Source organism: Pinus tabuliformis, chromosome 3_2, assembly GCF_031772625.1.
Source record: "Pinus tabuliformis cultivar Carrire ecotype Pingquan chromosome 3_2, CPIR1, whole genome shotgun sequence".
Lineage (NCBI taxonomy): Eukaryota > Viridiplantae > Streptophyta > Pinopsida > Pinales > Pinaceae > Pinus > Pinus tabuliformis.
Window position 1 is genome coordinate 43899192 of NC_142302.1, and position 72089 is coordinate 43971280.

At 38.1% G+C, this 72089-nt stretch overlaps 1 protein-coding gene across 4 annotated transcripts in view; it reads right to left on the bottom strand.

The window, feature by feature from the left end:
- LOC149179728 (putative alpha-amylase 2) overlaps positions 1–366 on the bottom strand; it is a 368705-nt gene extending 368339 nt beyond the window's left edge. For 2 of the 4 annotated variants that reach the window (XM_089415777.1, XM_089415778.1), the window contains exon 1: positions 115–365. The gene's annotated coding sequence lies outside the window, so the exon portion shown is untranslated. Of the gene's footprint in view, positions 1–114 lie in introns of all 4 variants that reach the window. The other 2 variants (XM_089415779.1, XM_089415776.1) reach the window with 2 other exon arrangements.
- Positions 367–72089: the final 71723 nt, after the last annotated feature.

Here is a 72089-nt window from a genome sequence, read left to right on the forward strand (position 1 = left end):
GGTTCGGTGAGAGAATTAAAAAGAGGGATAGTCAGAATTCAACTTCGTCGAAGGTTGAGAGCACTATCCATATAAAATAAAATTCAAAATTCTGTGGGGGTAGTATTTACTCACTGAGTCGATCAGTCGACTGTTTCAGGGTCTTGGTATTTGCTTACGCGTGTTTACGCCATCGGCCTTTGAGAGGAAAGAGGCCAATGATTAAAATTTGCTGGTGGAGTGAATCTCCCTGTGCATTTTGGAGTGAATCTCTCCTCTTATAGATCAAACTCTCTTTGAGCGTGTTTCTTCTAGGGCCAACTATCACACAGGGAGTTTGGCCTACCAGAAAAGAGAAAGGATCGCTCGACTTGATGTGTCTCCAGGACCCGGATGTACATGCCTTAAAAAGCGACTTTTGATTATAGGCCACACGCGTAAGCAGAGCCATTAGAAAGGGAACAAATTTAATTTGATCTGATTTATATATTAATGTTCCATCGATGTCAAAATAAATCGACCAAGAAGTCTTCTGATCAATTTCAAAATTGACATACGAGACTATGAGAGGTACAGTGTAAATAAAGATAGGACTCCGATCAATTCAAAATTGACATACGAGACTATGAGAGGTACAATGTAAAGAAAGATATTAAGAATGAAGAATTCATTTTGGGGAATATCTATATCTTTAAGGAATACAAAGTATTTGTAATGAAACAATTTAACAAGATGATGAATAATGAAAAAGTTCAGGGAGAAAAAGGTATCTTAATGGAGTATAAAGTTTATGAAATAAAAGTATCTTAACGGTTAACGGAGTATATATAATTTATAATTTATAATTTTAGAGAGGTATTTTTTATTTTAATGTGGAAATTAATATGTTATGATTATAGGATCAAGAGACTTATTAGACATGTGTTGTCTTATAATTCTACCATTTTAATTAGGAAGTTAATCATGGAACTTCTTTTTACTAATGAAAAAGCATGGAAAAAGGAAGTGATGATTTTTATTGGTTACCACATCAAGGGGCTTGCCTAAGGAAAATTGATGATGAAGATTGAACATCTTACAAAGAAATAGAGCTAAGCATCTTTTGTCCATATAAGTCATAAAAGTATGGATTTAGTTAATTGAAACCCTAAAGAGATCATAAAATCATATTTTGATCTCATCAAAGGGATAACATCTAAGTGGTCCTCACTCTTATGTTCTAAGGACAAAAAACCACCAAATATGGTGCTCTTGAGGAATATGATGGTTTATCTCGAGTGAATATAAGGGGAGCAAACTCATAGTTGAGCGAGAGGAACCCTCAAGGCAACACAATCATTAAAGGTTGGTGTATAATGGGGGCCATATGAACCCATCACTAATATGGATATATACATTTGTGTAGTGTCGAAGCTTTGAAGATTTCACCTCTCTAGGCTCATACCATGTGAATTGAAGATACACTTTGTCTATTTCAAAATAAACGTCTTTGTTTATCTCTCCTTTGGAGAGATTATGGGCATCCAAAGCAAGGCTAAGTGAGGGTGGTGTCCCAATATCAAGGTTGAAGCACTAAAGTAATGAGGAGGCCCTCGCATATCAATAAGAAGGAACCTCGTGCCAACACCATAGAAGAACCAAAAGAAAGATTAAGGATATACAATGTGACCACTCTCAAAGTTGCCTATCTGTTTGAGTGTGTGTATCATTGTCAACACACAGAAGATCATTGTAAGAGACTTGACCCCTTTACCAACCTCAAGGAGGTGGGGTTTCCAAGTTTTTATTGTTCAAAACATTCTCAAAATGATTGCTTCTCAAGATATTGGGGTGCCAAAGATATACCACTATCAAATGAAGGTTGGAAAAATTGGACCAATTATTTTTCACTCCAAGAGCCTAGTTTTTGGCAATAGGGGTGGAGTGTATCGGTCACATCTCCCTTCTTCCAATGATATGGAATATACATATTACATCAAAATTGATTTATCGTGCAGCATAGGCACTAGCCTCATGCTTAAATGAGGCTTCTCTGATGGTACAAAAACTGTCACGCCCCTATCCTAACAATAGTCTTTCAACCACTTACAGTAGGTGCGGCACCACCACCCAATTTCTTTTCAACAATACTTTCAAGAGTGGACTACGCCCAACATTCCATACTTAGTTTATTTTTCACTTTCTAAGTATTAACATTCATATACACAACGGAAACATTCAATTAAACATCTTTCATCATCATTATCATTTTACACATGTGCACAGCGGATACAATATCTAACGGGAGGGGCAACTCCCTGAAGATGAGTATGCCCACAATAATAATGATAATTCTTCAAAATATACATTAACAACCTTTGGAGAGGAACCCCAGCTTCCTTCTCGCAATAACAGTCAAAATACATAACTCGGCCTTCAACCGTGCAGCCTACACGAACCGTCATTTAGGAGCACCCACCCTTCACCAGGTCGGGTCACACAACTCATCGAGTAGAGGTACCCACCCCGGGCTGCCCTTCGCACCGCTCGTTGTGTCTGTCGTTCAACCATCGTTGTATCGTTCAGTCGGACTTGTCTATTCGTTCATGCCTGCCCACAGTGTGTCGCCCACCTGGCGCCCACTATAATTCGGCCTTCGTTTAGCGCTCACCCTACTCGCGACTCTACCATGGTCTGCCCGCACAATCGTGTGCCCACCCGGAAGCTCGCCCTGCTCTACCACAAACTTACCCACCTGCAGTGCTAACCGCCGACTCGCCCGCCGGTTCTATCACACCCGCACCGCAGAACTGTCCAACTGTAGACCCGCCATTCAGCTCAACTTGTTGGCGTGCACTGCGCCCTCCGCGAGTCGCCCACCACTCGTCCGACTCATCGGTTCGCCCATCGTGCAACACGCCCATCGCGGGTCGCCTGCCCAACCTGCGCTCACCGAAACCTACGTTCTGTTCACCCGGCTCGGTGCTTCGGTTAGGTTACCCGACTGCACCTCGCCACTTGCCTTATGTGCCCAAGTCTGCTTGCCCTTCACCTTTGAGCTCGCCTCATTGTTATGATCTTCAAACTTGATGATGCCTTCCTCCATCCAACCCTCTGCCAATATATACGCTTCACCATGGATGGTTCATGGGTTGGCCTACATAGGCCGACCTGTCAATTTGGCCAACTCGCCCACATAACATGTCGGCTTGCCCAACCTTCACGTCGGCTCGCCCACACCATCGCCCCGCCAGGTCCACATGCTGAACTCGCACGATATAAGCTTGCCTTTGTGAAGTTTTCCATACTTAGCCAAATTCTCGACTTTTGGTTTTTCGTCACCTTTGTTGGCTCATTGTGTTCATGCTCTGAGTGCCTTTAACCAACCGTCCCAGCTTGTAGCTCTCCTCCAACTTGTCGAATCGTCGCAACTAACGCACCCGCTTGCCGACTCATCACACCCACCAACTCGTCGCTCACCTGGCTTGTCGCATTTAATTGAGAGTGCTCACCCAACTCGTCGCACATTGCATCCGCAACTCGTGGGCTTGACATACTCCCCCACTCTAAATGGTTTTCGTCCTTGACAACACTCCCACATCCCGGCAACCACCATCACCAAGACTGTCAAACCACACAAATGTGTGTATGGGTAATCCAGATGTGTCCACCTATCGACCTGCCTCATGCCATAGATATGCCAAACTCTGCAAGGAATCATGTACCGGTACCCCTCATGTCAGTTACTATTTGGGTAGCTAATCCAACCATGCATCGCCTTCATAAGAACTCATGCCCCTACATCATCATAACTCTCCACTGCATGCTACCTGTCAATATGTGTCATCTCACCCCTAGAAGCCTGCTCAAAATGTTGGAGAATCACTGCTATGAGCAACTAACAATGAGCCTCATCTCCATGATAGTCTAAGAAGATAAGGAGGGAGTAGAGCATGAAGGCTCTCCCTCACTAATCAACTCAATCCACCTATTAGGATCCTCCACTTCTAATCTCTGCAGGTATGCTTCCCAATCCTTCGTCTGAACATTCATTCTAACATCCTCATCGTCATCAGCATCCTCCACTACCTCTAGCCTCCTTGATAGATCCAAGATACTATTAGACAATGTCTGGATAACCTGTGACTGTTCCATAAGCTTTGCCTCTGCAATAGACAACCGCTTATAGACCTCTTCATCTCGCTTTTCATTCTCCATATTCATCGCTATCAGTTTACATTCGGTCTTTGTAACTCCCACGGTCAGAACATCGATAGGTACATCCTCTCGTCCGTCATAAATGTACAGTTTCTTCATATGGGGAACTACCATAGCTTCAAATTGCTTCATAAACTCCATGCCCGATACAATTTCGTAGTCATCTATCTACAACAAAGTGAAATCGACCTTCCCTGTCCATTCACCAAGTGTCACATCCACTTTCTCAGTTACACTGCTCACACAATCTGGAGGAGAATTCACTGCCTTCATTTTTGCCTGCACTAGTACAAACTTCAGTCCAATCCTTCTCGTAGTATCCTCGCTCATAAAGTTGTGAGTTGCCCCACTATCCACCATAGTGAGTACAACACCACTCCCAACTTTCATCTCGACATACTCTAACTTGTTTCTTTCCGGATCTCTTCGTGAGACCGCTTTCGTAGCCACCGCAGCTCCTAGAATCTGCATGACCCCAATAGAAGTTTCCTCTTTCTTTTTCACATTGGATTGTGCTATCGCAGCCACTTTTGGTCTTGAAGGACAATTCTTCACCATATGTGGTTCCTCACATATCCAACACTTCAACGGTTTCTTCGTCTTCGCCTTATCATGCGATCTCGAAGGCTCCTCCTTTGTAGACTTTTCTTTCGGCTTGTCAGTCTTTTTCTTCTTCTCTTCGGTTCCTTCATCATAGTGTTCTACCAAGCGATCCACAACAACAAATGCTTCTTCAAGTGTTTTTATCTTTTTCCTCTTCACTTCATTGTGTGCCCAAGGTTTCAACCCTATGATAAAATTGAACACCTTGTCCCTTTCCGCCATGTCTGGAAGTTCCAAAACTGCACTTGAGAACTCTCGCTGATAAGCTTGTAGACTCCCTGTTTGCTTTATGTATTTTATCTTCATCCTTGCATCCCATGCTTCGTCTTGTGGAAAAAAATGAGCTTGCAAAGCCTTCTTCATATCTTCCCATGAAGTGATCTCTGCAGCATTGCCATTGGCAATCTAGTCCATCCTCCTTCGCCACCACATCTTAGCATCCTTCATCAAGAACTGAGTAGCTACCTTGACTTTGGTTTCCTCATCAGACATCCCCAAACGTTCCAAGTATTGTTCCATGTCCCATAGAAAGTTACCAAGAGTTTTCGCACTCCTCGTCCCGTCATAAGAATCTGGTTCCTTGACTTTCACATGAGCCACTCCTCCACCTGAGTTGTGCCCAACAACCTTCTTCAAAACCGCAATCTCATTCCGAGCATCTTCAAGATCTTTCTGCAATTTCAAGATTTATGCCAAACCTTGATCTCTTGCTTCTCCAATCTCTTTGACTTCTTTCTCTGTTTGTATATACTGTCATTCAATATAATCGTATCGGACCTTGAGGTCTTCAAGCTTCCCTTTCACCTTCGAATAGCCATCTCGAATTTCAACATTCTCAACCTTCATCGAAGCCATGTCAAAAGCTAGCTCCTCCATTCAATCCAACACCCTATCCAAGAAAGCATCTCTGACATCCCTACCAGATTCACCCGTCATCACTTGAGGTTCTTCTACCATTTCAACCATTCGCTTTCTTTGTAGTCTGGTATAGACCATAAACCGATCAAAAGACTTCGTCGTCTATTTTCCCTGAAGTGTAGAGACACACCTCTTTACTTCTGCAACCTGTTCGACCCAATCAGCCCTTGACAACACCTGTAATTTTCAATCACCAAAGCCCACAAAATACAAACCTCTGATACCACCTATCAAGCCCCTATCCTGGTGGTAGTCTTTCAACCGCTTATAGGAGGTGCACCACCACCACTCGATTTCTTTTCAACAATAATTTCAAGTGTGGACTACGCCTAACATTCCATACTTAGTTTATTTTTCACTTTCTAAGTATTAGCATTCATATACACATCGGAAACATTCAATTAAACGTCTTCCATCATCATTATCATTTTACACATATGCACAGCGGATACAATATCTAACGAGAGGGGCAACTCCCAAAAGATGAATCTGCCCACAATAATAATGATAATTCTTCAAAATATACAATCACAACCTTTGGAGAGGAACCACAACTTCCTTCTCACAATAACAGTCAAAATACACAACTTGACCTTCAACCGTGCAACCTACCCGAACCGTTGTTCAGGAGCGCCCACCCTTCACCGAGTCGGATCGCCCAACTCACCAGGCAGAGGTGCCCACCCCCGAGCTGCCCTCCGCACCGCTCGTCATGTTTGTCGTTCAATCGTCGTCGTATCGTTCAGCCGGACTCGCCTATTCGTTCAGGCCTGCCCACAGCGTGTCGCTCGCTCGGCGCCCACCGTAACTCGACCTTCGTTTAGCACTCACCCACCTGGCAGCTCACCCACTCGCCCTACTCTACCGCAGAATTACCCGCCCACATTGATAACTGCCGACTCACCCCGCACCGCACCACAAACCGGTTCTGCCTGCACCGTAGAACTGTCCAATCGCAGACCCACCATTCAGCTCAACTTTCCACCGTGCAACACGCCCTTCGAGGGTCGCCCACCCCTCGTTTGACTCGCCGGTTCGCTCGTCATGCAGCACACCCGTCATGGGTCACTTGCCCAACCTGCGTTATGTTCACTCGACTTGATGCTTCGGTCAGGTTACCTGCCTACACCTCGCCAATTGCCTTATGCGCCCAAGTCTGCTCGCCCTTCACCTTTGAGCTCGCCTCCTTGTTATGATCTTCAAACTTGATGATGACTTCCTCCATCCAACCGTCTGCCAATATATACGCTCCTCCATGGATGGTTCATGGCCTGTCAATTTGGCCAACTCACCCACATAACATGTCGGCTCACCCAACCTTCACGTCGGCTCGCCCACATCATTGCCCCGTCGGGTCCACATGCTAGATTTGCACAATATAAGCTTTCCTTTGCGAAGTTTTCCATACTTAGCCAAATTCTCGACTTTCGGTTTTTCAACACCTTCGTTGGCTCGTCGCGCTCGTGCCTCGAACCCTTTAACCAACCGCCCTAGCTCGTCGCTCTCCTCCAATTCGTCCCATCGTCACAACAAAACATCGCAACCAACATGCTCGCTCACCAACTCGTCGCACCTGTTGACTCGTCGCTCACCCGGCTCGTCCCGTTTAACTGGGAGCGCTCACCCAACTCATTGCACATCGCATATGCAACTCGTGGGCTTGACAAAAACCATATCATGCCAAAGTGAATTCTTTGATGACTCAAGGGTCAATGTCATGCTAATTGTAACTTCTTCAATGACATATCAATTGTTTGGTGACTTCTCGAGTGACACATTGATATTTATTGCTTGATTGGTGACTTCTCTAGTGACACAGGATTTCAGGGGTCTTTCTAAGCTTGAGATTCAAGAGCATCTTGCATTAATATGTAGTTTTTTATTATGCACACTGATATCTTATTTTGTAAAAAAAACATAATGTATATATTTGATTGTTCTTGATTTTTCTTGATAGAATATGGTCGATAGAATTTCAAAGAAAACAATTTATTACAGTGAGTACAATAGTAGCTCATCCCAACAAGAGAACAAGGCAAGTTCTTTAAATTTCATTAAAAGTTTAATATATTTGAATTATATGTAGGTTTAAATTAATGATGTGTATTGGTTAATACATGCCATTTAGAGCAAAAACTTGTACAAACTTGATAAGATTGTTCACAATTTGAGCACAAAAGAGCATAAAAACTCTAGGGAAACATTGCAAACAGAAGAATTAAGTGAATCAAAAGATAATGAACATGAAGTTTTTCTTTGACTTTTCACTTATGAATTTCTTAACATTAATTGCTAACATGTTTTAAACACTTTACTTCACTCTATTTGATTGTTATAAAGGGATTAATAGTGACAAAAAGGAATATTTTCATAAGAAGATAAAAATTATGAAGGGTGTAAATGATGATGACTTGGTCTTAGCTCATCTAGAGTGCTACTAGAAGCTAGCAAGAAGCAGATTTTTTTTCAAAACTTTGAGGGATATAGTGGAAGTATGTATAGACATACTTTCCGTTTACAATACAAAAATTAATCCAATGACTCCAAGAATCAAGTTATACATAAACTACATGAAGCATTTCTGGAGCAATGGCCAATGAGACTTGTGAGAATTGTGATAGAAAACACTTAACAATAACAAACAAACAAAAAACTTTTAAAATATATTATTACTAAATCTGTTTTTCTATAATTTGTCCCAAAAATTAAGAAATTATTTTTTTTTGCTTTTTTACTTTCATGTTGATTTTAAAAAATTATTGTTCTTTTCCTTTTTTCAGGGAGAATATGCAAATTCCCAAGGACACACAAGGGAAAAACCAATACATGCCAGTAGGGATGTCCAAAAAAGTGTACAAGGTAATGGTAAAAGAAATGAACATAATTGCATCGTATGAGGAGCCATCTTAGCAACAATGTGCATCAAAGGTATGTAATCATTAATTTATTCTTTTTTACTACATCAAATTTAATTATCACATTAAATACTATTCTCAATTGTTTTGTTGTAGAAAAGAAAAACAAAATGAGAACCATTCAACACATAAGATAGGAAGACAAGGAAAGGATTAATTGTGAAGTTTATTTGTACTTAAGTTTTTGGCTTTACTTAAGATTTCATATTTGTTGTGATATTTATATATAAATAATTAATTTACAGTCGTCCATGGATGACTTCTAGTAGTTAAAATATAAAAAAAATCCAACCAATGAATTGATCAATATTGAGTTAAGTATGCGTTGTGAATATGAAGTACATAAGGTTAATTAAACATTTTGTAAGTAGCTATATTGTTTAACTTTACTCATTTATAACTAATGGAATAACAAGAAACCTTTATATTAATTGTATTAACTATGCTTTGTCATGGTGTATCAAACACGTAGAAAACAAAGTATGAAGTGGAGCCAACAAAAGATATTTTGTGAGACGACATGCAACATGGCTTCGAAAGAATGTGTATAGTTTATGAAACTCCAACTGCTATTGTATGTTTATTTATTTATTTGCACAGTCATGTATATTCTACTATACAAATGTAGATAGTTATTACACTTTATTTTTTATATTTGTAGATGCAACGTGAAGAGATGGAGCATCAAAAACAAGCTAATCAAGAAAACATTAGGTTAAATCACCCAAGTACAATATCACCTACACGTGATAAATAAATGAGGCATGCATGTAGCTCAAGCAATGATAATATTTCAGGTGATGAATGATAGTCATTATAATTGAATACTATTGCAAGTTATATTTTTGCAACATTTGTTTGTGGAATTCGAGGATACTATTTATGTATTCAACAAATTGTCCCAATTGCATGAGAACATGTTACCAATAAGTGGAACAATTATATATTTACTTTTTTTTAATGTATTGAATAGATTGTCCCAATCATATGTCAATAAGTTACCAACAAGTGTCTACATTTTTATTATTGTAGATCGTAACGTTGTCCCATTTTGGATGATGATGGGCCTCTTATTCATATAAATAAAATGGGTTTCTTATTTTATTACATTGTTTAATGTTGTAAAAAGTTACGGAGTTGATTAATTAATAGATGGATGATTTAAATCGTTACAAACAATAGAGATGCAATGTGTTGAATAACACATTAATGTAAGCATTATATCATAACATAATAATTTTAATATAAAAAATCAATATTGTTATATAAAATATTTGATTTTTTAGATGATTAATTGATTTTTTGTGAAAAACAATTAATTAAAATATAGACATATTGATGCATTGTATTTTTTTCAACTCACTAAATAGTGAGTGCCATAAAAATAAAACATTGTGTTTTTATGAGTCATATGCATTGGTGCTTGTTTATTCAAATTCAACATCAATGTCGAAGTTGTGAAAAGCATCATTAATTTAAACAACATATTGTACACATTTATCGTTTCAAAATATTACAGCATATATGATTAAATGATGCACTAGTGCTTTAAATAGAATATACAATTTGATGCTTAGTAATAATGAATTAAGTCGACATTTCATCGCAAATGTTACACATTTCACTTCCCTCATGTGCACATGGTAATATAAACACTAATGCATAAAAATTATATGAGCACTAGTGTGCCATAAAGCAAAAGAAAAACCTGGTGCGTAATAGTTATACAAGCATTGGTGACTCTTAAACAAAAGAAACAACACTAATACATAATGAATATATGAGAACTTGTGCTTATAGTTTTATGTATGCCTCAGGTGTGTTTATTATGTGGCACTAGTGCATGTTACAACAAGGATCGCTTAAAAAAAAAAAAATTCAAAAACCTACACTTTCCCATATTTTTTTAGTTATAGTGAACATTTGTTAAAACTTCCACTATGAATGGTGGAGGTTGTAGCAGATGTTTTTTTTTTTAATTTGCTTAATCTTGTAACACTAAAAACCTTTGGTACAAGGTGTTTTCCTTGAAGTGATACTTGGTTAGACATTGAATAGTTTGGAAAATGTCTCAACTCATTCTTAATGTGGTGGGTGATGGGCTTTTGGTGTTGCATTAACACTTCACCCATGGCATGTTCAAAGTTGCCCACCTTAATTTGAAAAGATTCTTAGCCCTTGGTATTAGTTCTATCGATTGAAACATCCACTCGATGCATGTCATCGGTTGGGAGGCCATATGTCATAGGCTCAAATCTGGTTTAGTCCTTTGTGGTTGCCAACACCTGTTGCAGCAACCCCACATATGTATATTTTGGAAAATAAGGGGGAGCCCACAAGTTTTTCATTGGGGGAAAAAAAATCTAAAAGGATTGTTGAATGTTAGTTCATGCAAGAATGGGGGTAATGGAAATTTTATGCTTAATCTATTTAAATTATTCATATTGTGTGACATCCAAATTGAAGAAAGATTTGTCATGCTTTGGCATATTAATTAAGTGTGTAGCATTGTAAAACAATGCAAAATGTTCTTAAGATAATTTTCCATTCACATGTCAACTTTTAAGGCCCTAAATATTCGTTAATTATGGTCAATTGATAATGGCTAAAACATTCATTAGATGAATGCTCATCCCATCTTAGCTCACATAGGATCCAAGATCATAATTTATATAAATGTGAATTATTGCATCAATGTGAACATCTTGTCCAAATGATGCACGTGATCCTTCTAAGATTTGTTCAAAGCAAGCATATTGTGTAAATACATTATCACAAATTAGACATGATACATGATAGAACCTATTCATCATCCTCATGAACATCACAAGGGAATTCATGAGAAAAAATGACATCACTAGCCATTCAAACAATCCATGTTGCAGCTTGAAAGTTATCTTCCATCTATCGTCTAGCTTAATGCAAATGTGGTGGTAACTAGATCACTTACTAAAGTATTTAGCTCTATAAGGTTAATCCAAAATGTCATTGATGTGCAACAATGGGTACTAGTCCATGATGTTGATTTTATTCAAGATATGATAGTTCATGCACATTTTCCATAGGATATCTTCAAAACCACAACAATGACAAATTCATAAGGTGAAAAGTTGGCTCATATAATATACCTAAGGGGGTAATATGAGTTACCCAAGGGGGATAATTAATGTAATATGACCATAAATCATAGTGTAGGGTCCACTTGGTAGTTGGCAAGTAATAAATAGGCCTGCTAGGTAGTTAATGCATATAAATATGATAATGAGGGATAATGAATGCTAAATGTTCTATGATTTTGATTTTTTTGGTTTCCTGTCACTAGAATATGGTCATAAAATCTTTATTGAAATTACAATTTTATATTTTTTAAATATGTGTTTTTAATGCCAAAAATAATACCCCCTTGAATATCCCTATTGCAACTTGATTTTGCAATGTTGATGATTGACATCAACAATTCGATTAGTGCAAAATGATTGTCAAATATCAAACAAAAAAAAATTAGTTTCCTTTCACATTATTTTGAGTGGTAAGAAATAGTCAAATTCTTAGAATGATTCGATTACAACATTGGCATGGGACCCTAGGAATACTCACAAGAAAGTAATATGCGTATCATTGTATTGAGATATGCTTGGTGTTGAGGATCATATTGTAGCAAACATGTCTTCTGGAGTAACACCTTCCATAAAGAGTAACTAATGGTGTAATAAATACACCCACTAGGTAGTTAATGGACATGAATATAATAACGAGGAATAGTGAATGCTAAATGTTCTATGATTTTGATTTTTTTTCCCATCATTAGAATATAGTCATAAAATCTTTGTTGAAATTGCAATTTTATATTTTTGAAATATGTGTTTTTAATGCCAAAAAGAATTTAGTCCCCTTGAATATCCGTATTGCGACCTGATTTTCCAATGTTGATTATTGACATCAACAATTCAATTAATGCAAAGTGATTGTCAAATATCAAACAAAAAAAATCAATTTCCTTTCACATAATTTGTAGTGGCTAGAAACAGTCAAATTCATATAATGATTCGATTACAACATTGACATAGAATCCTAGGAATACCCACAAGAAAGTATAAATACATGTGTATCATTGTATTGGGATATGCTTGATGTTGAGGATTATATTGTAGCAAACATGGCTTGTGGAGTGATATCCTCCATAAAGAGTAATTGATGGTGTCACTCCTATCTTAAGGAGTCTCTCTATATTATTGTGTTGTATATTATGTGGATGCATTTTACCATTCTTATGTTAATGGGCTTATCTTTATTTACTAAGGATTACTATAACTTGGATCTGTATCTTATTCATAAACTCCTGAATATGCTTATTAACGTCATTATTTTCCAATAATGAATACTTGTAAAAGCCTCACATATCAAACAACTCCTTTTTGTAGGTTAACAAAGTGATTAATTATGCAGCTTAGAGGCTTTATGTGTCATCCTTGGAAAAACCCAAAGTAACACTAGAATAACTTATTCAACCACTTCTAATGCTTTCATTTTTTTCCCATCACACTAGTTCTATGTAACAACACTCGTGAAAATTCCATGTAATAAAAGTTAATAAACGCAAAATAATAACCATGGTTGATGGGACACTTATTCCAAGTTGAATGTTGGGAAATACATCCTAGTGTGGGTGTTCATTGGTTTGTTATGGCTAACGAAATTGTCAAAGGAAATGACTAAGGCTTTGGAAAGGCAAAATGGAATTTTTGGCACATTTATTTATGAAAATAATGGAAATTAGGAGAAAATAAAGGTGAAAGGTCACATGTTGCATGTGAGGAGGAAAATGAAGGAAATAATGGAAAATGAAGAAAATAGAGGCCTAATTGATAGAAAAAGCTTCTAAGGATCACTTGGTACATTTTTCAGTTCAGTTTTGGAGTTCTCTCATTATTCTCCCTCTCTCACTCACTCTTGGACACTTGGAGTTTTCTTGGAGCACTTTGGCATTGGATCAAGAAAGGCAAAGAAGGCAAGAGGAAGGAAGGAGAAAGCAAGGAAGAGTAGGATCAAGCAGCTACAGCAGGATTCTTTGCAGGTATCGATTTGCATGTGTGTTTTCCTTGCTAGATTTGGCATGCATGGTATTGCATGTGGTTCTTTGTTGTTATGGCACGGGTTTTGCTATGTGTGACAATGCTTTCAGCCTAGCCTTTCCATTTCTGGATAGCCATGGTGTGATGGGATTCTCATGTTTTGGTTGAGCTAGATTGTCGGATGGATTCGAAGATAAGTGAGGTGGATCTCTGAATAATAGAACATATGGCCTAGTAACCCCTGAACTAGACTGTGGGTTGCGATAAAGTCAAATTTTGTGTTGCCTTGGTGGGCCTAGGTATCATCAACCAGTGAATGGTAGTATATATAGTAAATCCTAGAGGTGGGTGATCTTCATCAGGCCTAGTAATCTTGGGATGGGATATGCGGTAAATCCTAGAGAGTGGGTCTCGGTTTAGGGCCTCGTGATCTAGTGTGGATTGCGATAAATCTTGAGAGACTAAGAGACAAGAAAATTCCTCACAGTGTAGGTGGAGAAATCCGGTGGCATCCATGCTTGTTTGGCCTAGTGATTTGGTGGAGATCATGGTAAATCATGTTATTACATGTTTATTGTTTGGCCTAGTGATCTGGGATGGATTACGGTAAAGCCTGGTTTCTATTGATGAGGTTAAGGTGGTTTAGCCTCGGGATGCCTTGATTGGTTCTCTTGGTTTTAGTCCCACATTCATGCTTGGAATATGGCACGAGGGTGAATGGATGAAGAGAGAATTGGCTCAGCCATTCTATGGTTAGGTGGAATGTGGTAGTCCCATCTCGGGTTGGCTTTTGCATTCATTAATAAGAGGTTCTTTTCTTGGTATCTTATGTGTAAATGTATTGGTTTATATGTGGATTCTATGGTTAATGTATCCTTGATATTTATGTTGTTATTATGTTGGTTATAAGCATGTATTATGACAGTGATGATGTATGGCTCTCCTCATGTTTTGATTTGTAAATGAATGGATAATGTATCTATGACCTAATAGATGATAATGCAACTAATGATATAAGGGAACAATGCTTCTTAGCGATTCTCAGATAAGTATGAGACCCTTATGCTTAGATCTGTTGTTTAAACTTGTAGATTACATATTTGTGACATGTTTGACGAAATGCCTGTCATGGCTAGTAGGGGTCCAGTCTAGACCTTGTCATTGTTTTTGCAAATGCATCATTGTTATGTTGTGTAAATTCATTTATGAAAATGTCATTGAGTTCTAGGCAGTGACCTGGGCTCTGGGCCTGAAAAAGTGGCACAAATCCCGGAGTCACAGGCATAGGTCTGAGGAGAAAGGTCCCCAAATGCATGCATACCCATGCTATAGGAGCACTTGGAGCCTCCTGGACACATGCTTGTCCATATCAAGGGAGCATCTCGGGGTTTAATGGTCTAAAACTTCAGTTGGTCTTAGGGGTTGGTTACCTTAGTGGTTGGGTTGGCTCCTGGGAGTTTTGTTGTTGATGTGGAAGGTCTGTGTGATGTGTTTCTATCGATTCTACTTCCTTAAGGTCACCTAGGAGGTTGAATCCCATTATAGTGGGCTCTTGTTGCTTATTTACCTCAGTTGGTCGATTACTTGGGTAGATGTGGGATGAGGGTGTTACATAGTGGTATTCAAGCATGGTTCACCACTTGGACTAGATGGGCAATGTGTGTTGGTCAAGCATTCATGTCGGTTGCACGTGTGTTAACCATCCTGCGGTCTATATGCTTGTTGCATATGCACGGTTTCGGTCATGGTTGTAGTGATGTTACCATGTGAAAGAGGATGTCGTTGTTGTGAAGTGTGTCATCATGATTGTATGATTGGTTATGCATTTCTACGTGTGTCAGTGCTTACATGTTGTCAAATGTGCATTGGTATGGTTGTTGTTGTCATGCATGAGGTCATGTTATGTGTAGTTGATATGGTCATGCATTGATGACTGGACTCTAGCTAGAATGGTGTTTATGTGTTGATACACTTATTGGCTATATGGTTGTATGTTGTTATGATTATGTTTGTACATGTATTACGCTAATTTGGTTGACCTTGCATATGAGATATCCTCCCTGACTTTTGCTAAGGTACAATAGTTTATTATGATTTGGTTTAGCTGACATAGTATGCTTTGCAAGAAAGAGATCATAAATGACTAGCAAGATGGTAGACTATAGATACTCTCCCTATGAATCAGATGAGCATCGTGGTGCTGGGAACTCCTTTGATTTATCAGACACATTGAGAAGCTTGAAGGAATAAATAATGATTTGTAAGGCAGACAATGACGAAATCATGTAGGCACAAGAGAACACAAGAAGAGGTTAATGCAATATTCCTTCAGAGTTTGTCAAAATTGCAACGACAAGGGCCACTTTAGATCAACCATGGACAGGAGGACAAAACTAATGGGGCATATGGCAGTAGGTCGCATGGTGGTCACAGGTCGGATAGAGATGAAAAATTGTTGGATACTCCAGATAGGAGAGGTGATGGACACATGTACTACTCTAGTTTTGGTTCTGATAGGCATTATGATCATCATCATTATCATCCTTACAGGAGGAGTGATAGGTTATACTAGCTAGATGACTTTAAGAAAGCAAAGCCACCTACTTTTGATGGAGATTTGAGGAATCCGGGAGATGCAAAGGCTTGGATACTTGGGATGAAGAAGTTATTTGAGTTGCATAATTACACAAATAATATGAAGGCCAGAGTAGCTATCTTCAGCTTAAGAGGTAAAGCAGATATCTAGTGGGAAGATGTGAAGCAGGTTAGAGACATCAAGATAGAGGACTTGAGTTGGCATGAGTTCAAGAGGCTTTTCAGGAATAAGTATTTGTCAGAAAGGTACTACGATAGTAAGGCCAAATAATTCTATGAGCTAAAGATGGGATCAATGACATATGAGGAGTATACAACCAGGTTCTTGGAGTTATTGAGGTATGTATCGTATCTTAAAGATGAGAAGGCTAAAGTTCAGTGATTTGTTAGTGGTTTTCCATTAGAATTTAGAGATCGGATTGAGTATGATGAGCCTCGGTCACTTGAGGAAGTTATTGGGAAATTGAAGCATTGCTATGGGCAGTCAAAGTGTAAGAATGAATCTCAGAAAAGATGGAAAGGGAAAGATAAAGGTAAAGGTATATGGCAGCGAAAAAGAACAAGGCCTTAGAATGCAGAATAGAAAGAAAATGTGGGACCACAAAAGAAGTTCAATGCAACTAGATAGGGACATGGATCACAACAACAACACGAAGGTGATGGTACTAGACGGTTGGAGTGTTGAACATGCAGTAAGGAACACCTTAAGAGAGATTGTCCACAAAATCAGGGTGGTAGGCTTCAGATATATAGTGCACACGAGGAGCAGACTGTTGGGGATGTTGGTCAGAGTGTTCCTCGTATCTATGCAGCATTGGATAATAGACAAGCAGATCATCGAACATCTGTCATTGAGATGGACGGTAAGGTTTGTGATAAAGTTGTTTCTATTTTGACTGACCCTGGATATAATTATAGTTATGTTAGTCATAACTTGGTGGATAAGTGTGGTTTGAATAAAGAAGTGCATGTAGAATCTTAGTTAGTGCAGTTGGCTATAGGTACCAAGAAGCGAGTTCATCATTGGGCGAGAGCTTGTGCATTTGATTTGAAAGGTATACCTACCACAGCTCATTTGAATGTATTACTATTGGGATCAAACATTATGTTGTTGGGCATGGATTGGTTGTACCTTCATAGGAACAAGGTGGATTGTTATGACAAATCCATTAAGTGCTTGGATTAAAATGGGGAACCAAGAGTCTTATAGGGAAAGAGGAAAGCCACATCAGTTAGGATGGTGACCGTTATGTAGGCAAAGCACAGTCACAGAAAAGTGTGTGTGTTATTTGCAATGCATATTTCTAGCGAAAAAGGTAAGGAAGTTGAGGATGCAATTTTTTTGAGCGAGTACCCAGTTCTACTGTAGTTTCAAGATGTGTTTCCCAGAGATATTTCAGAGTTTCCACCTCGCAGGGAAGTAGACTTTTCTATTGAGTTGGTACCAGGGGCACCACCAGCATCAAAAGTACCATATAGGATGAGCACTCCAGAGTTGGTAGATTTGAAGTTGTTGTTAAAGGAGATGCTTGACAAAGGATACATTAGGCCAAGTGTATCACCTTGGGGTGCACCGATATTGCTTGTGAAGGAGAAGGATGGTACTCGTAGATTATGCATTGACTACAAGCAGTTGAACAAAGTGACCATCAAGAACAGGTATCCGTTTTCGAGGATTGATGACTTGTTTGATCAGTTGAAGGGAGCAACAGTGTTCTTGAAGATTGATTTGAGATCAAGATACCATCAGGTATGCATCAAAGAGGAGGAAATTTACAAGAAAACTTTCTGGATCATGTATGGGCATTATGAGTTTGTTGTAGTTCCATTTGGTTTGACTATTGCCCTAGCTACATTTATGTGTTTGATGAATAATGTGTTGAGTCCTTATTTGGACAAGTTTGTTATTATGTTCATTGATGACATATTGGTATATTCTAAAATGATGAAGAGCATGTCTGCCATTTGGCAACAGTGTTGAGGTTATTGAGAGAGCATCAATTGTAAGTGTAGTTTCTTTCAGACAAAGGTGCATTACTTAGGACATGTTGTTTCCAAGGATGGCGTATCAGTAGATCCAGAAAAGATAAGGGCCATCATGGAGTGGGCAGCTCCTAGGAATGTGGAATCCTTATGCAGGATGGATAGGTGGTAGGCTATGAGTCACAGAAGTTGAATGAGCATGAGCAGAACTATCCGACGCGATATCTTGAGCTAGCAACAATCATACATGCATTGAAGATGTGGAGGCACTATCTTCTCGACATGAGGTTTGTATTGATGAGTGATCGTAGTGGGATGAGATACTTGTTTGACCAGCCGAATCTGAATGCCAGGCAAGCTAGATGGTTGTACACAATCAACAAGTTTGACTTCAAGATCAGGTACATCAAGGGAAAGGAGAACATGGTTATAGATGCTATTAGTAGGCGGATACAGGTAAATCATATAACAACTATGAGTTCCTACAAGACAAATCTATTGGATAGGATCTTGCAGGCAAGTCATCAAGATGTCAGGTATATGGAGATTGTGTGCAGGTTGCAATAGAGTGCAAGTACATGTAGTGGCACAAGTACAAGTACAGGTGCATGTGCATAGGATGTGGACTATTGTCTTATAACAAATGGATTGGTCAAATTTAGAGACAGGATATATGTGCCAAACAACAGTGAGTCGAAGAAGGTGATCTTGAGGGACTTTCATGCGAAACCATATTCAGGTCACCCAGGTTATTAGAATACATTGACCGTAATGAAGAATTTTTATTATTGGTTGAATATGAAGAAGGATGTAGCAAAGTTTATGGCTAGATGTTTGGATTATCAATGGGTAAAGGCAGAGTGTAGGCATCTAGGTGGACTGCTACAGCTGATTATGATTCTAGAATGGAAATGGGCGGTTATTTCCATGGACTTTATCACAGGTTTTCCAAGGATAGTGAGACAACATGATTCCATCATGGTTTTTGAGCCTAGAATTTGGCCATTTTTGACAACACTTCTAAGGCTTTGATTTCCCCTTCAGAACTCTTTTTCACCTCCAATTACCCTCTTTTTGCCATTTAATACCTTGTTTTGACTAGAAGGGTGTTGTGGACTCTAAGGTATGCAAATGACTCCAAATGTATCATTTCGTTTTATTCTTAAGTATTTTGAGGTTAAATGCTACCTAATTAACTTATCTACAACTTTGAGGGTACTAATTGAATTTCATGTAGACCAATCGTCTTTTGGGGTAGTTCCACGATTTCCTGCAGAAGATCAACGATTTCTTGTAGAAGCACTGATTTCCTGTAGAAGCGTCGATTTCCTCTAGCAGCGTTGATTTCCTGCAGAGACCACAATGGTTTGGTATGTTATGGTCAGCCATAAAAGGAACAAGAACATGGGTTTTTCTAGAAAATCCATCTACATGAATGTTATCCTATTTCCTGCTCCAGAATAGCCTTCGAAACTGCCCAGATCGTTATTCCTTTCATCTCTTGCCGAATTAGGAAAATAGCTCCAACGATCAAACAAAGTTAGTTTGGTCGATGCTTTTAGTCATGGATCAAACCCAGGATGTCGATTTACTATATTTTCCAGTTTATTTTAGAAAACAATTGTAATATTTTAGTTTTTTCTTAATTTGGGCAAAGTCTCTGCCCACTCACTTGTATAAAGACAATTACATTTGATTTGTATGGGGATGCCAGATGTGTCAAGCTTTTGTAATGTTGTAATTATTTTCCAAATTAATATAAGGTTTGATGTTCCGCTGATATTGTTTTGTAATCTCCTTTAGTAGTTAAGGGTTGTGAGTAAGGGAGGGCCCCCTTTGCTCACAACTCCAAGTAGTTGTAGAATTGTATACATTTAATTTGTCTTTTATGTATTAACATAAATTATTTACAAAATTTCCATTTCTCTTTACTGGTTATACAATCACATGTTTAATGATCAATGGTAGAATTTTTTCATGAATGTGTTTGAGTTATGCATTTCATGTTTCAATGTACATTGTGAATGATTAGGAATGAGTTGGTTTACTTATTGTTGATTGATCTTATATATTTTCTTGATTCGAGTCAACAATCTTAAGCGCTATTAAGGGAGATATTTTAAACTTTGTGTAAATTTTTATGTACTGAAGTATTAGCATGAATATATTTTTCATTGCACCTCACAAGGTTACGATTACACTTGGTTGATATATCAAATTATAAGTCTATAATTTGCCCCAACATTTTGGCACCGTTTCTAGGGAGGTGCTAAGGGATGATACTGAAAGTGCTTTAGTATGATTTATTTTTGTTTAAGTTTTTTGGGATAGGGGGAGTCGAAGTGGTAAGACGTGGGGTAAGGCCTACGCACCTGCAGAGATCAGAATTCGCTAAAGCCACATCCTGATTGTTTGGTAAGTAGAAGTTTTGATTTTTTTTGCATGAATAAGAATAAGGGCCAATAAACTAGGACTAGATTTCCAAGTATTTCTAGTGGTGATGTGAGCACCACCCCATCCACTAATAAGCTGGCAGGGAAATTGGATAAAGGGAAGTTCGCAAGGAACAAGCCAGATAAGAAAGGGGAATCTGAACCAAAGACTGATAGTTCTGAACAAGGATCGATAGTTGATCCTAAGAATATCAATACCCCCACAACAGAGAAGGATACTTTTGTCAAATAATCTTATGTTGTTGCTCATCAAGAATCTCCTCTTACTGGAGGGACAACATCTTTTCTTAGTGGTCATCCTGAAGAGGAATTCCTCTTCAATCTGATTTAAGAACCAGAGTTCTAGACAGATGACTTTGAAGGATCTACAGCTCACGAAGGTCCCGCTCTCTTCTGGTTCGATATGGCTCATCTAGAGGTTATTGGTACTACTACAGATGGGGACTTTCATGAGAAGGAAAATGAACCAGTTACATTCAAATTTCCTATCAAATATTCTATTGGAGCCAGTCAGATGTGTTATCACTTAAGAATACTAATGCCAAAATTTCTCAATTTAGTTTGATGCATTACACAGGGATTCATACAATTGCAGACAGCAACACAGTGGAAATGGTTATTATCAATCCAAGCAACCCATGCGGCACTACTTTTACCCATGATCATTTGGTTAAGATTGCAGAGACAGCTAAAAGTAATTACTCTTGGGAGCATATCAAAGAAATGGATGGTTCTTGATTGGCACAACAGATATTCCTGATTGGTGTTATGTGGAGGCATATGGAAAGAATGGGAAAAATGTTCACACTGAAGCACCTTCAATAGAAAATGTTCTGCCTTGTGTAGATGTGGCAACAGCTGAACAATCTTTAAATCAGAGCAAAATAGTGAACATTTAGTAGACCTTATGAGGAGGATGTTGTCTCCATTGCCAATGATTGGCATACATCTCTTCTTCCTTGTTACTTGAAGATTCTTTCACAAATGCCAAGGTTACATATTGCCATACATACCTTGAAGAATGGGGTCTATATATATATATATATATATATATATATATATATATATATATATATATATATATATATATATATATATTCAGTTTGAAAAGCTTCAAGGCACATGAAAAGAGACATTTGAAGGTAGAAAAAGGCTCAAAATGAAAAAAATTTGGTTCAAAGCTGTGTTTTTGTAATTACACAGCAGTTTCATAGCGCGCTATGAAACTGCTGTAAGTGAATTAGTGGACCAATTTTGAGAGACAAAGGGAAATATTTTCAAAGGGGAATCCCTGCAAAAGATCAATTACAAAGTGTCAACATTCAGCAAGGGCAAAACAAGTAGAAGGAGGACATTTTTGTTGAATTCTAAGCTACATGTTATGAAAGTGGAAATTGTTTCATAGCTAGATGATGCTTCAGGCAGCATTAAAGGAGCTATTTGTCTTAATTCAAGTGTGGGATCAGATTTCATGGTTGATTTAATGCATTTCATATGATTAAAGAGACAGCATGGTCAGCAGAAGGATTCGAAGATGAGCATAAGAATGAAACTCTAAAAAGGAGGAGTTTTGTTTCCCTGTTTTTACTAGTCAACTTCTAGAAGCGTTTCTGAGCATTTGAAAGCTTATCTCTAAAACGTGAAAGAGGTTTTCGTTCATAAGATACTGAAATACAAAAACCTCTTCCACTTTCTTCAAATCCATTATGATTTGAGAGAAATAAATAATCAAACTTGCGCTACGAAACTGCTGTAGGTGCAAGTTTTCCACAGGCATATTTCTCTGTTTGACACCTGTTTTTCAAAGAAATATTCTGGACGGTAGGAAAGGTGTTTCAAAAAACCAAGAGAGGTTTTTGTTAAGCATGGATTGGTTCACAAAAGCCTCCTTCAGTTTTTCCAAATACATTGTTTATGAGAAGTTATGAGCTCTGTCCCAAGACCTATTTTTCAGCCAGAACAGAGCAAGGGACAGTTTCCTAGTTTCTAGGAACAACAAAAGGATGAGTCATCAAGGGCCAGCTGGAAGGTTATGGGCTTCATCAAATTCGACTTCATGGAGTTTTATGTGTCAAAAGGAGTGTTTAATGCTTAGATAAGGTTGTTGTAATCATGATAAGGAGTTGCACTCCTAGTTGTATTAGGTCTCTAGGACTGCTAGTTAGGTGTCATTTGAATTTAATAGTTAGTTTTGAGTGTCATTAGGTGTCAGGTCAGGTAGAATTCGAATTTTCCTCTTCCTAGAAGAGGAATCTAAGCATGTAAAGAGCTCTATATATAGCAGAACATCTGATGTACAAAGGATTGGAAATTTTATGGAAAAGCTTGTATTTGGCCTATGTAAGACTCATTTTCAGTAATACATGCTTGACTTTACTTCTTAGGATTCATGAAGGATTTTTTATGTTCAGAATATGTGATGTTGTCCTTTTCTTAATTCTTATAGTGGTATGGATGTATAATCACTCAGAATTCACTGAATGTGCTCTGACTTCCTGTATACATTTATAAACTGTGTGGTCCCATATGAGTTTATGTTCTGAATGTTTAAATGCTGAATGCCCTGACTTCCATGTAGGGTTGAGTTCATTGTTATATTGAGGTGTTGTTGACTCCATAAGCCCAATGGATAGTTTTGTTTAATGTGTTTCCACCATTCATATTTTTCACAGTTGTTCTATAAGAGTTAGCCATCTTATCTTTAATCAAAATCATTAATCCATCAAGAGAGAGCCCTCTCAGGTTGAGGAGGCTAAGCCTCAGCCTAAAGTAGGTTGAAATAGTTACTTAGAGTCAACCTGACCAGCAGCCTATCAGGATCTGATTTTGAGATAACATTTTGGTGCGTCTGCCGGGAGCCTGAAGTCTATTCATTCCCGAAATTAAGAGGTTGAACTTCTGAAGGTAGCAGGAGCTCAGACATCTATTTGAGGCTGCAAAACTACCTTGGTGACTCCACACATCGAATAAGAAATTGGAAGGTGACTCAACTGCTAGAAGATCAGTAGCTTGATGAAGTTTCAAGATGAATTCCACTGCAAGAATGAATGCCAGGTATGCTCCTATGAATCGGTCTCATATCCCTGGTTTTCCAAATCCTATGCCAAAGGTTGATTGGTTAGAGGATCTTCCGATATTCAAAGATGAAAAGAAAGACAATGCTGCTCTTCATTTGGTTAGGTTTCATATGCATGTACGCAGTCTTAAGGTTCATTTCCCTGAAGATTGTCTCATGAGGATGTTTATGACCACTTTAGAAGGAAAAGCATGGTCTTGGTATAAAAGTTTGGAAAATGGTTCATTATATTCTCTTGCTGATTTCCATGATGTGTTCTATGACATGTATAAAGAGTGTCATCCCTCCTTATTGCTGGTCAAAGATTGTTGTAAACATTCTACGAGTTTTATTCAATATTTGGAGGATTGTTATGATGATGATGAATTTATGGATGAAGAAATTTTAGAGGCTCTTGATAACAATGCATTTCAACACCAAGAAGAAAGTATAACATCTCATGAAACGCAGCATGAAGATCAGCAGGGGTTTATTTGTGAAAACCATGTTTCATCCTTTGATATGAATGAAAAGATGCAGCAGATTTGTCAGTCTTTTGATCATAAAGAATATGAAATTGATTGCAAACACCAAGAAGAAATACTGGAAGAAATTTTTTATAATCCTCAGGCAGAAGAAAAGGTTGTTCATTTTTGTGATTCCTTGCAGCAGCTTACATCAAAGAATGATCACAATAATGAGGAAAATTACATTGTTTATGGGAATCATGCAGAAAGGCAGTTGGATAACACATCAAAGGAATTTTGTGTGGCTAAGGATCAGTTGTCTAAAGAGATAGAATGTTATGATGATTATCAAAATAACCATGTTTTCTTTGACCCTATAAATGAATACATGGCAAAGTTTTGCACATCAGTATTTCAATTTCATTTGCATTATGAAGGTCATATACATTATAGGTTGATTTGGTCATCTCACTACCATGGTTATTTTGAGGTTGAATGCAGTCAAGAGCCTCCAATATCAGAGAGGACAATTGATTGGCTTTATTGGAAATATCATGTTGCTTGAGCTACAAGTGGAGCTTGCAGCTGATAGGGTAGGTAGGTAGGTAAATGCAAATAAGCTCAAGGTTGACTGAGCATTTTTTTTTCAGTAGTGCTAGATTTCTTTATCTCACAATGATCATCAAGTTTAAGCTCGAGGTGAAGGCCCAAGAAGTTTGAAAGGAATGCTCGTCAAGCAAATCTATGTTTTTCATAAAATGGACAAAGCACTGGACCTGCGAGTTCTTAGTGTACTACAGGAGCACACTATCCCAAGTGGAGCCACTGTTATCACTTAAGAATACTAATGCCAAAATTTCTCAATTTAGTTTGATGCATTACACAGGGATTCATACAATTGCAGACAACAACACAGTGGAAATGGTTATTATCAATCCAAGCAACCCATGCGGCACTACTTTTACCCATGATCATTTGGTTAAGATTGCAGAGACAGCTAAAAGTAATTACTCTTGGGAGCATATCAAAGAAATGGATGGTTCTTGATTGGCACAACAGATATTCCTGATTGGTGTTATGTGGAGGCATATGGAAAGAATGGGAAAAATGTTCACACTGAAGCACCTTCAATAGAAAATGTTCTGCCTTGTGTAGATGTGGCAACAGCTGAACAATCTTTAAATTAGAGCAAAATAGTGAACATTTAGTAGACCTTATGAGGAGGATGTTGTCTTCATTGCCAATGATTGCCATACATCTCTTCTTCCTTGTTACTTGAAGATTCTTTCACAAATGCCAAGGTTACATATTGCCATACATACCTTGAAGAATGGGGTCTATATATATATATATATATATATATATATATATTCAGTTTGAAAAGCTTCAAGGCACATGAAAAGAGACATTTGAAGGTAGCAAAAGGCTCAAAATGAAAAATTTTTGGTTCAAAGCTGTGTTTTTGTAATTACACAGCAGTTTCATAGCGCGCTACGAAACTGCTGTAAGTGAATTAGTGGACCAATTTTGAGAGACAAAGGGAAATATTTTCAAAGGGGAATCTCTGCAAAAGATCAATTACAAAGTGTCAACATTCAGCAAGGGCAAAACAAGTAGAAGGAGGACATTTTTGTTGAATTCTAAGCTACATGTTATGAAAGTGGAAATTGTTTCATAGCTAGATGATGCTTCAGGCAGCATTAAAGGAGCTATTTGTCTTAATTCAAGTGTGGGATCAGATTTCATGGTTGATTTAATGCATTTCATATGATTAAAGAGACAGCATGGTCAGCAGAAGGATTCGAAGATGAGCATAAGAATGAAACTCTAAAAAGGAGGAGTTTTGTTTCCCTGTTTTTACTAGTCAACTTCTAGAAGCGTTTCTGAGCATTTGAAAGCTTATCTCTAAAAAGTGAAAGAGGTTTTCGTTCATAAGATACTGAAATACAAAAACCTCTTCCACTTTCTTCAAATCCATTATGATTTGAGAGAAATGAATAAACAAACTTGCGCTACGAAACTGCTGTAGGTGCAAGTTTTCCACAGGCATATTTCTCTGTTTGACACCTGTTTTTCAAAGAAATATTCTGGACGGTAGGAAAGGTGTTTCAAAAAAACAAGAGAGGTTTTTGTTAAGCATGGATTGGTTCACAAAAGCCTCCTTCAGTTTTTCCAAATACATTGTTTATGAGAAGTTATGAGCTCTGTCCCAAGACCTATTTTTCAGCCAGAACAGAGCAAGGGACAGTTTCCTAGTTCCTAGGAACAACAAAAGGATGAGTCATCAAGGGCCAGCTGGAAGGTTATGGGCTTCATCAAATTCGACTTCATGGAGTTTTATGTGTCAAAAGGAGTGTTTAATGCTTAGATAAGGTTGTTGTAATCATGATAAGGAGTTACACTCCTAGTTGTATTAGGTCTCTAGGACTGCTAGTTAGGTGTCATTTGAATTTAATAGTTAGTTTTGAGTGTCATTAGGTGTCAGGTCAGGTAGAATTCGAATTTTCCTCTTCCTAGAAGAGGAATCTAAGCATGTAAAGAGCTCTATATATAGCAGAACATCTGATGTACAAAGGGTTGGAAATTTTATGGAAAAGCTTGTATTTGGCCTATGTAAGACTCATTTTCAGTAATACATGCTTGACTTTACTTCTTAGGATTCATGAAGGATTTTTTATGTTCAGAATATCTGATGTTGTCCTTTTCTTAATTCTTACAGTGGTATGGATGTATAATCACTCAGAATTCACTGAATGTGCTCTGACTTCCTGTATACATTTATAAACTGGGTGGTCCCATATGAGTTTATGTTCTGAATGTTTAAATGCTGAATGCCCTGACTTCCATGTAGGGTTGAGTTCATTGTTATATTGAGGTGTTGTTGACTCCATAAGCCCAATGGATAGTTTTGTTTAATGTGTTTCCACCATTCATATTTTTCATAGTTGTTCTATAAGAGTTAGCCATCTTATCTTTAATCAAAATCATTAATCCATCAAGAGAGAGCCCTCTCAGGTTGAGGAGGCTAAGCCTCAGCCTAAAGTAGGTTGAAATAGTTACTTAGAGTCAACCTGACCAGCAGCTTATCAGGATCTGATTTTGAGATAACAAGATGAAAAACATTCCTCCCTCTGCGTTACCTAATTTTTGTGGTACCTCTAGTGAAGATCCTAATGCATTCTTATTTGAGTTTGATGTATTGTGCAGGAGCTATGTTTATTCTTCGAATGCTCAAAAGTTGAAGTTGTTTCATGCCACTTTAAAACATTCAACCCTCACGTCGTTTATGGGATTGAGTGCAAACTCCATTTCAACAAGGATGACATGAAGAAGGTATTCTTGAGAAAGTATCAGGATTACTGTAAAACCAGGGACATCAGAGAAGAAATATTTGGCATGACCCAGAAGGAGGAGGAAAGCCTAGAGGACTTCCCACAAAGATTCCAGTACAATTTGCAAAGATCCAAGATGAAACAGATGCACAAAGAAACCTTGAGAACAATTTTTCTAAGGGCCATAAGACTGTAATCTCTAGAGGTTTTGAACTTGATGGGAGCAGGTGATGTATCAAAATTGAGTTATGATGATGTGTGCGAGTGTTGTCGATGATATTCGAGGGGAAATTCTAAGGTTGGGAGAGGATCAAGAGATACTTCTTCCAGTTCATCAAACCAGTTGCAAGGGCTGCGGTAACTAGAGCTGAAATTGGTAATTTATTTTAAAATTTTAAGATTGACATTCTTAGCAATTTGTCTTCACAATTGCATGTTTTGTAGGCTAAGAAGAAACAAGAGGAAGTGGAAAAGGCCCTGGCTGTGTTCTGCTCCAAATGTAGGAAGAAACATCCCTTGAGGGAGTGTCCTGCATCCAGTATAGAGGTATGTCAAATCTGTGAAGCTGATCATTCTACTGATAAATGTCCTTCTCTTCCAGAGATTAAAGTAGCATACTTAGCATATCAAGAAGTTGTCAATGCACTTTATGCAATGGAACCTCAAAGGCCATGGCAACCATGTCCTGTAGGTATGTCACAACAACATTTTCAATTTCCTTATACCTAGAATCAGATGTGGAATATTCCAATGCCTTGGCAGCCTTGGCCCCCACAGTAAACCTTGGCAGGGGAATTTTCCTTACCGCGCTGCACCAAACTACTCCCCTCAAAACTTTTATTCACCACAACCCATGTCACAACAAATGGTTCAACCGCAACAACAACTTCAGTTGCCAAACCCACCAAATCAACCACATCCCACACAACTTCCTGCCCAGCCAATATCCAACCCCAACAATAAAGTCGTCCATCCTACTCACAATATTGGAGTGGCCACTTATCCTACCTATTACATCACACCCCAGCTTCCGCAGGGAATTTTTGTACCTTTGCTGCAGGAATTTCCTGCGTCTCGGCAAGAAATCAAACTAAGGTCAGGAAAAGTGGTGACCCAACTAGGAAAGATTGAAGAGATTATAGAGAAAGATACCCCTGATACACCTGAAATAGAAAACATACCAGAAATAGCATAACAAAACATTTTAGAAGCACAAGAACCTTCCTCATCTCAAACTGTCTAGCCTCCTTTCCCAGAGAGGTTGGAGATGAAAGATATAACGAAATAGCCCGAGTTTGATCTAGTGTCAAAACTAAGAAATTTATGCATCAAGATTCCTTTACTGCAAGAAATTAGGGATATCCCAAATTATGTTAAAGTAGTTAGGGAACTATGCACCAAAAATCCAGGGAGACAAAAGAAAGAACCCTCTACAATCTAAGTAGGAGGAAAACTTGTAAGCCTTATGTCTACCGGGTTTGCCACTAAAAAATATGCAGACCCTGGAATCCCTGTGGTTACCACCTTCATCAATGGATACCCAATAAGAAATACTTTAATTGATTTAGGTGCAACCATTAATGTAATGACGATGGAAACATGGTCCCATATAGGATCCTTTGACTTTCCTCCTACCCCTATTGTGTTAGAATTAACAGACATATCTAAGGTCAAGCCAAAAGGTGTATTGGAAGACATTGTCATTTCAATAGATTCTTGGGAATATCCTACAGATTTTTATTTTCTTAAGCCTAAGACCAGTTTGGGAGGGCACCCTTTGATCTTGGAGAGACCTTGGTTGGCCACAACAGATGCCTTCAGAAGGTGTAGATTAGGAAACATGACCATCATCCATGGGGCTGATACTAAACACATCAATCTATATCCCCCTGCTAAACCGCTCTTAAAATTAGAAGATACTCATTGGATTGGTGAATAACATAATTCAGAAATTATCCACCCAGTTTTGACAATAGCCCAAGCCATGAGCCTTAAAGAGAATACTAAGGAAAATCTAATCAATATTTATATTTCAAATGCTAATTTTTCTCAGCATTCAGAGGGACAGTCAAGTCATGAGACAGATGTTATTGTTGATTTGCTAGAACAAAACTTCCAAGAACATGGTACAACAGTTGAATTAAATTCAACCCTCCTATCTACATTTCCTGCATATTCAATGACTGAATGTGGAGGCAAGGTAATTGAGATCTTTCCCGAAAAGACTTTAAATATCAATTCTGCCTTAACTCATGAACAAGAAAATCAATTAAGACAGACATTGAAAGACTTTTCTGACACATTTACTTGGGAATATACGGATATGAGGGGCATTCACCCAGACACTTGCATTCATCATATTTATATAGAAGGAAATGCCAAGCCTGTGAGGCAACCACAAAGAAGAATGAATCTTGCTTTAAGAGAAATTGTGAAAGATGAACTTCATAAACTATTAAACGTAGGGTTCATTTATCCTATTTCAGACAGCCAGTGGGTATCTCCATTGGTTATCGTCCCTAAGAAGAATGGGAAATGGCAAGTATGTGTAGATTACAGGGAACTAAATAAAGCCACATTAAAATACCATTTTCATTTACCTTTTATAGATCAAGTACTAGACACCTTAGCAGGAAAGAAGTACTTTTCTTTCTTAGATGGGTTCAGTGGATACAACCAAATTAGGATAGCTCCAGAAGACCAGGATAAAAAAAATTCACATGTCCCCAGGGTAATTATGCATATAAGGTATTACCATTTGGTCTGTGCAACGCAAAAACCACATTTCAAAGGGCGATACTTGGTATTTTCTCTGATATTTCACATGATTGCGTAGAGGTTTACATGGATGATTTCACATTGACGGGTGATACATTTGAAGAGGCTTTACATAATCTTAGAAAGATTTGCAAAGATGTAGAGAGACTAATCTTTCATTAAGCAATGAAAAATGTTTTATGATCATGACTAAAGGTATTGTTTTGGGTCATCATGTTTCTACTGCAGGAATTAAAGTTGATCCGGCAAAGATTGAAATGATTGTGAAGATGCCTCCACCAACTAGCCAAAAGGGAGTCTGAAGTTTCCTTGGACATGCAGGTTACTATAGAAGGTTTATTGAAAATTTTACCAAGGTAGCCTCATCACTATTTAAATTATTAACAAAAGAATCTAAATTTCGTTGGGTTGATGAATGTCAAACTGCATTTGACACATTCAAGGATAAGCTTTCCTAAACACCTAAAAAGAGAGGACCAGATTGGAAATTACCATTTCATATTTCCACTGATACCTTCGATTCAGCTATAGGGGCAGTATTGGGCCAAAAGGAAAACCTTTTAACCCATGCTATTTATTTTGTTAGTAAAAATTTGACTCCCGGTGAATTGAATTATATTGTAACTGAAAAAGAATTCCTTGTTATGGTTTACGCTTTTAATAAGTTTAGACATTACATCACTGGTGATGAAGTCTTCGTACATATCGATCATTCTATTATTTGATATCTCATGAATAAAACAATTACTAATGTCAGAATTACTAGATGGCTTTTGCTGCTACAGAAATTTGACATTATAGTATTGGATAGGTCGGGGAGAGAAAATCAGGTAGCTAATTTCCTTTCTAGGCTCAACCATGAAGGCAAGGATGTTCCTTTTAATGATAGCTTTCCCGATGAGAACTTGTTGCCATTCTTGTCAAATCACCTTGGTTTGCAGATATGGCTAATTATCTTGCTATAGGGAGGTTACCACCTTACTTCTCATCTAATCAGAAAAAAGAAAATTATTAGAAAAAGTGTTGCTTACTCTTGGGTAAAAGGAGACCTCTTTTTCCCTGGTCTGGATCTGATTATTTGCAGGTGTGTCAGAGAGGACGAGATATATGACATCTTGAGAGATTTCCACGATGAACCCTGTGGAGGGCACTTTGCAGACAAGCGAACAACCTATAAAATCCTCCGCTCAAATTACTATTGGCCAAGTCTTTTTAAAGATGCAAAGGAGTGTGCTTGTAAATGTGATAGATGCCAAAGAATAGGGTGACCTGTTCAAGCAGATGAAATGCCTTTGCAGCCACAAGTTCTCATAGAACCATTGGAGAGGTGGGATCTTGACTTTGTAGGCCCCATTAATGCCATGTCCAAAGGTAAGAAGTATATTTTAGTGTGTACTGATTATGTTACGAAGTGGGTCAAAGCGAGAGAAGTGCCTAGACCTACAGAGAAAGTAGTGGTAGATTTTTTATTTATTTTTTTGATATTTTTCGTAAGATTTGGTATACCAAGGGAAATTGTTACAGACCAAGGTACCCAGTTCGTATCAAATATTGTGCAGGAATCATGCAAAAATATCAGATCACTCATCGGAAGTCCACCCCCTACCATCCACAGGCCAATGGGTAGGTGGAATCAACAAATAAGGTGTTGGAGACAATACCGACTAAGACAATGCAACTACGTAAAAAGGATTGGTCTGATTGACTTCCCGAGGCCTTATGGGCCTACATAATCACATGGAGAAACACTACCAACTTCTCTCCATATGAATTGGTGTACGGAAAACAAGTTATATTTCCAATTGAATTTCAGATCACAACTTTTAAGATGGCAGCAGATTTGGGCATAGACCTCACTGAGGCACAACAACAAAGGATCCTACAACTTAACGAACTAGAAAAGATTAGGCAGGATTCTTTTCAGCATACTGACCTTATCCAACAACAAAGGGCTAAATGGAATGACATATACATTAAGAAAATGCAGTTCAAGGAAGGAGACTGGGCATTGTTGTTCGATTTGAAATTCAAGAATTTTAAAGGAAAGTTTAACATGCATTGGCTTGGTCCATATGAGATGGAGAAAGTATTTGACAATGGATCTGTTTAAGTCAAGACAATAGATGATGAAAATGTCACCTTCTTGGTAAATGGTCATAGACTCAAGTTGTATCAGAAGCCCCAGTCTAAAGAGGAATTTTTGGAGGAGATTGTGAGGAAGAAAGAGCTGGAAATGGTGGGTAATGGGGTTATCTCTTTCACTACCTCTTCTTGATTTTCTGCCATAATAAATTGATCTTACTTTTTTCCTTCTCATGCTCAGTAAAACATGAGAGGAGTGTCTATTGGTTATAGGTTTAATCCCTTTTCAGCTCCAGTAGACTATTTACAGAAAAGGAACCCAATTGGAGTTTTCTTTTTTCATTATTTCAGACTCTCTAAAATTGAAATCTGGCGAGCATGAACTGCCTTGGGCTCGTTAAAATTACAAGACAGTAGATCCCTCGGGGTACCCAAATAAATTTTGTTTCATAACTCAATAAATCTTTGATTTTCTCACGTTGGACTGATGTGGGATTCCTTAAGGCCCTCCTTCCAACAATCTTGGCCCATCGACATCAGCACATTATCTGGGTACAAGATCAAAGATATATGATTCCTTGAGGCTTATATACGTCAATGACAGGCTATCTCGTCAGTAGCAATGGGGATTCATCAATGCTCCTTGACTACTGGATCCTTCAGGGGGTTTGATGACAACTCATTTATTCACACATGTTTAGATGCATCAGATGTACCTTGGTCATCACTCTCATTATTGGTGATGGACCTCGCATTGGTTAACAACTGACCTCAATGGCTGGTAATCCAATGAGATCACTGCACATTCGACCTCAACACCTATATTCATGTGGCAGTGAACTGTACAGGGGGACATGGTTTCCTGCAGAAGAATCTCCTGCAACAAATGTTAGCTGTTGAATTTCCTGTAGCAAAATTATTTGTTTCTTGTAGAACTAATTCAGCAAAGCATCATCTCAAGAAATTTGGCAAGTACTGAATTGATGTTCGGAATCTTCATAATTAATCAAGGCCATGTAATTTTATGATCCTGCATGCGATATGGGTTTTCAAAGTGGCTTATCATTTTAAAGCAAGTGTGGTTGTCATCTCCAGGTACCTGACCGTTGAAAGGTAAGTTGAGAAGGTATGTTTGATGTCAAGTACTTGAGGTAAAAATTAATGGTACGAGTTTCTTTTTAAATTTGCATCATTACGAGTCATAGTCATCCTTAATAAGGCGACTATGAGCCATTTTATGTCATGACATGAGTTCCCATTCCCGATAATTACCTCGATGTGTACTATGGTCATTTCTCCAACGCAAATTCTGTAGAATGGATCATGATTGTAATCATGATCACGTCCTGCGTCATACGAGCTCGCCTTATTACATTGTTCCTTTCTTAATTGATCCATTTTCACTTCTATCGATTTTGAAATACCCTGCATAGCCTTGAAGAATGTTGAAAGGCCGAATCGAACTTTGCTCTCCCCTACTCTTAGTCTCTATGAAACATGCAGTCGGTTGTCTGGTTTGAACCACGGGGTCCGACATTGTTGGACGGGTATCCACATAGAAATAAGAGATTGGAGAAGGTGGGGTGGCTATCGTTGTTTATAAAGTTCGACGGGCATAATTCTGAAGTGACCAAGTCCTTTGCCCTGAATTTGAATGGAGATTGGGTGCAGGTGGGAAACACAAAAGTTTAAATTGACTGAAGATTTGGTGGCTCAAGCTTGTGAGATTCCGCGGGAAGGATAACGTTGGTTAAAAAACCAACAATTTAACAAGGAAAGTTGTGCACCTTTCCTGAGGAAGGAGCATGTAAATCCAGACTAGGGCAAAGGGATTCCGGAAGACTATCTTTGAAGTAAGTATCGATGTCTTCTTTTTCTCCTGCAGAAATATATTACCTGTGAGGGTCGATTTGGATTGGCTTTTCTTTTTCATATTCGGCTCCTTAGTCATTTTTGGGATAAACCCCTAAACCTACCATATTACTTGAGGATGTCTTTGTTGAAAATGGCCACTTCCACTCAGGAGAGGGCGACATACATAGAGGAAAACCTCTACCACCATGGCCTTGTCAAAATTATTATGATAGAGGTTTTAAGGAAGCAGAACAAGACCTGGGAAGAATTTTTAGTGGAAAAATATTTTGTGGATGATGAGGAAGTGCCCGATTTACCAGAGAATGGGGAGGCAGAGCTGAAAGAGAGACCGAAGAAGAAACTTGAGACTCATGACCAACCAAAAGAAGAAGGTAAGAAAGAAGAGGACGTCATGGTGATCAGGGAGACTATGGGAAAGAGGCCAAAGCCATCACTGGGTGCCACTCCTCCTGTCAAGCATTTCACTAGAAGCCAAGCTTCTAAGCTGGTTACGAAGGAAAGTGAAGAGGAGGGTGTACAACAGACAAAGACTAGCCGGAAGGTTAAGAAACCCCTGGGAGTATCTAAGGGGAAGCAAATACATATTGAAACGACCGAGTTCATTGATAAGGAGGAATGGGAGGCTGCATCCTTTCAAACCCAACAGTTTCAGGAAAGCGTGGATAAAATGGTGGAAGACTGTTAAGAACGAGAGGAACAGAGCCTTCCTCATTCCTCTCAAGGACAACAAGGAGATGAAGGAACTTCCAAGAAAAGGTAGTCGTGTAAGGAGATGGAGGAGACTATAACTGAGCTTACCATGTCCGAAAGAGTTCTTTAGAGGGAGAATGAGACTTTGAAAGAAAACAACCTGTGCCTTCAGAAGGAATTGGATGAATGGAAGACAAAGCATCAGAAGGCATGCAAAATAATGAAAAAGAACCAGGTCCAAATAGACCATTTGCAGAAGTGGAACAAGGAATACATGAACAGGGTTCAAAAGGCTGAGTCTAACAGAGCACAATTGGATCATCTGGCTACAACACAAGGCAAAAACTAAATTTTCTTTCTGAAGCTACAACAATTTTGCTTGCATAGGGACATGCAAGATGCTAGGTGTGGGGGAGATGTTGAGCCTAGATTTTGGCCATTTTTGACAACACTTCTAAGGCTTTGCTTTCCCCTTCAAAACTCTTTTTGACCTCCAATTACCCTCTTTTTTCCATTTAATACCTCGTTTTGACTAGAAGGGTGTTGTGGACTCTAAGGTATGCAAATGACTCCAAATGTATCATTTCGTTTTATTCTTAAGTATTTTGAGGTTAAATGCTACCTAATTAACTTATCTACAACTTTGAGGGTACTAATCGAATTTCATGCAGACCAACCGTCTTTTGGGGCAGTTCCGTGATTTCTTGCAGAAGATCAGTAGTTTCCTGCAGAAGTGTCGATTTCCTGTAGCAGCGTCAATTTCCTGCAGAGACAACGACAATTAGGTATGTTTTGGTTAGCCATAAAAGGAACATGAACATGGGTTTTTCTAGAAAATCCATCTACATGGATGTTATCCTATTGGCTACTCCAGAATAGCCTTCGAAACTGCCCAGATCGTTATTCCTTTCATCTCTGGCCGAATTAGGAAAACAACTCCAGCAATCAAATGAAGTTAGTTTGATCCATGCTTTCAGTCATGGATCAAACCCAAGATGTCGATTTACTATATTTTCCAGTTTATTTTAGCAAACAATTGTAATATTTTAGTTTTTCTTAATTTGGGCAAAGTCTCTACCCACGCACTTGTATAAAGACAATTACATTTGATTTGTATGGGGATGTTGGATGTATCAGACTTCTGTAATGTTGTAATCATTTTCCAGATTAATATAAAGTTTGATGTTCTGCTGATATTGCTTTGTAAGCTCCTTTAGTAGTTAAGGGGTTGTGAGTAAGGGAGGGCCCCCTTTACTTGAAACTCCAAGTAGTTGTAGACTTGCATTCATTTAATTTATTTTTCATGTATTAACATAAATTATTTACACAGTTTCCATTTCTCTTTACTAGTTATAGCAGTGCATGTTTAATGATCAATGGTAGAATTTGTTCATGAATGTGTTTGAGTTATGCATTTCATGTTTCAATGTACATTGTGAATGATTGGGAATGAGTTGGTTTACTTGTTGTTGATTGATCTTATATCTTTTCTTGATCTGCATCAACAATCTTAAGTGTTGTAGAGGGATGATTGATCCACTCCATAGCCTTTGCTGCTAAGTGTTGAGAGAGAAAGAGATATTTTAAACTGTGTGTGAATTTTTATGCACTGGAGTATTAGCCTGCATATATTTTGGATTGCACCTCACAAGGTTACAATTACCCTTGGCTAATAATTTATGTCTGTCAAATTATAAGTCCATAATTTTCCCCAACAATGGTTGTTTTGGACATATTGACAAAGGTTGCGCAGTTCATTCCAATGAATTCTACATTCTGAGCTAGCGATGTAGCACAGGTGTTCATCAGAGATGTAGTCAGATTGCATGGTGTTCGAAAGAAGATCGTGTCAAACAAGGATTCGATGTTCACGTACAAGTTTTGGAAGGAGTTTTTTGCAGGTTTGGGCACAGAGTTGGCCTTCAGTACAACTTATCATCCGCAAATAGATGGACAAACTGAGAGGGTCAACAGGATATTGGAGGACATGTTGAGGATGTACGTGATGCATCAACAACAAAAGTGGGAAGACTATCTTCCAATGGTAGAATTTGCTTACAACAATGGGTATCAAGAATCCTTGAAGATGAGTCTGTTTGAGGCGTTGTATGGGCAGAGTTTCAATACTCCCATCAATTGGAGTGATCCAGTTAACAAGGTGTTGATTGAATCGGACATGTTGGCGGAAATGGAACAAGAAATGCAGGTAATCAAGAAGAATTTGAAAGCAACACAGAATAGGCAGAAGAGTTATGTAGATCAGAATAGGTTGTTCAAGGAGTTGCAAGTTGGGGAACAAGTGTACTTGTGCATCAAACCAAAGAAGAGATCCTTGCGGATTGGATCATGTGCCAAGTTGGCATCATGGTTTTATGGACCTTTCAATATCATTGAGAGGATTGGGCTAGTAGGCTATCGACTTGCACTGCTTCTGATAGTGAAATTCCACGATGTTTTCCATGTGTCATTGCTTAAGAAGTATGTTAAAGATGTTGATCATGTGATTGACTGATCTGTATTTCAAGTGGAGCTAGATGGAGAATTTCAGTCGAAACCTCAGTGTATATTGCATAAAAAGGTGCTCATGCTTCGGAACCGAGAAATCGAGAAGATTAAAGTGCAGTGGAAGCACTTTGGGCCTGATGAAGCTACATGGGAGATGTCAGATCAAATGTGGGCTATGTATCCTTCTTTCTTTACCAATTGAGGCAAAGCAATTTTGGTATGATGTTTGGTATATGTTTTGGCATATGTTTTAGTGTGATGTTTTGATATATGTACATATGTATATGGATGTAAATATTGTCGTGAGATATGTTATAAAGCTCCAATAAGTGGTATGGGTGTCATGTCATTATAATGTTCATGTTGTTATGTTGTCATGTTGGTTTTGTTTTCAGCAGGGTGATCATTAGAAATACTACATCGAGCTATGTTATAAAACTCCATGGATCGTATATTTTATTTTTAACAGTTTTACTAAGGTATAGGTGTGGTTGAACAACGAGGATGGTGTCCCCCAAGGGGAGGGTTCTGTAAGAGCCCTAGTGAAAATTCCATGTAATAACAGGTAATAAAGACAAACTAATTACCATGGTTGATGGGACACTTATTCCAAGTTGAATGTTGGGCAAGACATCCTAGTGTGGGTGTTCATTGGTTTATTATGGCTAAGGAAATTGGAAAAGGAAATGGCTAAGGCTTTGGAAAGGAAAAATGGAAAAGGCATTGGCTAAGCCTTTGGAAAGGCAAAATGAAACTTTTGGCACATTTATTTATGAAAATAATGGAAATTAGGAGAAAAGGAAGTTGAAAGGTCACAGGTTCCATGTGAGGAGGAAAATGAAGGAAAATAATGGAAAATGAAGAAAATAAAGGCCTAATTGACAAAAAAGCTTATGAGGATGAGTTAGTACCCTTTGTTAGTTCAGTTTTGGAGTTCTCTCAATATTCTCTCTCTCTCACTCACTCTTGAGCGACCTTCAGATCTGAAACTTCAGACCTCCGTACGACCTTTTTCCTTTGCCAATTTACTGAACCAAATCATATAGAAGAGAAGAGGATGCTTGATTTTGTGATGTTCAAATGAGCTTCAAGGTCACTTGTATTTATAGGCTTCTAGGGGTGTCCAACAAGGTCCAATTTACTTTGATGCCAACCTGTCTAAGTGTGCCCGAGGGTGAAGCCAAATTGGTCCAATATCCATGAGTGGGTGCATAAATCAAAAACTAACTTCTACTTGTCCAAACAAGGTGTTCTTTAGGTCAATTTTGGTCCTCTCGGAAAGACGAACTCAATGCCATCATCATCTCCATCAAATAAGTAGTTGAAAGTGGAATTTTATTGCAGTTTCATGTTTTTAACACTCCCTCTCGACTAGGGAGAATTCCACCTGTAAAACCTGTCCATCAATCAATGTGTCATCATGTGTACAAATATGATCAACTCTATCTGTTGAAACATTCTCGAATCTAAAGAAGAAGAATCAAGGGGAGAAAAAGCTACCACCCTCTATCCATCGGGCTACAACCTAGGATCTTTATTAGCGAGCTACTACCTGGAAATATATGTTAGCGGGCTACTTCCCGGAATGTATGTCAACGGGCTACTACTCGGAAATATGTCAACGAGCTACTACCCGGAAATATGTCAACGAGCTACCATCCGTAAATATTTCTTCAGGATACTACCTGGAAATGTCATTAGGCTACTACTCGAAATATGTCATCAAGCTACTACCTGGAAATGTCATTGGGCTACTACCCGAAAATATCATGGGGGAGCTACAACTCAACCCATATTGGGAAATAGGTGATGTAGGGGGCATAAAAATCAATCCATCCTATTACTCACTGATCTTCCCAACAACATGTGGTAGAACACCTACATCATAATCCTAGCTTGGGCAAGATACCTGACTTACCAAAGGTAAGGATCTCACATCCTCAAGCCTCCTCACTCATTGGCCAGACGGGGAGGGATAAACCCAATAAGCCCAACTTGTGGGTATGATGCCAACTGGTGTATACTTTGCAAAGACCAATATAGGGTGAGCTACCACTCCAACCCTATGGGTAACATATAGGGGTGATGCCCTATTGTCCACAGTTCCCTCAACCCTAGGATCCTTCTATCACAATTCCTCACCCTGGGAGCTCAAACAGGGGGGAAGAGTATGGCTTAGTGTCCTTGATCAGTGGTGCCCCTTATCAAGAGGGGTCACGTCCATTAGTCCAAGCTGCTCTCTAAAGACCAAGAACTTTCCTTTCGGCAAAGCCTTGGTGAGAATATCTGTAATCTGCTCATCTGTCGATATGTGATGGAGTTGAACGAATCCTCTTTGTACCATATCATGAATGAAGTGATATTCAATCTCTATGTGCTTGGACTTGTCATGGAACACGAGATTCTCTGCCAGATGGATCCCACTCTTGTTGTCGCAATATATCACCATAGTATCTAGGACCTGCTCAAATAGCTCTCTAAATAGCTTCCTCAACCAAACTGCTTTGCAACTAACCATGTTAGGGGCAATATACTCTGCCTCAATGATACTCAATGCTACGAACTTATGTTTCCTTCTCATCCAAGATATCATGGCAGATCGAAGACTTAAACAAAATCCTGATGTACTCTTTCTGTCGATAACATTTCCCGCCCAGTCAGCATCGGTGTATCCATGAAGTCGAACATATTCGACAGAGTATCTCAGACCAAATGTAATTGTCCCCTGCAAATATCTCAAAATGTGTTTGGCAACGGTCCAATGTGCATGGAGAGGCTCAGTCATGAATTGACTCAACGTGTTCACTACATAGCATATGTCCGGATGGGTGTTCACAAGGAACATCAGAGCCCCAATCAACTATCTATACTCAGATGGATTTGCCAAATCGGGTCCTGCAGCTTCTCCACATAACTTCTTGAAGTTCATTTCCATTAGTGTGGGTAGGGACTTGCATTCTATCATTCCAAATCTTTCCAACAACTTCACAACATATTTTCCTTGTGAAAGGAAAATCTCACCGGGTCTTTGCCACACCTCAAGGCCTAGAAAATAGTGCATGAGTCCAAGGTCCTTCATCTCGAATTCAGAGGATAACTCCCTCTTACACTCGATCATCGAAGGCTCGCTACCTGTCCGGAATAGATAGTCAACATATAAAACCAAAATCAACAACATAACTTGGACTATCTTGAAGTAGAGGTTGGGATCGGCATTGCTTCTTGTGAATCCCAACTTCACCAAATAACTGTCTATGCAGGTGTACCATGCTCTTGGGGATTTCTTCAAACCATACAATGCCTTCTTCAATCTACAAACGTGTGTCTTATGATCTCCTACTTCAAATCCCTGTGGTTTCTCAACGTATACTTCTTCTTGTAGCATGCCATGGAGGAATGCGGTCTTTACGTCCATATGATGAAGGGTCTATCCTTAAATTGCAGCAAGGAAACTATCGAATGAATGGTTGCATATCAAGCCACAGGTGAAAATATATCATCATAATATTCTCCCTCTTTCTTGGAGAATCCTAGAGCCACGAACCCCACCTTGTATTTTTCAGTACTTCCATCAATTCCATGCTTAACCTTGAATATCCACTTTGAAGTTACCACAGATTTATCCTTTGGTCTCAGCAGAAAACCCCATACATAATTCTTCATAATAGATTCATATTCCTCAACCATAACATCTTTCCAAACTTGTTTTTTTACGGCTTCTTCGAATGTGGAAGGTTCAGCTTGAATCATAGTGCTCGTGGCTGCAACATATCCCTGGTACCTGCATGGATTCTTCCTTTCTCTAAACGATCTTCGAACGGGCACATGACTATCAACATCCTGAGGAGTGTCACGTAGCCAAAGTGTTCTCTTCCTCGTAGGAGGATTACTAGGAGGAGAATATTAGGGATCAATGGGATAATGGGATAATCAACAATATCAGTCTCAGATTCGGGCATGGGCAGACTATCCAATATATCCATATCATCATTCTTCTTGGGAGGAGGAAGCAAAGGAAGGTATCTAGCTTTTCCAAAAGCGGCATATTCATCGAATGTAACATCCCTGCTAGTTTCAACCTTTCTTTGACCAGGAATATATATTCTAAATACTTTATAATTTTCACAATACCCAAAAAATGTACCTTTTCTTCCTATAGCTTCCAATTCTCTTCTTTTTTCCTTCGACATATGGAGATATACGGGACATCCAAATATATGGAGATGACTAATGTTAGGATTCACACCTGTAAATACTTCTTGTTTTCCAAAGCTTGATGAGGCACCCTGTTTTGAACATATACGACAACATGTGAAGCTTCGGCCCAAAGAAATTTATGCAACTTTTGATCATGAAGCATCGCTCAAGTGGCTTGTACTATATACCTATTATTCCTTTCAGCTAGACCATTTTATTTAGGAGTATATGGAACAATTGTTTCCTTTTTGATACATTCCTTTTTGCAAAATTCAATGAATTCATTTGACATGTATTCTCCGCCATTATTAGACTTGAATATTTTGATCTTATTCCCTGTTTGATTTCCAATCAATACTTTTAACTCCTTAAATGTTTCAAAGGCTTCATCCTTATGCTTCAAAAAGTATATCCATGCCTTCCTTGAAAAGTTGTCAATGAATGTGATGCAGTAAAGATATCCACTAATGGAGTGCACAAACATCAGTCCACATATGTCAGAATGAATGAGATGGAGGATGTCAATGGTCTTATTTTCACTAGAGGGGAATGGTCCCCTTGACATTTTTCCACTAGAACATCCCGAAAATACTCCCTCATGATGAGCTTGAACCTTTGGAATCCATGAAACCAAGTTCTCCAATTTTGGAAGAGCATCATAATGAATATGAGCCAACCTTCGGTGTCGTAATTCACTTAGATGATTTATATTATGAACCAATGCTAGTAGGGGCCTTCCAGTGACCTTGTAGAGTCCTTCATATCTTGTTCCCAAAGTGAATGCATCTTTCATAAGTGATCCAACGGGCCAAGTAAGAACTTTTCCCTGAATGAAGGCAACCCCCATCCCGTTGTCTTCCAAAGTGGAGATTTATACCAAATTGTTCTTTAACCCAGGCACATACATTACATCATGTAATACAAGAGATTGCCCACAATTCAAATGAAATTTAATGGATCGAAAACCTTTAACGGGATGAGTGGATTTGTCTCCAAGAATGCTTTTCAAATTTGGCTCCCTCTCTACCATGTTAGAGAGAACTTCTTTGTAACCAGAGAAGTGATGAGTGGCTCCACTATCAACCAACCAACTATCCCATGAATCCGGAGGAGCTAAACTAGTAAGAGCATAAATAAGAATATATTCAGATTGATCCGTAAATTACTTTCATAGCTAGATAATTTTGACTTCTTTTGTGGATGACAATCTTCTTCATGGTAACTTGGAGCATCTCTTCTTCTTCTATCATTTCTCCCATTGCGGTCATTCCTTTGTTCATCTCTCCTTCTTTGATTATTGAACCAATTGTTGTTGCTTCTAGTATTATATCATGGTCCATTATTCTTCTCAGGGAAATATCAAGCATAGTGCCCTTTCTTATGACAATTGAAGCATTTAATGTTCACATATTTCTTTCTTCCACCAAAATTTTGAGGAGGAGGCTTTCTTGAATTTGATGGACCTCCTTTCCCTTTCTTCTTCTTATTGTCATGAGCGATGTATGCAGTGGGTTCTCCTTCTTCATGCTTTTGAATGCTTCCTCTTCTTATCATCCTTGACTCTTCTTGAGTGATCTTTCCAACAATTTCATGAAATGACAGGAGGACATTTGTGTTGTTTTGTAGCAGCTACAACCACCCTCCAAAATTTTGGCCTGCACCCAATTTCGGAGCCTCCCTTGAAAGTTTCATTGGATGACTGTACACACTCGAGTTCACTCCGTGAGCTCGCATGAGTCTACGCATTTGCCTTGCTTGTTCATTTCACCAAGTCTTGCATATTGATGTCAAAGTCATGCTTCCAACCATGTTTTGGTTATGCTCAAAGTCTTTGCTTCATGTGTACTTGTTGTGTTCTCAATGAAAACATCTGCCGCACTCACACACGGAGTCACATTCACTATCGTGCAAGCATTGTCACGGTCGACCAATGATCAATCACAAGTGTCGTGCTTATTGCCTACACCATTGATCAGTCATGTTGTACATACGTTTCTAGATGGTTTGAGTCAGCTCATCATCGAGTCATGCAAATGTGTGTTGCAAGATCACATATGCATCTTTGACTCATTCACACACTTAGTCATTTTGCTGAAGTTCTGATGACCGGACTCCCCTCTAATAGCTGACCATCACCCCACCATCGACTCGATCGACTGTCACCTAGAACAACGCAGGAGCACTAAGCAAGTCATTTCAATTTGCGTTGTATGCAAGCAAATCAATTAGTCTCTATGTTGGTCAACCAGAGAGTTTGACCCGACAGCCACCTTGGGACTGACTCCCCTGAAAAATTGCGCAAAGGTTGTAAGCATTGCCCGCTTTACTAACTGAGAAAATTGCACAGATAGGCTGGATGGACACCCAATGCTCGTCCCTGTCTCTCTAAGGAAATTGTACAATTTTTCTAACCAGCCCTCTCGACAGTGGACCGCCTGCTCATCCAAAAAATTGTGCAGTTTTCATGAGTAGGCCCTCTGCTACCCAGCAGGTCGCTCAACTCAAAAATTGCACAGAGATGATTAGCAGGCCAACCTCCCAGCATCAGTGCAATTTCTCTCGCCAACAGCTCCCAGCAGCAGACTGCTAATTCCCTCCAAGAATTACACAGTTTCTACTCCAAAGCTCCCGACAGCTGACTGCCAGTTCCCCTCAGGAATTGCACAGTTTCTGCTACCAGTGACCCAACAACCAGTTCCTTCCAGGAATTGCGTAGTTTTGGCTACCAAGATCCCAGCCAGTTTCTCCAAAAAATTGCGCAATTTTTGTCTACCAAGCCTCCCTGCAGCCCGTCCTGTTCCTCCAAAAAATTGTGCAGTTTTGCTGCCAAGCCTCGCTGCCTGCTCGTTTTGAAAACTACGCATTCTATACCTGCCTAGAATTCCTACAACCCGGACTGTTCCCCTAAAAAAATGCGCAGTTTTTTTTGCCAACTGAGCTAGAACTCGCCGACAGTCACTGTCGATCCAGATTGCCTATCTCCATCACCCAGTGACTCTAGCGCAATTTTCATCAGTAGTGCCTGGAGCCTCCATCCCGTCTCGTAACCTTGTTGCCTCTCCCAGTCACCCGCATCTGAAATGATCATGTATCATGGTAGATTAGGAGGTTTTGGATTTGATGGCATCTCGTCATGAGTGACTGTAGGAATAGGTACACAAACAAACATGGCGCGACAACGAATGGGATGAACGAAAGGGAGCACATGCAAAAGGACAGGTTCACCAATGGATGAACAAATGATACATGCGAAGAGGTGTGCTCGCAAATAAATGATCATGCAAAGATGTGTTCGTGGATAGACGGATGAGAAAACATGTAAGATGTGCTCATGATAAACGAACGAACATGCACCTTTCGCGAACAGACGAACCTTTCAAGCCTTCCAACATAAAAGCAAGGAGTAGCATGCAAAAGAAACATCAAGCAAACTAATGACCATCGAAGACTCCACACACTTTTCCATGCAGAGGTGAAGCTGTGACACACCATGAGGACATCCATCACCCAGTAGCACTACAGCTCGACATGCACACCAGCAACAACACAAATGTATCATCACTGTCATGTCATCCACATCTCTACTGCGGGCCATAGTGTCTATCAATGTAATGTAGCGTGGAAGTCCAAGAGACCCACTTGTTGCACAAAGATTCATGTAAAGTCGAAAAGTCATGGAAGTCAAACAATCATGAGGGTAGTCGAAAAACCACAAGGGTTAGTTTCACCCTTGGCTATAAATACCCTCTCATTTGTACATGCAAAGGACTTTTCACCTCAGCTCATCCCACTTAGCCAAGAGAGTCTGTAATCTTTTCTTTGAGGAGTAAGTAGTGGCTCCAATGCCCTGCACACGGGGTTAGTGATGTATGGTGTAACGATGTGTCTTGGAACTTTCGCTTAATTCAGAAGCCTGCTAACAAGCCAACACGTTTTCACACATGTATTGCAATTGTTGTAAGAATAATATTTTACACTTGTGACGCTTGTTGCTTTAACCTGTGTTGCACATTTGAACTATTTCACTTGTTGTAATACATAATATATTAATGAAAATGTGTTGTATATGTTGTTAACGTTGTCTCTCTCGTGTAGACTACTCTCCCGGACATCAGACAAACCTTTCACATAAAACTTGTTGTAAAAAACCATTGCACTTGTATATACTAATCCGTTGAGTGTTATACGTGTTATCTTCCCTTGTTTGTAGTGACTTCCGCATTCGTGTGGAGTGCTCCGCCGGAAGCTATGCACGTCTTATTCTGTTGTGTCTTCCTAGTAGCATTGGGACTACTCCCAACCGACTTGAGACCCACACTCACCCTCTCCCTCGACAGTGAAAGAACCCTTGACAAAAGTGACACTTACACTCACCAGGCATGCGAACCTCACTTCTCGAAGATAAAGCAGACCACTCTCATGTGCTGACAAGCAAGAGTTGAGGAAAATCCTTAAGATAATGGCAACTAGACCATCATACCAGATGGGACTCCCACACCAAATGGTGTGAGGTCTAGTTGGGACTTCATATCGGGGTGATCCCTTGAATGTTGGCAGGTTTAGCACCGTCAACATTTTTGGTGCTAGAAGGAGGGAAGCCAGTTGTATATGGTTGAACATCCTCTCACACTCATTCGTCAACCATATGGTCAAGGCAGTAACTCGCACTCCCTCTCACCTACATGAGACTCTGCAGTTGGTTACTCCTCACCGCCCAGGATTGAACACGAGATTTCGTATTATCAACTTCACTCTATTCGTCCCATCCCTCACCAGTTCGCGAAAGCAGTCAAACTATCCCACGCATACAACATCTTCCATATGCGTTAAGAAAGCAAAAAACTACTCCTACGGGAGTTGTTGTATCATCGGTGGAAGAAGCAGTCTTTGCCACACTTGAAGGTCTGGTAGAAGCTATTAAAGATGGAGAGGAACCTCTAGTCTTTTGGCAAGGTGAACAAGACACTCTTGTGATCTTGAGATCAGACTCTAGTACAGGAGGCGGGGGGGAAGGCAGTGGAGGAGGCGGAGGTGGAGATGAACCAACGAACTCAGAACTAGAACCATCAGATCTTGAAAGAGAGGAGGAGGATGAAGAAGAAGAAGAGATGGTTGACCCAAATCTGGAATGGATGACTCAGAGACCCTTGGCTCTCTCGGTTGTTCTGCACAAGATGTTGAGGCGAGTGGAGAGGATGAACATCAAGTTTAACCCTGACGGCACGGTGAAGGCGGAAGATCATTTAGACAACTTCTACCTGCAACTGCAAACCCTTGAGGTATGGTATGATGATGTAGCATGTAGATTGTTTTCGTGTACCTTGGATGGTCACACAGCTAAATGGTATCACAACCTTCCATCGAACTCTATATAGAACTCGGGTGCATTCAAACGCATGTTCCTTAAAAAGTTTGCTGATGACAAGACCCCAGCCATGCTACTCAAAGAATTGGGAAGCCTGAAGATGGAGGGAAAAGAAAAATAAAAAGACTTTAATAAGAGGTTTACACACATATTGAACAAGTTTGTAACGGACACTAAACCTTATAAGTCCATCACCGTTGATTACTACACGTCCGCACTATTGACCAACATTGCGCTGTTCATCAAACGAGCTGCGAAACCAAAACTCTTATAAAGCTGTGAAGAGCCTATCTATGTTGAAAAAGACCTGCACACAATTGGAGTCATCAAGGATGACGAACCAACAAAGGACTCCAAAGATGCGAGCAGGAAGTCCCAAGCAACGACGAGCAAGGGTAGAGACAAGGAAGCCACTGATATTGAAACTCTCACCCGCCTCGTCAAGAACTTGACCACAAAATTGTCCAAGCTCAAGCAACGGAAAACAGACACATCTGCAGGCGTCCATCTGCCCAGGCAGAGGTAGGAAAGCAACTCATCAGATAGCAACCGATTCGTTCCAAAAACTGCGCAAAAACCTGTGTTCCAGGTCGAAAAATGCGCAGATCCCAAGTTCTGCTCATTCCATGAAGAACATCACCCCGAGAACTCTTGTTCGGACTGGAAGCAAGTCGCAAACTCTGTATGCAGTCATACACTCAATGTGAAAAACAGTATGTAGGACCAGCCGAAAGACACTGATGATGACGAAGAGGTTGCACCTGATGAGCCATCAAGTTCTAGGCATGTGGTGAACACGTATTAGTGCTTGCAAGAAATGCCAAAGATGAACACCGAGAAGCAGCCCCAAAAGAAAAATGATCATTACAATCTTATGAGTAAAGGGGCTCCCCTTACACTTGGGGAAGCACAAGAAAAAATGAGACTTCTGATGAGGAAGGTTGATCCACCGGCCGCCCCAAAGCATAAAACACAAAACAAGTTCGGGAAGACAACGACGGAAAAGAATACATCCATGAGTAGCAAGCTGCAGAACACTCCACTGGACGACACAAATATCCATTATACCCCAGACACGTCGGTGAGTATACCACCTTTGGACTACAACATTGTTGATGACATGAAGAAAAATCGGGCGAATATAAGTTTGTTCGAGTTAGCTAAGATCCAAAGTCAGTGAGACATCCTGTTGCATGCATTGGGACAGACAACAACGGACAACGCAGCCTCTACCAGTAAGGGAGCAAGCACACCTCCTAGATTGCTTTCTACTATAATGCTCAACACGCTCCGGATGGAAGAAGCAAACTTAGGTTTCCCTCAATTCCTGCTATCCTTTGAAATATTTAACTACAATTTTCACAACTTCTTAGTTGATTCTGGTGTGGCCGCCAACATTATGCCACTGTCCATTGCAAAGAAGATCAATGCACAATGGAGCGAAACATCTGTGCGAATCATCCAACTTGATCGAACATTGGTACCAACCATTGGTGAACTGCGAGACGTGATCATCCAACTATATCATGACAACAAAGTCCACCAATGCATCAACATAGTCGTTTTGGACATACCATAAGCATACGGTTTACTACTCAGTAGATACTGGTCCAGCAAGCTGGACGGATATTTTGCTACAGACTAGTCCCACATGTGGCTTCCATACAAGGGAAAATGCAACCAAATATGGGTATTGTCCGAGAGGTATATGAAGCACAATGTTAACCCACTTAATGGTGAGAATGAATCGTTGGCCTTTGCAGAACTCATGTTTGGCAACTACCTCTTAGAAACAACATTGGGGTGTTGTCCTATGCAGCTAGCTCCAACCCCACCAGACACACAAATGGGACTCCTTCCTTGCCCAATTGATGGTAATGAAACATGTACAGTGCATTGTACCAATAGTAGCAGTAGCAACGGTAGCAACAACAGTACTAGCATGTCAAGCGGTCTGTGTACAGACAAGATATGGGCCATGGATTTTGATGAATCAAAGACACATGATGACTCAAGGACCGAGTGTATCTCAGTCGCCCAAAAGAATAGAAAATGCATGATTTCAATCTGTTTGAAGTTCGAGTGCACAAACAACATTTTTGAGTATGAAGCACTCATGTTAAGCTTACAAAGGACCATCAGCCTCAAAGTGGTTCCACTCAAAGTGATACTACACCCCGCGGACAGTTTTGATGCTTTTAAGGACATAACAACTAATGAAGGTAAGCATGAGCATCCCCTGAAAACTACAACTGAGGGCAAGAAAGGTGACCCCACCCCCAAGGGTGTGATTTCCCTCAATGAGCTCTATGATTTGCAGAACTTCTATTGAGGGCCAAGAAACAACAGAACCCACAGGTCCACCACTACGAACAAAAAAAAAAACCTGGGAACCTATCATGATCTGAAGGTAGCCAATCTCGGTATAAATTACACACCAAAGCAACGGTAATTCTTTGACCACTTGATCGAACAGTACTAGGATGTGTCTACACAGACATATGATGACCTGAGTACACACTACATGCAATAAATCCAACACGAGATTCCAGGTAAAGGAGGAGTCAAGATGTTGCATCAAAGGCCAGGTAAAATATGTATGTTGTTCAAACTCCTTATACAAAAAATTTGACTAAGATTTTGGATGATTGGATTACTTGCAAAGTTCTTCATCATACTTAGGTTTCTAATTTAAATTCTGCACGTAGGAAATCGGGGAAGTTCACTTATGCATTGATTTCAGGAACTTGAACCTCTCACGGAATAAAAACAACTACCCCGTGCCATCATCTGAGCCTATGTTGCACATAGTATCTGGAGTAGTGGTGTCATCTTCACTTAAAAATCTTTTGGAATACCCCCAGGTTTTGGTAGCGGAACCCAATGGACTTATATTGGTCCATGAGAAACTTGGCACACACACATGCCGTCTGCAATCACTTGACGAAAGGGTTGAAAACATTCCTATCAACGGCCAAGATCTCAACCATTACTTCTAGTAGGTCGGGCCGCGCCCCATGCCATGTACATAGTCTTCTTGCTGCTTGTAGTTTTCATTTTGTTTGCTTTGCTTACTATCTTTGTTTCATTTTGTTTATTCTGCTTGCTATTTTTGTTCGTTCATTTTATTTGCTTGATATATTACTATTTTTGTTTCTGGAAATAAGTGTTGCCAGCTACTATGCTCTGGATTTTGAATAGAGTATGTGGCTGAAATATGAAGAGACTTGTGGCACTGCAACACTTGGCCAAACTTGTATCCGTCTTCTCTGTGCCTGGTTACAACCTTTGGCTGATGAAGTATTGACGGAAAATACGAGCCGTTTGCAAGGGAAGTTTTGGTCCAACCACGAGCTTGTGTCCACACTGGGAAGCCTCATGCCTACACTCAACCTTCTGCTCTATGTGTTCAAGCTCATCCAACTAGTAAAAATGGAGAAGGGGAAAATCTAAACGAGAAAACCTATGTCAAAGGTCTTACATGCTTCTCTGAAGGAACAACCTCTTCTGCTCCTAATAAGTCGGGATCCCTCTTCTGCCCCAAAAATAAATAAGTGCCTATGCACAGTCCTCTTGAAAAAATACAAAGGTGAAAGAAGAGAAAGGCTTCTTGCGCAGAGAGGTGAAGCATGCAACTCCATCGGGGTACTCACTAGGTTCACTGGCAGTGGAGAAATGTGCGTGTTCCTGCATGACTCCGCCAAGGTACTGTCCAAGCCTTCTAGCAGCAGAGCAACACCAGAGATGAAAACTTATACTATGAAAATCTTCAACTCGCGAGCTAAACTACCCTTCACGAATTCGAAACATTGTGATCAAGCTGAACTTTTGATTGTGTTTGACTAAGTTAGAAAAAGGTGAACCATGTATGTCCATGGGGTAAATTGGGAAGCCAAAGTAACCCGTACAACGATTCAATACTTCTCTAAAGACCAAGGTCCTGTGCTGTCAATGAACCAAAACATAGAAGCTGGAATTCTACCAGTGTGTCGCCAAGTGTTGTAGTGGCTACAACCACCCTCCAAAATTTTGGCTTGCACCCAATTTTGGAGCTTCCCTTGAGAGTTTCAGTTGATGACTGCACACACTGGGGTGCACTCCGTGAGCTCGTGTGAGTCTTCGCATTTGCCGTGCTTGTTCATTTCACCAAGTCTTACATGTTGATGTCAAAGTCATGCTTGCGACCATGTTTTTGTTATGCTCAAAGTCTTTGCTTCGTGTGTACGTGTTTTGTTTGCTATGAAAACATCTATCGCACTCACACATAGAGTCACATTCACTATCGTACAAGTGTTGTCACAGTCGACCAATGATCAATCACAAGTGTCGCGCTTGTCGCCTACACCGTTAATCAGTCATGTTGTACATATGTGTCTGGATGGTTTGAGTCAGCTCGTTGTTGAGTCATGCAAGTGTGTGTTGTAAGATCACATATGTATCTTTCACTCTTTCACATGCTTAGTCATTTTGTTGAAGTTTTGACGACCGAACTCCCCTCTGACAGCCGGACTATCACCCCGCCATCTACTCGATCGAATATCACCTAGAATAGTGCAGGAGCACCAAGCAAGTCATTTCAAGTTGTGTTTCCCGCAAGAAAATCAATCAATCTCCATGCTGGTCAACCAGAGAGTTTGACCCAACAACCACCCTAGGACTGACTCCCCTGAAAAATTGTGCAGAGGCTGCAAGCATTGCCCACTCTGCTGACTGATAAAATTGTGCAGACATGTCATACATACATCCAGTGCCTGTCCCCATCTCTCTCAGGAAATTGCGCAATTTTTCTAGCCAGCCCTCCTGACAGTCAACCGATTACTCATCCAGAAAATTGCATAGTTTTCATGAGTAGGCCCTCTACTGCCCATCAGTCCATTCAACTCAGAAATTTTGCAAAGATGATCAGCGGGCCGGCCTCCTAGCATTAGTGCAATTTCTCTCGCCAGCAGCTCCAAGCAGCAAACTACCAGTTCCATCCAGGAATTGTGCAGTTTCTGCTACCAAGCTCCCGACAGCTGACTGCTAGTTCCCCTAAGGAATTGTGTGGTTTCTGCTGCCAGTGACCAAATAGCTAACTTCCAGTTCCCTCCAGGAATTGCGCAGTTTTGGCTGCCAACCTCCCGGCCAGTTCCTCTAAAAAATTGCGCAATCTCTATCTGTCAAGGCTCCCTGCAGCCTGACTTGTTCCTCCAAAAATTTGCGCAGTTTTTGCTGCCAAGCTTCGCTGCCGGCTCATTTCAGAAACTGCATAGACTTTGCCTGCCTAGCCTTCCTGTGGCCTAGACTATTCCCCTAAAAAACTGCATAGTTTTTTACTCCAACTAGGCCAGACCTCGTGGTTAGTCACTGTCAATCCAGATTGCCCATCTCCATTGCCTAGCGACCCTTGCGCGGTTTTCATTAGTAGTGCCCAGAGCTTCCATCCCGCCTCCCAAACTTGTTGCCTCTCCCAGTCACCTGCATCCAAAATGATCATATATCATGGTAGACTAGGAGGTTTTGTATTTGACATCATCTTGTCATGAGTGACTACAGTAACAGGTACATTAACGAACATGGCGCGATGACGAACAAGATGAATGAAGGGGAGCACATGTAAAAGGACAGGTTCACTAGTGGATGAACAAACAATGCATGCAAAGAGGTGTGCTCGCTAACGGACGATCATGCAAAGATGTGTTCGCGGACAGATGGATGAGCAAACATGCAAGATGTGTTCACAGACGGATGAATTAATGAACATGCACCTTTCACGAATAAACGAACTTGTCAAGCCTTCCAACATACAAGCAAGGAGCAACGTGCAAAAGCAACATCAAGCGAACCAACGACCATCGAAGACTCCATGCACTTTTCCATGCAGAGGTGACACTGTGACACACCATGAACACATCCATCACCTAGCAGCACTGCATCTCAACATGCACACCAGCAACAACATGAATGTATCAACACTATCATGTCAATTCATGTCATGAGTCATGTCGTCCACATCTCTACTGTGGGCCATACTGTCTATCAATATAATGTAACGTGGAAGTCCAAGAGACCCACTTGTTGTACAAAGAGTCATGGAAAGTCGAAAAGTCATGGAAGTCAAACAGCCATGAGGGTAGTCGAACAACCACAAGGGTTAGTTTCACCCTTGGCTATAAATACCCTTTCATTTGTACATGCAAAGGACTTTTCACCTCAACTCCTCCCACATAGCCAAGAGAGTCTGTAATATTTTCTTTGAGGAGTAAGTAGTGGCTCCAACGCCCCTCACATGGGTTAGTGATGTATGGTGTAACGATGTGTCTTGGAAGTTTTACTTAATTCATAAGCCTGCTAACATGCCAACACATTTCACACATGTATTGTAACTGTTGTAAGACTAATCTTTAACACTTGTGATGCATGTTGCTTTAACCTGTGTTTCACATTTGAACTATTTCACTTGTTGTAATACATAATCTATTAATGAAAATATGTTGTATATGTTGTTAACCCTGTCTCGCCCGTGTAGACTACTCTCCCGGACATTATACTAATTTTTCACATAAAACTCGCTGTAAACAGATGTTGCACTTGTGTGGACTAATCCGCTGAGTGTTATACATGTTATCTTCCCTTGTGTGTGGTGACTGTCGCATTCGTGTGGACTGCTCCGTCGGAAGCTATGCACGTCCTGTTATGTTGTGTGTTCCTAGCAGCGTTGGGACTACTCGCAACTGACTTGAGACTCACACTCACCCTCTCTCTTGACAGTGAAAGAACCATTGGTAGAAGTGACACTTACACTCACCAAGGACGTGAACCTCACTTCTCAAATACAAAGTAGACCACTCTCCTGTGTTGACAAGCAAGAGTTGAGTCAAACTCTTAAGATAATGGCAACCAGGCCATCTTATCGGATGGGACTCCCACGCCAAACGGTGTGAAGTCTAGTTGGGACTTCATACTGGGATGATCCCCTGAATGTTGGCGGGTCTAGCACTGTCAACATGTTGCTTATAGTAGTGATAAATGTTTCCCAAATTCCAAACTTCAATTATAAATATTAGCAATAGTTACAATTACAATTATTCTTTCCATTAATCAACAGTAATTGAAGATAAAACAATATAAACAATGACAAAGAAGACAATCAACACATAAACAAGAGACACCAGATTTGTTCTAAGACTCGGGAAAAATCCCATAAGGGGGAAACCATTTCAAATTCTTATTCTATTATATTGTCGTAAAAAGTTTAGCAGAGAGTACAATAAGACAAATATAATATGATCAATAATACAACCCAACAACTTTAGAAATATGTATACAGTGGCTGAATAGATCAGAGACAACTTCAGAAAACTTCGAAGGAAAATCAACTGCAGTGAAACCCTGGGTCGCTCTCATCAAGTTAGCATGAGAGAAACTATAGCTTCCTGGTCGCTCTCTTGCCTATAGTATGCCTATGACTAGAGTCAAAATTCCTCAGTGTTGTGCTAGTGTCCAGAACAGAAACACTAACTTTTGAGTGACCTTTGGATCTGAGACTTTAGACCTCCATACGACCTTTTCCTTTGCCAATGTACCGAACCAAATCAAATAGAAGAGAAGAGGATGCTTGATGTTGTGATGTTCAAATGGGCTTAAAGGCCACTTGTATTTACAGGCTTATAGAGGTGTCCAACAAGGTCCACTTGATGTTGATGCCAACCTGTCTAAGTGTGCATGAGGTTGAAGCCGACTTGGTCCAATATCCATGAGTGGGTGCATAAATAAAAAACCAACTTCTGCTTGTCCAAATGAGGTGTTCCTTAGGTCAATTTTAGTCCTCTCGGAAAGAGGAAACCAATTCCATCATCATCTCCATCAAATGAGTATTCCAAAGTGGAATTTGACCACAATTGCATATTTTTAACAAATGAGGGTGTTACAGTCTATGTGTGATGTGGCCTTTAGTCGCGGTGTTGAATGGAGCATGCCATCATCTTCTTTTACTATAACCCCAAAACTAAAAAAATGTACTAGTCTTTAGGATTTAATTAGTATCTAAGATTAAGGGATTGTTTAATGATTGAAATGAGCACTAAAGGCACTAGATAATTGTGAACTATCATTATGTACACTAACCTATTCTTGACGTCTATACTAGTTTAGGGATTGTCGATAAACACCATTGTAGATATGGATTTGCACGTCACTCCATATAGATCTAATGGAACAATATCAAACTTCACTTCAACAATATAGTTTGCTAAGATGGAAAAAAATATTTTGAAATTGTATTGCACACAAATCCTTATTCTTACTAAACAAAAGCCAACGATAAATATTTAGGATGCATGACCATAACTATATTATTCTTCTTCACTACGACTTCTAAGTTGAGGTCCTACTAACTACTAGTATCAAATAATATGACCCCAAGTTCCTTCTTCGTCTATATCTTAAAAGAAAATAGTTTCCTGTGCTTTATGTAACTAGTATACATGATTATCATCAAATAGATGCCATATATCATGATATCAAATATTGATATATGTTTCTCTCCTTATTATACCATCATAAACTTATGGTGCTTCTTTAAATGTAGCCTTCAACATTCATCCATGGAACATCCCATACACTCACAATCATTATAGAAGGGAACATGTATCTTGTTCAACACACATTCTACTTTTGATGATTTGGACATGGTATTCTATTCTACAATTATATTTAATGGATTTCTATTTGTGGCATCTTTTTCAATAGTCTTATTTTCTTAATTTTTATTAACACCGAAAACATTTATAGGCTTCTTCCAATAATTCTCAACATTTTTTAACTTAACCTTTTGGCAAGTGTCTTTGAGATTACAGGTGTCTAACATCTCAATCTCTTCCTAACATACTAGTGGGATCAACTTACCAATTAACTTGGTCACAAACTTTGCTTCTTCATCCATCTTCTAATCCAAATTGCATAGTGGTTAAACTTATTTGTTTAATGATATCCTACATTCATGCTTGGAATATGGAACAAGGGTGATTGGCTGAAAGAGAGATTTGGTTCAGCCCAATCTATGGTTGGGTGGTTCGTGGAAGTCCCATACCTGGTGGGCCTATGCATTCATTAATAAGAGCTCCTTCTCCTTGGTATTTTATATGCAAATGTATTGGCTTATATGTGGATTTTATGGTTGTTATATCCTTGTTATTTATGTTGGTTATGAGTATGTTTTATGATAGAGTTGATGCATGGATCTCATCATGTTTATATTAGTAAATGAATGTAAAATGAATATATTACCTAATAGATGATAATTCAACTATTGTGATAAGGCATCAATGATTCTTAGTGATTCTGAGATAAGTATGAGACCACTATGCTCAGATTTGTTGTTATGACTTGTAGATTGCATATTTGTGGCATGTTTGACGAAATGCCTATCAAGGTTAGTAGGGGTCCAATCAAGTCCTTGATCAAGTTTGTTATCAAAGGCATTATATTCATGTATTTTATGAGTTTTGGAAGTTCCATGAAGTTATAGGCAATGGCCTCAGACCTAGCCCCGAAAAAGTGGCACAAAATCCAGGGTTGCACGCTTAGAACTAGCTGAAAAAGTCCCCAGTCGTTGGCATGCCTTTGTTGTGGGAGAGACTGGAGGGTCCTAGATGCATGCATGCCCATTTCATGGGAGTGAATGAGACTCTAGGTTAGTAAAATGTAAAATTACCTCACGGGTTGGTCATCTGGAAGGATTGGTTGGATCCTAAAGGTTCTTTAACATGTGTAAAATTTCAGATTGGTTGTGTTTTTTCGGTTCCACTTCCTTAACTATACATGGGGAGTATAATAAGGTCATAGTAGCCTCTCGTCACATTTTTACCCCAGCGGACCAGTTAACTTGGGTAAATGTGGGAGGAGGGTGTTTCATCTACTACATCTCCAACATCTTCTCATCAACTAACCAGGAGACATAGATCTTACCTTTGACCTAAATCTCCATTTGGAGTATTTACCTTTACCTTTATTTTAGATTGGTCGACCTCTCATCAATAGTGTGTCCTTAATTGATATTTCCATGTTATTTCACCTCATATCGTATGACAATAGAGATTACACCACATAATCAAGCACTAGTGTGCTCATATTACTCCTAATAGTGATGAATAGAATATCCCATGAGCATGGAAAAGAACATAATGGATTGATACATTTCTCCTCCTTCATTATACATATATCCACACTCAATAACTAACTAATCGTAGTATTGAATGCATTCAAGTTTTCTATAACCGAGTCACCCTCTCTCATCCTTAGAAGATAAAGCATCTTCCAAAGAAACAACTTCTTAAGCAAGAATTTCAACTAGTACAAGTTCCAAAACTTTTCCCACATTTTCTTAGAAATGTCTTCCGCCGTGACATTGAACAAAATCGGACCTACAATAAAAACTCAAATCATTCTCCTCACTTTTGTTTTGAGTTTCTCTCAATCCTCTGTTGATATGTCAGTTAGAGGTGTTTTGGGTTGCACAATGATCCATAACTCTTGATCCATGAGGAGATATTCCTTTTTACACTTCCATAGCTCAAAATTCTAGCCATTAAACTTCTTGATCTCAATTCTTGTAATGCTAGCCATCCTTCTTTACTAAAGTTCTATCTTAAATATCCCACTTGAACATGCTCATTCCAAATCTAGTCAAGAAATCAAATCTAAGTCCAATATTACATGACCTTTGACATTAGAGACATCCCCCTGCAACAAAAATATGCTCGAATACCACTTTTTGGACCACTATCTAAATTACAAATTTGATATCAAATTTTGGATCATCGAGTCCAATAAATAGATTCTTTATGTCCAATTTAGAGATTGATCAGACATATAAACCAATATAAAAGTTACACTTTCCATAAACCTTTCAAAAACATATTAAGAATAGAAAAAAACCTACACCTAAATAAAGATTTACATAGTACATATAGGTTTTATAATGGAAGCCCTTAAATGGGAAAATCAACCAACCTTTCAACTTCATCGCTCTTATATTCTTGACCAAATATTTAGCAAGATTACAATGAATGTCAACGTTGGTCCACACCTAAGGCCAATGCACTCATATGTAACCCAATCTTCCCCAATCGTGAATATCTCATTGCTCTACATCAACCTTACATCATACTCTATTTATAGGCATACAACACCCTAATTCATGGCTCCCAAAGCAATTATAGATGATTGAATCCTATTGGCCAAGATCTTAGGACTCAATATTCGTAATAATTTTTGACATGGTTTGATTGTACTAAATTTCCATTCAACCACTGGTCTTAGTCGACCATACTTACACCTGACTATGATTATTCTAGATTATTCTCAACTTGACCATTGACCCATGAACTTAACTGAAGCATCTAGTCATTTCTTCACACAGTCGATTCTCCCAAACTAGATTTTTGGGGATCATCCCTAATTGATTCACCAAGTAGCTAGTCGACCAACTGAATTCCAGTCAATTGAGTTACTTTTGCAAAGAATGTATCACCTCAATAGTTATTCAAGGTATTTTTTTTATCATTTGTAACAATGATATATACTCTTATTCATGAATGAAGTATTCACCTGAAAAATGTAGACTCAAAGTCCTCCATTTCATTAGTTATGCCTTACCAAATATTTGCAAGTGACACTATGTGGATGGGTTTGATTGACCCAATTGAAGCTCACACCTAGAGTGCAACAAATGACATTTATTTGATGTTGTAGACGTGAAAGATAATTTTGAAAAATAAAAAGTCAATGATTTCTTTTGCATTGATCATAAATGTTTAATTAATTGCTACAATACTTAATGTGACTTAGGTTATCAATAATATTATTCCCAAATATTTGGGCATTCTTATGGCATTAAGGAAATCTTTAGTGGAGTATTAGATGCCTTTTCTTGATTATATAGGTATCTTAATATTATGGGGATATTTTCAGTGTTGAAATTTGAGCTTGTCTAATTAAGTAACTATGTATATTCCATCATCTATACTCTCAAATATGATAAGAAGTTGATTAAATTATTCTTAGACTATCCATGGTATCCCCACATGAGTTAAGCATGAAATTTAAGACAATGAATTGGATTGTGATATGTGGTCAAGTATAAATGAGGATTAGGCATTATAAATCCTTCCTACCTCACAAAAGTCAAGGGAGAGAAGATGATATGAAACTTATTCATTTTCAATCAGTAATTATGCAAAGAAGCGATTAGAAGAAATAATTTTGTTAAATAACATTTGTTATGTTTGTTACATATAAATCTCTTGAAGCATGCAAGTTTTAGGATACTTAACTTTAAGCAAAATTTATGGAAAATAATTGTAATGTGCCACTTAATTATCTAAGAGAGATAGAGATAAGGCTCGACATTTAGTGTGATAATTGGAGGGCTACATGAACCAAACTTTTATATCGATAAGAGGGCAATAATAATTCGATTGGGTTTTTGAAAAAATGTGGTTTACTACAGTTATTGGATCTCTTTGATTTGGAAGAAGCAAATTAGTTATATTGTAATAATTTTGTATGTTGGTACAAGATCATATTGGTTTTGCAAGAGTTATATAGGAAACATCTAACTTTAAGGAAAATTTACAAAATATTAAGTACCAAGAAAAATAAAAACGAATTTGGTGGCAATATGTAGGCCATATGTGTTGCATTTGCACTAGTCTGTTAAGAATTTCACTACCAAGGGATTACAACTTATTAAATGTTAGCATAAAATATTATTTTCCCAATTTATGGCTAGCAAGGTAATGGAATAACCCAAATATTTTGGAGTTTCCCATGGATAGAGGTCATGGTGTAAGAGGGTGGATATTTTTGATATATGGAGGTTGATTGAAGAAGTTATATTTGAGGGATTATCTTTTTGTCACTTTGTGTACTACAAGATTTATGAAGGAAGTAGGAATTAATGCCACAATGCAAGGTGAGCTCAATGCTTGTCTCTTATTTCAACTAAATTTTTCATTCATGCAACACAACAACAAGAAAATAAATTTTCTTTACCGAGGATGTCCCATCCATATACAAGGTTTCTAAAACTCTTGTTGATCTTGAATAAAGTAAGAGATCAACCAAGTCCATGATTAGAGGAATTATGCTAAGAAAAATTCATCCAAGGAATTGTTTTGAGTATGGGTGCATAGATGTAGTTGTGCATTAAAGTGGAAATTCATTGTTATGGGATAGATGTGCTTATATCCTAATCATAGCTCCAACATTGTGAACTAATTGAATTATCTCAAAGTTTGATCATGCTTGTACCTTGTTGTGCTAAATTGGTATGTGCTTTTAGTTGTAGCCCCACATAGGCCAACTTAGGATAAGTGAAGTAATCTAGATGTATAACTCAAAGAGAGGATACCCACAAAATCCAAATAATCATAATGAAACATATTCTTCCATTTTTGTCTCTCCATATTCCAAAATTTGATGTGCTTATGTAGTTAGAAGAAGAATGGACATAAGGTTTTGTATGAATCCTTTGTCTTATTAGTTATATCCAATTTTAGATTGTAAATGGTTAAGGAGTAGGTTGATAGATAATATTTGTGTTAGGGGTGGCCAATGTGAGATATATCATATTAGATCCCAAAGGAAAACACAAAACACCTTTTGCTTGGGGTCTAGGAAAGTCTACAAACAAACAAACCAAGGCTTATGCTATCTAACAAGGTTATAAAAAAGGACATCAAAATAGAATCCCTAAGTTTCATACAACATTGAAGTATAACTATCAAATCTATGGTCTTGAAATCAAACCTATTTGATAACAATTTTACCTTGATTATAGCTTTGATTCACAAGAAGGTCTCCACCCTGGACAAGATCTTATTCTTCTAGGTATTGAGAGGCCTTAATTTTTAGGTTCATTCCCTAGCTAAAAAAGACATCTCCCTTAATCAAGTAGCTCCAAGGAAAATGAGGAACTATCAGGAAGATAGGGCGTGGCATTATCATGCAATTCCATTGTCATCATACTTCAAACAATGTAATAGGATTCAAAAGGATTATCCCATCTCCCTCTCGCATGCTCACATTAAACTTAATATTATATCTTGAATCCTTTATCGATGTCTTTCTTCAGAAAGGTGGGATAATGTGTTAACCTATGGAGGAAGCTAGAAGTGTCAAGTGAAGTTGGGCATATGGTTCTCTTGTTTTGTTGGGATTTGAATAGACTGGTATCTTCAATTCTAGCTTAAAAAATCTTTGGCTTATTTGCACCATGGTAATCTTGTTCTTTGGTCTATGGAGTAGGGAGCCCTTTTTGTATATTAGGTTTTGGCCCCTCCAAGGAAAATTATGTATTAGTATGTACCTCAACACTCCCACCTATACAAAGTGTATAACATCAATGGAATATAGGTGAAACACAAGAGTTTAGAAGGGTTATTCAAAGTCATGAAGAGTCCATGTGATTCAATGGAACCTCATTTTCTTAGTAACATTCATTGTTCATGAAAATGAACATTATTGTATCTCATAAAATGCAACAATTATGAACGCCTTAGTTCAACTAAATCATAAATTAGATGTTTTCGACAAATTATGTAATATGTTATGGAATACGGTCATAAACCCTAGCAAGGATTCTCAATCAACATCTTCAAATCGCAAGATGTCAACAAAATATATTCAAGCAGATCTTTACAAGTAGGACACAATACACCAAATGATAGAAGACATGACCATTGGACACTAGAACACTCTTCTCCCCATATAAGGCATGAGGAAGTTAACAACCGTCATGTGTTTCATTAATATATGTGTTTAGTAAGGTGATTATAATATTGGGTGTATTTTTAAAGAAATATACGTACAATGACCATTGGTATTATGGCATATGAGAGCTGCTAAGTTTATATGAAATCTAAGGACTATAGTAGTTGTACTCTTATTGTTTATATTTGCCATAGCTTTTCTCAATATAATATTTCCTAGTTTTGATTAAAAAATAAAAGATATATGATTGTTTCATAAGATTAATGTTCATATCATGCTATATAAACTTATTGTATTATTGAAATTTGAATTATTACCTAAACCATCATATTTATGTGTATGAATGACACATGAATTCGTTATTGTATTTGTTTGAGTTATATTTTTTTGTTCTTGTGTTATAAAAGGTGAATTTATACTTAATTTGAGTTTTTCACATTTTTTGTATGGTTATATTAATTCTACTAGCATGAATTGGAACCATGTTGGTATTAGAGCATTGTTTAACAAGTAGTTGTTGGATTTTTTTATTATATAATTTATGTTTAAGCCTCACTATCAAATGAAGTAATAAATGGATGGAAAATTGCATAATCACATTTAACTTCTTAGGGAAGGCCCTTGCCATGTTATGGCAAGGTCCAAAGTGTGGATAAATAATTGGCATAACCATTTGAAAATTTAGTATATAAGGAAGAAGTTTTTAATGAAATATGGGGTTTTTTTGTTTGTTAAGAGGAAGAGTTTAACCAATAATGCCTATATGGACACCTTGTGACTTGAAAATTGCATGATGCAATTTGATTCCTCTTTTAAATTCATAATGAAGATATATTCTCACCTTTTCAAACATAAACATGGTAAAATAAACTTTTCTACAATGTGAGAAGTTAATATTTTGTCATACTATACTAACCATTGACAACACACAAGTTGATATCAAGGACAAATAATATCATGTCAACTATCGAAAGGGACATTAATAATGTTGGTAATACCTATGATATAAGTCAAACCATATGGTGTATGGCTTCATCCAAGAATTTAACCACTATGCAATTTGGCTTAAAGAAATGAATGAAGGAGCAAACTTTGTGACTAAATTGATTGGCAAGTTGATCTGCTAGCAATTTTATAAGGAGTTTGAGATGTTTAACATCTATAATTTCAAAGAGACTTGTTTAAAGGTTATGTTAATTAAGGTTGAGAAATGTTGGAGGAAAACTAATAATGTTATTGGTGTTAATTCAAATCAAGGAAACAAGACTCATAATATAATTATAAAATAGAATACCAAGTCTAAGCCATCAAAAGTAGAAAGCATGTTGAAGAATATAAATGTCCCCTTCTACAATGATTGTAAGTGTAGAGGATGTTCGGTGGATTAAAGTTGGATATGGCATTTAGAGAAGCACTATAAATTGATGATGACATACTGATATTATAAACATATACTAATACTTGATATCATGATATATAACATTTATTTTATGATAGTCATGCACACTATTTACATAAAGGATGCAAAATTATTTTCCATTAAGATATCAATCAAGAAGGAACTTGGGATCATATTATTTGATACTAGTAGTTAGTAAGACCTCATCTTAGAAGTGGTAGTGAAGAAGCATAATATATCTACAATCATGCATCCTAATTGTTCTTTGGGTTTGCTTAGTAAGAATAAGGATTTGTGTGTGCAACACAAGTTCAAAATTAAGTTTTCCCTCATAGCACACTATATTGGTGAAGTGAAGTTTGATGTTGTTCCATTAGATATGTATGGAGTGAATTTGGTAATCCATATCTATGATGCATTGTGTAGACAATGCTTAAACCAATATAAACCTGTCAAGAATGGGTAAGCTTCCTTGACGACAGTGAAAAATTATTTAGTCCCTTTAGTGCTCATTTCAATTTATTTATTTATTTATTTTTTATATTTGGTTCACAGACCCCGAACATAGGTGACCGCTACATCCACGAAATATTTACACCAGGCATATCCACCCGAAGGGATCACTTCTTGTTGGCTCAACCATGGATCCTGAACCTGAGAGTATCGAGAGAACTTAGCTTGTGACCTCTCAATAACAAAGGTTATTTAACTATGAGGACTCGAGTAATTGAGCTAACCCTATGGGTTATTAGTGCTCATTTCAATTGTTTAAGCTTAGACTAATTAAAGTCTAAAGACTAGTCCACCTTATTAGTTTTGTAGCCATAGAAAAAATAAGATGACGACATGCTCCAATCAATACCAAGACTTAAGGCTTCCTCAAAGAGAGATCTGATGTGACGGAAGAAATCATTGGAGTAGAAGTAGTTGAACAAGTTATTGTAGTGTTATTTTGGGTTGTTCTTGAATGGCAAATAAAGCCTCTAAGCTACATAAATAATCACTCCATTAACCTACAAGAAGGATTTTTTTGATAAATGAGTGTTCCAAAGTTATTCCTTGTTTGAAAACAAGGAGATCAAGAGGCACATTTCAGAGTTTTGGGATAAGATCCACATTCAAGTTGCAATGATTCTTAGTAAATAAAGATAAATCCATAACTTAAGAATGGAAAATGCATCCACACAATAAATAATACAAGTATATAGAGAAAACCATGGAGTTAGGGTAACACCATTGATTTCTCCATATGGAACTAATCAATTCACAAGCCATGCTTGATACTATGCAATCCTCAACATCAAACATATCCCAATACAATGATACACATGTCTATTCCTAGGGGTCTATGCTAATGTCATAGCATAATCATTCTATGGATTTGACTATTTTTGTTTGACTTAAAATAACATAAAGGAAATCAATACCTTTTGGTTGAGATTCATCAATCATTTTTGACTAATGGAATCATTAATATCAATCATTATCATTGAAAAATCAAATTGCATTAGTGGTATTTTAGGGTATTAAATCCATTTTAACATTAAAAATAACTAATTCAAAAATCTAAAATTGCAATTCAACCTATTCTATGAAGGAAGGGAGAGAGGGACAATATTTTGATTCATATTTGGGGTGACCTCAAATAATATTATAGGGTCTAGATCACTTAGACACCTACATGGAGATATGCATGGCAAAGATTTTATGACCATATTCTAGTGATGCCAAACCCAAAAACAATCAAAATCATAGACCATTTAGCCTTTAGTACCCTTCATTATTATATTTACTTCCATTAACTATCAAGTGGGTCCATTTATTACCCACCAACTACCAAGTGGGTCTTATTCAATGATTTATGGCCACATTACATTGATTATCCCCCTTGGATACCTCAAATTATCCACCCTAGGTATGTTACATTAGCCAACTTGTCACCTTATCATATGAAAAAAATGATATCATATAAAAATTATGCATAAACTGACATCTCTTAACCAAAGTCAACATCATGGACTAGGATCCATTGTTGCACATCATTGACATGTTGGATTAACCTCACAAAGCTAAATATTTTAGTAAGTGATCTAAAGCCTAGTCACCACCAAATTTGTATCAAGCTAGATGATACATGGATGAAAAGCTTCAAGATGAAAAAGGGGCTACTTGAATGGCTAGTGATGTATTTTGATCTTATGAATTCCCTTGTTATTTTCATAAGGATGATGAATAAGTGTTGTCATGTATCATGTCTCATTTGTGATTATATATTTACACAACATACTTATTTTGAACAAATCCTAGAAGGATCAATTACATCATTGGACTTGGTGTTCTCACATCAATGCAACAACATAAGTTAACTTTGAAAATGAGGGCGTATATTCAGGCTTATATAACTTGTGTATATTTGATACCATGTGAGCCAAGATGGGATGATCATTCATCTAATGCATATTTTAGCCATTATCAATTTACCACTGTTGGAGAATATTTAGGGCATACAAAGATGACATGTGAATGGAAAATTATCTCAAAATTTTTCTTGCATTGTTTTCTCATGTTGCACACTCCATTAATACACTAGAGCATGATGAAGTTTTCTTCAATTAGGATGTCACACAATAAGAATTATCTAGAAATGTTAAGCACTAAGTTTCCATTAGTCCTATTCTTGCATTAACTAACATTCAACAATCCTTTTTTTTCTTCGAATTAGGTACACCGTTTCATAAAATATTAAGAGATCAAAGCCTTGGAGACAAAAATTTACATGGTATGGATTTTAGAATTGCCAAGTTTTTTATGTAAATTGAGATTAATGTAGGAATTTAGGGTACACTATGAGAGCTATATTTATATAACAAACTAGACGAATGATGATATGTTTTTCAATAAGTAAATCACAATTTCCTAATGTATCTACACCACATATTTCATTAAACCAAAATACTATGTCTTGTGAATATTATGTAATATATTCCTTCCCCGTTAAGAAATAATCGAACAAGAAACTAATAATCACGTATAAAATATTCCTGACATAGTACAATGATGTGTTTTAAGAAATTCCAATTTATTAATAATCTAAGAGTTTGTTGACTACTAAATGTTTACAACTATAATCTTGCGTGACCTTTTGGATTCCACTTCCATATGGTTGTATTGACAACGAATATCACGCTTGATATTCAAATTTATAGTTTTTCCTTTCGTTATGGAAATTGCTATTGTCTTCACCTCAACAAATATCTTCTTTTAGTTTCAATCCCTTAATCAACTTTTCTAGCCAACTTCTCAATCTTTGATCGAGTTAACATTATTCTCTTCTAATTAGCCAACCTGTAGTTCGTCTTTTAGTTCATATCATTATGGGCCATGTAAAATTTGGTTACTATAGATAAACTTCCATTTTCCTTCCTCTCAATTACGTAATGGTTCGAGTGCCATTTGGTGATTGACACCAACTATCTAGTAAAAGGTATTCCAATCATTAATGCCATATTAACATTCCTCCGCATTGAAACCTATCCAAACTAACATAATATTGATGACGAGGTTCCTCATCAACAATTCAATCAATGTCATTCATCTAATCTAATTAATATCATTTCCAATCAAAAACATATGTGCATATGTCCACTCCAATCTAATTCACACAACTACTCAACCTCACTCATTGTCAATATTTTCTGGATCAAACTTCCTTATTCAATTGACTTGATTCAAGCATGATATTTATCCAATCATACTTCTATTCTATACATGTCGACAATTTAATTTTATATTAGTTCCCCACTTTTCGGGAGTCTTTGGTCCCTCAAAAACTTCCAATTCTCAAGAATTTGAGGAAATTTGTCGTTCATCTCCTTCAACAAAAACATTTGTGGTTTTGTAGGAACTTGGCCCTTTAGAGAGATTCTTAGTAACTCTTTTATGCCTATGCAAGTTTCACAAATCTTTCTTTGCAAAATAATGTCCTTTTCCAACTCAGTGTGCACATGTAGTACTAAGTCTTTAACCTTTGGAAACACTAGAAATTTCTTCTCTCTTGGGTTGAGCAGGGAAGGTTCAAAAATATTAAAATTCTCTATGATCATATTGGAACAAATGCTCCTATATGGTGGAAAATATAATCTAAAATAAATTCCCCCATCTATTCTATTATCTCAAAAGGACCATACATAATGGGTTTAATTCCTTCCCTAGGCCTTTTATCTATTTCTTATGGAAATGTAACCACATCATACCCTTCCACCTAAAATTGATGAAATAAATTGGGTTGATCATGCCTTTCCATATGCATTTTTTCACTTTCTACAACTACTCTTCAACCTATCTATGTGCCTACTAAATATTCTCGATGAACTTGATAATAGCCCTATCTTTTTTCATCATCATACTCCATTGTCTTATCTCTAGAGGGTTGACCAAAAGAAATTTAAAAGGGTGTTAGACACAAAAATATCAAACATGTTTAAAATGGTGAATTATTACTAGAAATATGAATTACCCAATTATAGTAGTGTTGTATATATGGAATACTTTCATCCCAAGTCTTATGACACCTTACAACAGATGCCCTTAACAAATGAAGGTCATGGTCTTGTTTACCACCTCACTTTGTTCATCAGTTTGTTGATGGGTTGTACTTGACTTCAACCTAGTGTGTAGCATAGCCCATAACACTTCCTAAATTGACTAAAAAACATATTTTTATAGGAAATAATGGACGTAGAAAATAGAAAGAGTGCCTTAATTTTTTAGAAAAACAATTTATGTTATTCTTGTCCATTCATAGTCTTCTTACAATGAATTACTTATCCCAACTTATTGTTCTTTCAACCACCACCAACAAATACTCATGTTCGTGTCTACATTCTAGTAATCATCTTACTCCCTTTTAGGTGACCATAAAGATATACAAAATGAGATGATCTACATCACATTTAACAATTTTATCATGTTACATCATGTTGTAGGCTCGAAATGTCTGCCTCAACATTATAAGGGAGACCACCTGATCGGGACCTTAGAGAAGCTCCTTTTCGGTTTGAAATGGTGGTTCCAAATGGTTAAATTAGGTCCAATTACCTTTTCTCTATCTCTACTGGCTTAAAATATGACTTTCAACTATCAATAGAGAAGAGAAATCAGATCGACTCTTCTTGCTGATCAGGCAAGAAAGTGACCCTTAAGTTGATTTAGGGCTCAACCAAGCCACAACTAAAGTTTTTCTCTTTGATAAGAGGACTTCTAGAAATGTAATGATTAATCTAAATGCAAACTAATCCTAGAACACGAGCAAAAAGAAAGAAATCCTAAGCCTGTCTCGATTAGGAAGATGTAGATCTAACCCAACTGAGAGCAAAGTAATTAAATGATTGGGATTTAAATGTCTGGCTTATAATAAATATCAAACTAACGAAGTAGTTCAATTAACTGATATTGTGAATAGCAAAACACATTCTGTTTAGAGATCTATTAACCAGAATAATTAATCAACAACATTTAGGAAGTAGTTCACAAAATGATGATGATTATTAAATCAATAACTCGAATGATTAAATAATACAAGGAAATAGTTCACAAAATATTATTGTTTGTTAAATTAGAATTAAAAGACCGATTTCTAAGTAAATAATTACTCAGAAATCAAAGTTCTACACACAAGAGCATAGATAAATAACAACAGATGATTGAGGAAAACTACTCACATATACAATAATGCATAAATATGAATGAAAATGACACAATTCCGCAATTATAAAATGAAATGAGTATAAAAGTAATAGTATTTTAAATACCATTTTATTAAAATTGTTTCTTTGGCTCTCATCTCCAACAGTCATTTACAATGCTTAAACTCTGCTGCTTAATTAATATTAATTTAATTATAATTACAAAACTAAATTAAATTAACTCTAAACTAAAAAAAATTCCCGGGGGAAAAATCATAATTTTCTATTAAAAATGGAAAATTACATGATGTAAATGCTAGTGGCATATGCTGTATGTGTGGCCATAGCCATCAAAATATATAGTTTTGTACATAATTACACACTAAGGGTATACCTTTAGGTTTTGTAAATATTTATACAAAAATACAAAAAATTATATTGCAAAGTTTACTGATATAATTCTGCACCAAAAACTATAATTTTAGGGCCTATTGACCCTTTGTTGTATCTGGTTGATGTAGGGCCTATGATAATACTGAAAATACTATGCCTCCCTCTATTCTTGTATCAACCATTGACCTCTGGGTTGGTTCATTGCCTCCTTGGAAAGCTGATATGCAATCTGGTTGGGCTCCCTGTAAATATGGAGACAAGAAATCTGTTCAAAATGAGATTTTAATTGTAAGGCATCATCCAAAATGTTTATGAGAGAATGCACATGACATGCAGATGTGAAATTGAACCAACTAATGATGATTTTAGAGTCCCCAAAGATTTGAATTTATTTGCAGCCTTATGCCAAGGAAAAATATAGTAAATGTCAGAGAGAAATGAGTTCAGCGAAGTTGTTTATGCCAACACCCAACCCCATGCAAATTCAGAAAGAATGGCTGTGTGATAGGTGAAGTAATATACCCCCCCACATCCCTGGTCTTGGGAAGATCCATCAAAGTAAGCCTAGGGGTGGTTATGGTTGATAGCTTCAGGAGTTATAGAGCGAGCAGGTGGGGGTTGATCATCATCAGGCAGCTCATTAAAATTATTGATGATCCGAGTAATAACTAATGGCCACCGAATTTGCAAGTTATTGAAGATGATGTTGTTCTGACTTAACCAAGTGTGCCAGCATATAATCAGTGGGAGGTTACGGATCTTCATGTTGGAGGAAGCTGCCCACCAATTGTTCCATGCCTCCTTGATATTGCGCCCATCCCATTGCTGTGTGATAGCCAGGGAGGAGAGGACTTGCTCCCAAATATGTTGTAATGTGCAGAACAGGAAAAGATGATCATTTGATTCCTCGTCCTGTTGACAAATGACACACCAGGTTAGACCAAAGTGAGATCTCTTCATCAAGTTGATGCTTGTAGGAGTTTTATTCATGATGACATTCCACATAAAGAGATGGGTTCGTGGGGGCGCCTTAAGTTTCCAAAGAGTTCTCCACCACCCCTCTAGAACAGGTGGCTTGTGCGCAACATGTATGATGGGGTATCCTACCTTGGGAGAGTATACACCGTGTGCTGCAGGTGCCCATATGAGATCATCTTCGTCATTAGATATGCGGACGTGTGATTCAGATAAAGCATTTATGTAACCCTCCCAATCTTGAATCCACTGATCAGGAATACCAAGTGTGTCTGTTGATTTCCAAGCTTGCATGAAAATGGTAGTGCTTTCCTGATCCGCTATATGTGCAATCGAGGTTATGCCCCTGTCATTTAGGAATTCAATAAGGTCTAGTGGAAGTCGATATAAATTGCCACAACCTGTCCATGGATCTGAGCCAATGCGGACTGATGTTCCAGCTTTAATTCGCCAGGTGAGGCCATTCCTAATGGTGGGGAGGGTTTGTAGTACAACCCTCCAGATAACTGAGATACCCTGTTTGTTCCAAGTTGGGAGGCGAATCCAATCCATTTGGTTAAGCGACCATATGTATTTATTGATTATCACTTCAGTCCACAGGCTTCTGGATTTTAGGAGAAGCCAACCTAATTTTGCAGCCAATGCATGTGCGAAGGATGGAAGATCTTTGAGGCCCCATCCTCCCCATTTCTGGGGCAATGCAATACGACTCTGTCTCACCCATGCGAATGGCTTCCCCTCCTTGTGTCATTCCATAGGAATTTGCAGAATATCTTTTATATTCTGCAAAGTATACCTTGTGAAATCCATGCTAAGGACATAACTCTAAACTAATTATACACCATTAAAATAAATTTTAATTAAAAATTAATTAAAATTAAAATTAAAATATAATATATTATAATTTTATTATATTAAATATAATAAACAAACTCCAAATTACAAACCATTGGGCATTAGATTTATAATGAATAGAATTAAATATGGAGGAGCCTTATATATAACACAGAGAGAAGGGTTTACTTTAATGGAGGTGAAGGAGGGCCACGTGACAGAGGCGCCTGGGAGGAAGTGAACTTTCGTTAATTAAATAGCCTTTGCATGTTTTATATCGGATATCGGGTTTTTAGATATGTGACTTTTTGACACCAACATAATTTACCGATGTCCAGTATTAAACGGCCCCGAAGTACTAAATATTGGGATTTTGTTATTTTTTATTTTGATTTTTTCCTTAGGACTTTTGTAAAGGAAAGGAGGAGGTGAGGTGAAGTGGGGCTTACTTGAAGTGGAACTCCTCCATTATAAATTACAACTATTTTGGTAATTAAAAAATTTACAAAATGATTTACAACCACTTTGCAATTTTGAGATTTCGAGTCTCGTAATTTCTTTTAAAATTAGAAATTGGAATCAATTACCGAGATCCCGAAAACACATAATTTTAATTGTTTTATAATTTGGCTGGGCGATTTTGTAGGACCGTTAGTGAAAAATGAAAAAAAAAATAGTAAAAATTAATGAGGATCGCATTTACAATGAATTACTTATTTATTTACAAAATTAAAATAATATACATTTTGTACATTTTTTAACCCAGGCGGTAAAAATTATTGAACTTCGGATGAACACCATTTGCAAACTGTGTAACCAAATGAGATGAAACAAGTACCGATGGAAAGCTAGCGAAAAGTCGTACTCAATGAAGCAATCAAAATAGAAATCTGACTACAATGAAAAATTGAAAAAATTGTAGGACACTTAATCAAATGAAAATATTAAAAAGGTGATTTAGCAAAAAATTTATGTAAAGAGTCCCCGTT